Here is a 72,089-nt window from a genome sequence, read left to right on the forward strand (position 1 = left end):
TTAGTGCAATACTTGATGTCAATGATTTGAATTATTTGAATGCATTGCAATGCTTGATGTGAATGACTTGAATGCATTGTAATACTTGATGTGAATTATTTGAATGTATTGTATGACATATGTTATTTGTTAGAATATGGTTCATGGAGGTTATAGTGGTCGCTCATCCAGTAGTAGCCAGGCTCAACCTTCATCTTCACGGGCTCCTGTGATAGGTATATCATATAACTAATTAGATGCTTGATTAGTTCAAATGCACATTATGAGAATTTCTAATATATTTTTTTACAGATGATGTTGTGCCTGTACACGACCCACCTACACCAGTTGATCACACAAGTCAACAGCCAACACAGGAAACAGGGTCTTCTCAGGCTGGCACAAGAAGACTCATTCGAATAGTGTATATCGATAATCGACCGTAAGTATTTTGTTTTCAATTATTGCATATCTTTTAAATATTTTATATTGATATTTACTGTGTAACAATTCATGTGCAGCACGAGGTTTGAGCCACAAGAAGTAGTACGGAAGATTAGGAATTCACTTCTTCAACATCTACCAGGACCAGTTGCTCAATGGAAAAAGTACCCAAAGGAGGTGTTAGACAGATTGTGGTCTTCATTCATGGTATACAGTTGTTCCTCATAGTTAATGTGTTTCATATTTAATTTATTTAAGCAATGTCTACTAACTTTCTGAAAATATTTGTAGGCTTTGAATCGCTTCGCAACTACGGTGGAAGAAAATGATGCAAGGAAGGTGTGGCAGAAGGTGGCTGCCAATCGATTTGCAGACATGCTGCACACTATGAAGACTGCAGCAAAAAAAGCATCTGGCGTAGTAGATGATCCATTACTGTGAAAGGGCCATGGTCCTATTACTATCAGGAGAGATTACTAGGATGAAATGTGCGATAAGTGGGCGGGAGATGCATTTAAAAATCGCTCTGCGAAGGCTTCACAAAATCGATCGAAGATGCCTAAAGCCCATCTACACACAGGTGGATCTAAGACATTTGGGAGCCACCTAAAGAAAATGGTAACTCAACAATATATAATATTAATTTTATAAGTATTGTTGCAAACTTGTGTACTAAATCTTTTGTCATTTAACTTCGCAGGAAGCAGAAAAAGGAGGCAGTGTACCATATAAGGATGTGTTTGTAGAAACACATAAACAGAAGACCACGGGAGTCTTCGTATCAGAGAAGGCGAGAACGACAACGGTATGTATTAATTCTATTAATAATCATTGCAATATATATGCAAGTTATCATAATGTTATCATTAATTATTAATGAATACTTTAAACATTATTTTGTAGGAGGCATATGAGCAACAGATGGTAGAGCGATATGGCAAAGACGCTACTCAACATCCATCATTTGATCCCACAGCATGGGTGACTGCAGCAGGTGAACCCAAAAAAGGACGCGTGTTCGGGTTTGGGAGTAATATGAACACTTCACCAGTTATTGGTTCTTCCAGTTACGGCTCACCGACTTCTTGCGCCGACATAAGCTTCAAGCAGCCGACTATTCTTTCCAGTGATGATGTACGCGAGATCATTAATGAATCACTAAATAACTACTTCCAATACACCGTCGCCCCCTTTCTCCGAAATGAGATCAAGGCCGCAGTTCAGGATAGGGGATCTTCGATTCCAGGTCCCTCTCAGGTATAATCACATATTTAGTTTTTTTTACTGTCTTAAAGCACAGCTGAGCATGGTAGAATCACATATAGAGTTTTTCTAGATGCCTTAAAACACATATGAAAATGCTATAATCACATATTCAATTTTTTTACTGCCTTAGCACACATATGAGCATGATAGAATCACATATAAAGTTGCTTTGCCTGCCTTAGAGCACGTATGAGCATGCTATATTCACATATTCAATTTTTTGATTGTCTTAGCACACATACGAGCATGATCGAATCACATATATAGTTTTTTGCCTGCCTTAAAGCACATCTGAGCATGGTAGAATCACATATAGAGTTTTTTTAGATGCCTTAGAATACATATGAACATGCTATAATCACATATTCAATTTTTTGACTGCCTTAGCACACATATGAGCATGATAGAATCACATATATATATATATATATATATATATATATATATATATATATATATATATATATATATATATATATATATATATATATATATATATATATATATAACTTTTTGTCTGCCTTAGAGCACATATGAGCATGATAGAATCACATATAAAGTTTTTTTGACTGCATTAGAACACATATTCAGTTTTTTGACTGCCTAAGAACACATATGAGCATATTATAATCACATATTCAGTTTTTTGACTGTCTTAGCACACATATGAGCATGCTATAATAACATATAGAGTTTTTTTACTGCCTTAGAACACATATGAACATGTTATATATCATTTATGATAGAATCACATATAAAATTTTTGGCTTTGCCTGCCTTAGAGCACATATGAGCATGCTATATTCACATATTTAATTTTTTGACTGCCTTAGCACACATACGAGCATGATCGAATCACATATATAGTTTTTTGTCTGCCTTAAAGCACATCTGAGCATGGTAGAATCACATATAGAGTTTTTTTAGATGCCTTAGAACACATATGAACATGCTATAATCACATATTCAATTTTTTGACTGCCTTAGCACACATATGAGCATGATAGAATCACATATAGAGTATTTTTATTGCCTTAGATCACACATGAGCACATGATAGAATCACATATAGTGTGTAATTTATTTCATTATATTTTGTTTATCAATACTGACTGTTCTTTTCTTGTGTAGGCTGCTAGCGATAATCAGGGTAGTGGAGCTGAAGGGACAGATAAAGACAATGAACAAGAAGATGCACAAAATCTTGGCGATGATTAGAGGACTGTGTTGAAGAAGTTCTATTTTTTTTATTTTTCCTAATTGTAATTGTTGAATTGTAAATAATTAAACTTCTTAATTTTAAGGTGGAACGATTAATTGTTGTAGATACTTGTTATATGAATTTTTTTGTGTGGTTTGTTTTTTATTTACAGGAAATATAAATTGTACAGAAAATAAAAATTGTACAGTTCTCGGTAATTAATTTTAAAATAAATTTTTTTAAATTTTTTTTCGTGTTTGCGACGGATTAGCGACGGAACCATCCGTCGCTATTCATATTAATCTAGCGACGGCGTAGCGACGGAATTAAATCCGTCGCCAAGCCGCGGTCGCCGTTTAGTACCGGCGGATTGGCGACGGAATATAGCGCTCGTTATTCCGTCGCAATTAGCGACGGACCTGGCGACGGAATAATTCTGTCGCCAGTTAGCGTCGAAATATTCGCGACGTAAGCATATTGTCGCCTCGTTGTCGCTAATCCGTCACTAACCATGTTAGCGACGGAATGTGGTCGTCGCTAATCTACTACTTTGTTGTAGTGATATATTGCTTACCCTCTCTTAAGCCAATGTTTTAGTGTTATGGTTTTATTTATTTGCATTAGTATTTTTCATGCAATACCATAACCAAATTTATGAAAGCTAATTCGACCACTTTAGGACCCCAATTTGTAAGTTTGAATATTCATTAAATCATTCGTTCATACATCTTGCTCAGTAAGCATGTGCACATATCAATAACTATCATGATAAGCTTTCATATTTTTGCATGCATAGCAACAATTTCAATACATATCAAAATTTGCACTTTCAGGATTCTCTCAGCCCAATTTTAAAAAATTCACCAAAATTTATAGATTATGAATCACATTTTCTTAGTTTTTTTGCAAATACACGTGTTTTAGAAAAACAACTCAAGAAACAAAACTAAAAAAATCGTCAAAAATAAATCAAGAAAATTCTGGGACTAAACCATGTTCTGGACAAATATAGGACAGTCCATGTTTTTGCAGAAATAATTTTCTGGTTTGGAAAATTTCTTCAGGCTTTCCGATAAATCTTTTTATAAAACCCTTTCTACAGGATCATCTTATAAATGTTAGGATTCACCTAGATTTTTCTTGATTTATTTTGATTAGCCTTTAGTATGTCTTTAAGGTCCTGAAAATCGTGGGTCAAAATAGTCCTGCAGACAGAGCAGAACAATTATACTCTATTGCAAGGAGTGTTTTGACCTCATTACAGACCCAAATGAAACAAATTAAAATTTCAAGTTTAAGCCCTAGATGTGTAGAACACTTCAGTTTTTTTATTTGAATTTATTGGATTGTTATTGAAGAGATAATGATTTATTTCTAAAACAAATCAAGATTAAAAATGAGGACAGGAATAACAATATTCAAGTTCATGCAAGATTCATCAAGAAAGGACAAACTCAAGCTAAAGGTCTATCTAAATCATAATTTTTTTTAGTCTAAACATATTTTTGTCCTCATCAAATAAAGATTTGCTCATGTACATGCTTAGCTTGATAAAACATTAACAGACATCGTCCAAGAATCGTAAAACTACCAAGAAATAACTCGAATAAGATTTTTGTTAAGCAAGAATCATAACAAACCATAAGCATTCATAAAGCATGAATTATTTATACAACAATGTAATGTTTAATCATACTCAATATAAAATACTCTACCCTAGATGTTCAGATTATCCTTCTTTATCAAGAACAAGCATAAACCTGATATCAAGAGTCGTTCTTGAACAAACTCTTAAATTTTGAGAAAATCCTAACTTTATCTGACTGTTACAGAGGCTGTAAAAAAAAATAGATAATGGACAGACCTAAATTTTTTCTAAAACGTAGAAAACTTCATCATCTTTCTGATGTCTCAAAATGTTCATTAAAACTCCTCCAAATGAGGGAGATACAAATATTTTGGTACAGACCTATACTATTTTGTTTCGATGGCCACTGATTCGTGCTCAGTCTGTGAATAGAGCACAAAACTTCATAATAGATGCAAAAATTTGTTAGCTTTCTAATGCAACAAACCATTCATTAAAACTCTTCTAGATGAGAGAGATACGAATGATTTATCGGTAGGGTGTCAAGCCAAAAAATAAAATATAAAATATTTTCTGAAGAACTCGAATTGATAAACTCATATTTTCTCAGAAAAATGACCATAGAGATTCAGAAATTTTTTACAGAATATTAATATTATTATAATCTACCCACCCAAAATAAAATATTTAAGAAAACAATCACCTACCATGGATCTTTTACTATTTTTACAATTTTAGTTTCTGAAGATATCAGTTTGATTGAAAATGATTTTTCTTTTTGTTTTTCTTTCGAAAACCCCTTCCAAATACATGATCTGACAGTCCTATATCAAACTCACATGTGGGAGGCATAATCTAGGGTTCGTACTCATGAAAAATCAAAGGTATTCATACCCACGAATCATTGTTTACGTATAAAGTATAAAACTCTCTACCTTAATGACAAAAATCGATTATGAGAGAATATATGACTATCCTCGCGTAAACCCATCATTTTACATCAACGAAGGTCTCACTTAAGACCTTTACAAGTTTCTTCAATGTGTGTAAAACCTTCTGATGCTGGACTACATTGAGACGACCCAACGTTGAAGTGTAGGAAAAAAGAATAAGGGAGATAAGTTTTGGGGAGAAAAGAAAGAGAGCTAACATTGTTAATATTTCTCATGAGATCCACTTTTTGTAGATAAGCTTATATAAGAGTCTCATCTCTAATATAAGAAGTTAAAATTTATTAATTTCTTTTATTAATAAAATAAAAATAAATAAATTATGAAACATAATTAATTAAAATTTGAAATTACTTAAGCTATAAAAGAAAAGTAGAGACTTTTTACCTTGTCTTGGGCCCTAGTAACATGATAACATTAAAGATTAATTAAGAATTGAACGTTTAAATAGTTAATTTGATAGCTTTCGAAATGTAGATCATCGTGGTGGTCTTAGATTTAATCATACGCATACAAATTGGCAAAAAAATTTAGTCAATATAGAAAAATGTTAATTTTTGACTTATAATTAGGCATAAACTTCAATCAATAATAAAATGTTCAAATCAATATCAATCTGGTCATGTAGATAGTCGATTTTGATGCCCTCAAAATGAGAAACGTCAAGGTCAACTTTGATTTAATAGATAAGCCACAGATTGGTTAAAATTTCTGTCAAAACAATAATGACATGTAATACTATTGGTCCAATCCAATGAGATTAGATCCAAATCTAAAATTCATGGTCTAAAATCATTTACTTTCTTATTTAGTCCACATATTTTAGTTTTTTTCAATTATTCTTGAAATAATGTTCATAACTTAAGACAAAGGTTCATAATTAATCGAAATAAAAAAAATAAAAATATCAAGAATATAAAAAAAATAAAAATATCAAGAATTTTAAGAAAATCAAGAATTCACGTTATAGTCATGAATATACTAATAATTCATCATTTATTCATTTTAATTATCAGGAAAAAATTTCAAGTTTTATATTTAACATGCTCAGCTCGCTGACTAAAGGCTTGAATTGCTCATTTATAATGACTTTTGTTAAAATTCCAGTTCTTTGATGCTTGCTTGGAACAAACTTAGTATAAAGAGGGACATTTTGGATTTTTTCTCAAATAAAATAGCAATCAAGCTCGATATATTTAGTTTGATCATAAAAATTTGGATTGGTGGCTATGTGTAAGGAAGATTGGTTATTACAATATAAGTGGGCTAACTATGGATAAGGAAAACCAAGATCTCTTGCCAAATATTTTAACCATATGATCTCACTTGTTAGCGGCCATTGATCGATATTATAATGTTCTTAAAAAATTTAATCTTTTTAAATTTTTTTCAAAACTCAAAATTTAAAAAAAAATAAAAAAATTTATTTGAATAAAGTTTCACGACTTCTAAAAATAATATATCAACTAGTTCATCTAGAGTTATATTTCAACTATTCCAATTACTGAACGGCATGCCTGAATATAAGCACGATCATATATCAACCTTCTAATATCGGATACAGTATGAAACCATCTGTAAACACAACCTGATTAAAGTTATTACTTTATAGAAATGATATATATTAAGTGTAAAAGAAAAAAATTATTTTAAGTGTTAAAACATTTAAAGAGTTACGTAAAAGTTAAAATTTGAAATACAATTCGAATTTTTGCGTATAAGAAAAAAACAACATCCACCACAAGTTTAGCTCATTCTAAAATATTTACAAGTATTTGGAATAATAATCACCCAAAACAGTAAAGTTTAATGTTTACAAGACTATAATATCAAAAGTTTAGATCTCTCAGATATCGTGATAGGTAAGAGTGTCTCTTTGAGTGCGTAGCAACCCGTCATTCGCTTTATTCTTTTTGGATGGTATTTAGTTGTAAATGTGTTTTTGATAAAAAAAATGACATTTAGTTGTAAATCAAACCTCATAGATGTGTTTTAGCATGTTTTATTTGCTAAGAATTAATTGTTGAATTGTGTGTTTTGAATAAAAACATGATTTTATGAGCTTTAAAATTTATAAAAAAAATGAATAATTGATGCAAACTTGCTCATGTCATATTCAGATTGTCCAAAATCTGTTTCTTGCTATGCAGATCATTTCTGCATGGTCAGATTAAAAATAAAAAAAAATGAAAAATTAATACTGTCCATTAAAAGGAACCAATATATATATATATATATATATAGAGAGAGAGAGAGAGTAATGGGTTAGGCCTTTTTTTTAGTTAGGTCTCATTAGGCTCATTCAAAAATCGTAATTTTAAGTATTTTTTTCTCACGTCTAATACCATAGATGTGATATATAGGTTTTGTTTAGTTGGAAATCTCTAGAATCTGACCTGTATACAGGTTTTTAGGTAATCCAAAATCAATGGCTTTGAAAGTACCAGCTTTTCTTGGCTGACAAAAATATATCTTTTCATCGAAAAATATCCAAGAGTTGATCCCCACTAAATATCATAAAATACTTAAAAATCCATGGAGCATAACCGAGCAGAACGAACGAGAAATGAGGCCTAATATGTTCGGATATATAAACTTTTTGTGTGAATTGAAGGGTTTTCGGCAAAGTTAGTCACTGCCTTTTTGTACTATTTTCAAATTAATCCTTACGATTATTTCGATTTTGCAAATCCATTGCCACCTTTTGGTTAACTCTTTGCAAATTAGTCTCTGAGGTTTAACACCTGTCCAAAACCGTTAAGGGAAGGTAAATTGACGTCACTGCCCTCACCATGGACCATTTAGCAAAATACGAATAAGACTAATTTGCAAAAAATTGAATAAAATGACCTCTTATACCGCAATCAAGGCCCATTTTGCAAAAAAAAAAAATGAGGGACTGATTTGCAAAAAGTGACTGAAAATACCACTTAAACCTAATTCAAGCTAAAATGTTTTCAGTAGGTAAAACTTCCAAAATTTTCAAGTTTTAAACCTTATTTTAAAAGGAAGACCATCATTTATATAGCAACCAAACTCCGGTTTGGTGTGGCTGACCTTGGCGAGCAAACCACCATTATTGCCTCTCATGAAGCGATTCAATGATGCTGATTATTTTGAAAAATCGATGGATCGCGAGGTAAAGAAAAGAGGAATTGTGGGTTCATCGGTTTATTTAGCTCAATACATTATTAGGAATTTGTACACACCGGTGGGCTCGTAGGTGCTCTCAGGAATTTGAAGCTGAGCCACTGTGCATCTATCTCTCTGTCTCCGGATGTTCCTAACACAGCAATGTTTATCATTGAATTTGGAACGGGCTGCATGTGCTTTGGCCAGCATGAGATCTTGGCTCTTAATTAGAGAGAGTCAATTCAAGAAGCCACAACACGTTTCATTAGATTGAAAGAACTGAGCTTCTTTCACCAATGGGGATCCGCTTGTCTGGTAGGAGCCAGTGTGACAAATATCGTGAGATTTATGATAGTAACCGTGATCGGCATTTCATCGGATTCGGAAGAGCTCGGTACTTAGGATAGTAATTTTACCTAATATTTAACTGTGATCAGCATTTCACCATGGGTAGTTTGACAGCATAACGGGAGGACCATTTTGCACTAACGGTAAAAAAGAGGAGACGATTTGCAAAACCACACAAGGCAGGGACCGAACCCACCAAAAACCAGAAAATCAAACGCCTAGAAGCACATACGAATCCATATCTTTTCACAAAGAGACGTCGATTACAGGAACGGAGAAGGAATATGTTGAGTCACACCACGAACACAAGAAGAAAACAGGAAGCAGAGAAAAGACCACAACGACGCTACACCAAAAGCGAACCAACGATCATAGAAACAGAGGCGCGAGACCCTCAGGCGATCTTGACCTCGATGGTCTTGGGCTTCTTGGGCTCAGGCGGAGGCACCTTCGGCACCGTGACGGTGAGCACTCCGTCCTGGTAGGCGGCCGAGATGGCGTCGGTGTTGGCGTTCTCGGGGAGGGTGAATTTCCTCAGTAACTTTCCAACCCTGCGCTCCATCCTCAGGTACTTGGCCTCCGGCTCCTCCTTCTCCTCCTTCCTCTTCCTCTCCGCGCTTATGCTGAGGACGTTGCCATTCTCGACCTGGACGTTAATGTCGCCGGACTTGAGGCCCGGCATGTCGAGAACGAAGACGTAGGAGTCAGGGTACTCCTTGACGTCGGCGGGGGTGGAGGCCATGGCCTTGGTGTCGCGGACGTAGGTGCGGGTGGGCGCGTTCAGCAGCTTCTCCATCTCGTCCGGAACGCTCAGCAGCTGGTGCAGTGTCGACAGCAGCGGCTGGTCGATGCCCAACTCCATTTTCTCTACTTTGTGCTGTGATGAGCCCGAAAAGGAAGATGGGGGATTTCTGTGTCTGAGAGGGTTTGGGGGTTGATGGGTGATTGGATTTTGCAGAGAAAGCTTCAATTTTTTTCCTTGGTGGAGAGGGCAAGGGGTGTTGAGGGTGCATTATAAAGGGGGGCAAAGTGGGGGAAGCCGAAGGTGTAGAAGTTTCTAAAGGGTGCGAGAGAGGGAGAGGTTTCACTCTCGACCGTGGTGGTTGTTTCCAGGCGGTTCTAGAAACTGACCCCTGACAGACAGATGGAGTGATGGACTACTACGGGTCTACGATTCAGCCGTATCGGCCGATATCGATACTCAAGTAAATAGTTCTGTATCGGCCAAAAAATAATAATATGCAATACGTATCAATTCGAATGTGACATGTGTTAAAACAATTAAAATATTAACAAATTAATTTTTAGTATTTTTTATATTTATTAAAAATAGCCGGGGTATCGATTTCTGACGATACGATATGTATCGGCCGATACAGGCCAGTACACACCGATACTGACAACATTGGGCAAACCGTTCTTTTCTTTTTCATTTGCACAGAGGCATAGTGAACATCGGTTCGGGAACTAAACCTGAAATGGATTGTGCCGGTAAAGATCAAACTTAACCCAGCTCGAGTAGTGAATGCAGCGGGTTTGGTCGGCCTGAAACAATATGTCAATAAAGCCCGACCCACCTGACCCAAATAATAGAACAAGACTCCACCCTAACCCTATAAGACACGGGCCGAACCCAAATCCAACAAGTGTTGGGCCTGGTGTTCGGTGGATCATGGACGTTGGCGCTAAAGGGCATTAAGTCGGGTCGAGTCAGGCTGGCCTGATGTCCAATCTTACTAATAATGGTCGACGAGCAGGTTTGAACAGATATCTGAAAAACAGAACATGCTTATCTGGGCTGGGTTTTCCTAGTCATATCTTATTAGAATCAAAATCAAGGATGAGTTCGATTTACATGAAAAATCAGGTAATTTAAAAAGGAAAACGAATGAGATCCTGATCTAAGAATCCAGAACCAACTAACTTAAGTGGTCATTGCATATGTCCAGAAATGCCCATACGATCGGGATTGAAGACACCCTTTTACATGTATGGATTTCAAGATATCTGAAAAATGCGGGACCCGCCTAGTCCCAGTCGTTGGACAAAGTCCGAAGACCAAACAGTGCCGAAGGCTCCAGAAGGTTCGAAAATCGTGGGAAGCAAGAAAGAAGCTCCTGGAAGAAACCATCTCCTTCTAGCACCCTCTAGCTTCTCTCTCCAACCTTCCATCCTCTTCTCCTTCTCTACTATAAATCACCACCCATCTCTCTCTCTCTCTTTATCGTCCAACAAAATCTCCAAGCACCCGAGCAAACTCAAAGAGAAAGGAACTCCATCGCGCTCTCTACCTCTCTCTGTTTTCATTCATCACACACAGAGAAACCCGATCTTCACCGCCAACAGAAGGAAAGGAAAGGAATCAAGAATTAATGGACGTCTTGATGGTGGATCAGCCACTACTGTCGACGCTGAACCAGTTGCTGAGCGTCCCCGACGAGATGGAGAAGCTGCTGAACGCGCCCACCTGCAGCTACGTCCGCGACACCAAGGCCATGGCCTTCACCCCCGCAGACGTCAAGGAGTACCCAAACTCCTACGCCTTCGTCCTCGACATGCCGGGCCTCAAGTCCGGCAACATCAACGTCCAGGTTGAGAACGGAAACGTGCTCAGTATAAGCGGGGATAGGAAGAGGAAGGAAGAGCCGGAGGCCAAGTACCTGAGGATGGAGCGCAGGGTGGACAAGCTCATGAGGAAGTTCACCCTCCCTGAGAACGCCAACGTCGACGCCATATCGGCCACCTACCAGGACGGAGTGCTCACCGTCACGGTGCCGAAGGTGCCTCCGCCTGAACCCAAGAAGCCGAAGACCATCGAGGTCAAGATCGCCTGAGGGTCTCGCGCCTCTGTTTCTATGATCGGTCGCTTCTGCTGTTTGTTTGTTGTGGTCTTTATGACCGTTTGTCCTTTTTTATTCCCTATTTTCTTTTTCGTTTTGTGTTGACGACGTAAATTGATAATCAGGCTTTAAAGAATATAAATATAATAAAATATTCTATCCTTTCTTACGTGTGATTTTGGTTCTGGAAATGTTAATTTTTTTTATTTCCTGATTTGATTCGAGGGCGAAAGAATGTTGGTGGGCTTGGGTTTACTTTGTTTTAGAACTTCACAAATACCAAGGTTGGAAACACGGAGCGGAGGGTTCCAAACAGAGTTGTTGGAAGTAGCGGAAGAGAAGTAACTGTGACCTGTTTGCTGCGCAGCGTGTGGGAATGCTCCTTTGTTGTGCGAAGTGTGGACGTCGGAGCATCAATGGTTAATTCTTCTTGGAGATGTCGAGATTCTATGGTTCTCTAAATATCACTACGAGTTTATGTTAATTCTTTCATACATAACCCAAATTGCAGCAAATGGTTGCATGGATCGCCTACCATCTTCCATATTTTTTTGTTTTTTTGCTTTCTTCTTCGACACTTGGGAGCATATATATATATATATATATATATATATATATATATATATATATATATATATATCCGATGAAAAACCCTTTTCAATGTTGGTTTTATTGAATTTTTGTTGTTTTTTTCAAAATTTTGATCGTACAGGTGTGATCTATATTCTTGTTTTTATAGGAATCAGTTCTTAAAGCATTTTTTTAAGTTTTAAAATCAATGGTGTATCATTTTCATAGACTTTTAAGACTCCAAATGCCATTCTTTCTATCTAAAACTCATGATTCTCTATTTATAGTAAATCAATTATACTGAACACGTATGTAGTCAAAATTTTGAAAAAATACATAAAAAAATTTATTTAAAAGGTTTGAGAGAGTTTTTTTTGGAGAGGTTTTTAGTTTTTTATATAAATAAATAAATCTATATATATACTAAGGTAATGGAAAGCTAACCGACTGCATGCCTACCAAATGGTACCTGATTGCATTGGACCATCGATTTTCCGTGTTTTTTCACTAAAAATCCACACTTGGATCATTTAATTTCGATGCATGGATAATTTTTTATAAAGTTAAAAAATCAACGAACTACAATTTTCATACATTTTTTAGGCTTAAAATACTCTTTTTTTTTCATCCAAAATGTGTGACCCAAGCATCAATTAATTTATAGTAAATCAATCTTGGTGAACACATCTGTATGGTCAGAGTTTCAATAAAATACAAAAAAAAAAAATCTGTGTGCTCTGAAGCCCAAAACAAAGAAAAAACCAGTGGATCCCTACGACCACCATGCCTTGCGTGGCCCACCTTTATCTCATGTCTGTTAAACATGAATAAACATGAACCTATATATAAAGGAGAAAGAAATGAACCTCTAGTGTTTAGTCGAACTATATATTGTGTAATGTCCATTGGAAACCTCACCTTCACACTTAAAATGTCCAACTCTTATCCACCCAATGTAGTGTTGTACCTTGAAAGAATAGAGTGCAGTCCCTCGAAAGGAATAAGACTCTTGCATGAGAAGGACGCTACAGAAGATAAGGAATTGGCTTAGATGTCTCGCAGTGCGAATATAACCCTCTTACTGAAGTTTCCTTGAAATTTGCAGAGAAGCCCATGTTCCAAAACAGAACAGTTGATTGAATGAAGTGGCTGGTGTGTCGAGAAAAAGAAGTGTGAGGTGTTCATGTCAAAGATAGATTACTCATTTTAATTGATCAATTGTTTGTTTGACAATCAGCTCAAATCATAGTTATTTATTAGATTGATGCACAACAACAATTCAATGAAAAAGAAAAGCCACGATTTCCCATTCTCAAAGCTGCATTACACAAATAGGGAGGGAAACATCACATCACCTCTACAACTCAACAAACCAAACTTGAAGAATCGAGAAGCAAACCAACCAATACAAACAGGCAACAAAATTACACAAGAAAAACGTTAATTAGCAACGAAGATTTGTGACGATTTTTTTTGTCGCAAATTTACGCCGGATTAGCTAGAGAAAACTAGTCGCCGCCAAAAATTAGAATTCACGATGGAATTTTTCTGTCGCAAAATTCATCGCGAATTAGCGACGGATTCATAATAGAATTTTTCCGTCGTAAAATTCATCGCGAATTAGTGACGGATTCGCGACAAAAAAAATTTGTCTCAAACTCTGTCGCAACTTAGCGATGGATTTTGCGATGAAAAAAGTCTGTCACTAATTTTGTCGCTACTTTTCAATTTAAACCGCAAAATTCTTCCTCGCTCCTCTCTCTCTCTCTCCCCATTTCCCTCGTAAAAGCCCTAATCTCCGTTGTGACGCCTCCTCCCCTTTCCCTTATCCGCAGTGGGACCGAGCCAGGTGCTATCGTCGTAACCACCACCGCCTCTTTCCCTTCCCCATTTGCAGTATCGCGAGGTTCATTCTCTCTCTTCACTCTAGTTCAAAAAGCTTCACGCTTCTAGGGTTTTAGGAGAAGAAGAAGAAGAAGAAGAAGAAGAAGAAGAAGAAAGAAGCGATGTTGTGGGAAGACGAGAGGATCGCCTTGGATGCTACTCAGAGGGTGTTAAGGTGGGGAAATGTGGTCAGTTAATGAGTTTAGACTTGTTTCGACCCATCCAAATTGTTTTTCCCAAATGGTGAGCCCATATTTCGCGTTGATGAAGAATTTTTTAGTGATATAGGGCTGGTGGCCGACCTGTGTGAGGTTTAGCTCGTGAGTAGAGGTTTGTGTTGCTGGTTTTTATTTGGGCTAATTCCAGGTTATATTAAAGGCAGGCCTAGGAAATTCTCAGAAACTTTATATTCAAATCCTCTCATCACTTGGTAAGGGTGAAAGCCATGTGCTATGCATTTTATGACCAATTTTACTACCTAATGTTGCCTGTATTGGTCCTGAATTGTGGATTATGTCTCCCTATGCATTAGTTTCTAACATTCATGTCATTATATGTGGTCCAAAAAAAATCTACAAGTGACCGAACCTGAAAACTCATCTATGAGGTCATCTTCTACATTGAGGGTCCTTACCGAGCTTGGCCTCTTGCCATGGGAGACAATGGAATTGACACACTTTTTTTTTTAGAAAAATCTTTCAACTAATCTTGGAAGATGGTAGTTCATATAATAGGTGTCAATACACTTGTTCATCGGGAAACTTCTATTTCAAAATGTTACTCTATTTGGTTTGAGTGAGAATGCTAATCATATTATCATTTTCTTTTCTATCAGCAAAGAAAACGATCAAATCGAAAGGGGTTAACCCGTACTGTCTCCCCCGAAAGAGGTACGCAGTGTTATTGTTATTGTCAAATTTTTCATCAATTTGCCAATTTTGTAAACACAAGGAGGTCTGCCTTCACAAGGACAACCCACTGGGAGAAACCATCCTTGAATACTATAACTGTGGTTGTAGAAATGTATTCCTTCTAGGGTTTATTTCTGCCAAGACAGACAGTGTTGTGGTTCTCTTATGTAGGGAGCCTTGCCTGAATGTCAATGCACTGAAAGATAAGAATTGGGACCTGAGTCAGTGGTGCCCGCTTATTGATGACAAATGCTTCCTTCCATGGCTTGTCAAGGTATGCTTTTCCTTCTTTCTGGGCTATTTGGGTGTCAAACATTTCATTGGGGTTTTGTTTACTTTCTTTTATGTATTTGATGCACATGATATGGTTGTTAACGTTTAGTGTTATTCCCAGGTTCCATCTGAGCAGGAGCAGTTGAGAGCACGCCAAATCAGTGCTCAACAAATAAACAAGGTTGAAGAGCTTTGGAAGACAAATCCTGATGCTTCTCTTGAAGATCTAGGGAAACCTGGTGTGGATGATGAACCTCAGCCTGTGGCCCTCAAGTACAAAGATGCTTACCAGGTATCTGGGTGACCATGATACACCTTGATAATCGCTGTATTTTTTTGATATATTTGGTTTGAATGCAATTTGAAGCTTAAAAATGTAGGTCTCCTTCTCCTCTTCTTATAATGATTTGAAGCGTTAATACCAATGCCATTTATGGACATTGCATCTTTGTAACTTAGATGCCAATTTTTTCAGTTGCATCTTTGTAACTTAGATGCTAATTTTATGGACATTGGTTGTGAAAAAGTAATTCACTATAATTGCTAAAAGATGACAAGTTGGTGACTTCTTGCTTATGCAGAGCACCTTGGACAATATGTCAATCGTCCTCACAAACATCTAATTTAAACTCACCTATAACTGCAACTCAAACTCCAGCAGATAATGTGATTCAAATACCAGAAGTGTGAAACTTTCACATGAGGGACTGACATGGCTAGGTGCACCCTTAGGTTGGCCCTGGTAAAGAACTAACTGCCTTCTTTTCCAGATTCAGAAATCATGGTTTCATGGTCACTAGCAGCTGAAATGACATTATTTTTTTTGTTAATTCTGCAATGTGCTTATTTTGGTGTGTTTTCTACATTAGGCCTTGAATTTCATTTTAGAAGAGCCAGGATACACTATAAGAAAATCGTGGATTAGCGACGGACTATATCCATTGCTAAACTGTTTAACGACGGATTAGCGATGGATAGAGGCCATCACAAATTTTTGCTTGCTAATTAGCGAAAAAACTTATCTGTCGTTAATTCTGTCGCTAATTTGCGACAGATTAGCGACGAACATTATCCGTCGCTAATCTGTTGCTAAATTTAAAAAAAAAAAAAAATTGATCCCTGTCGGGCGGTATTCCGGCAGCAATAAGCCGGACTTATACCGCACCCGACAGGCATTGCACAGAACGATCACTCTGCCTCATCGCCGGACTTGTATCGTCCTTCGTAAATCGGGGCTCTCTGGCGTTGCCGTCCTCCGTGAACCGGCGTCGGCGTCCTCCGCGAACCATAATCCATGAACCGATGCTCTCCGGCGTCGTCTTCCTCCGTGAACTGGTGTCACCCTCCTTCGTGAACTGGCGTCGTCGTCCTCCGTGAACAGCGTCGCCGCCCTCCAGCGATCGCTCTGCCTTGTCGCAGTCCTCCGTGAACCGGCATGCTCTCCAGCGTCGCCGTCCTCCGTGAACCGGCTGCTCTCCGGCGTCGCCATCCTCCGTGAACCGGCGTGCCCTCCGGCGTCGCCGTCCTCCAGCGATCACTCTGCATCATCGTCGTCCACCATGAACTGACATGCTCTCCAACGCGCTCTTCGATGTCGTCGTCCTTTGAAGAAGTCGGTTTAAATCGAGCGCGGTCGATTTAAATTTCGAACGTAGAGATAGAGAAAATTTCGCGCTCGGTTTAAATCAAAAATTAGCGAGGGAATCTTTCTGTCGCTAATCCGTCGCTAAGTAGCGACGGAAAAATTCTCTCTCTAAATCCCTCGCTAAAATGTTTTTCTTGTATTGAGAATTAGCGACGAAAAAATTATTGTCGTTAATCCGTCGCTAATTAGCGACAGATTAGTGATGAAAGAACTTTCATCGCTAATCTGTCGCTACTTAGCGACGGATTCATGAAGAAAGTTTTCTCTAGCTAATCTGTCACAAATTTGCGAAGGAAAAAATCCGTCGCAAATTTTCGTCGCTAATTAACATTTTTCTTGTAGTGATATTTCTTGTTGTAATTGAAGATTTAGTGGCCAAGGGAATGAGTAAAGCAGAAAACGTATGCTTCAAATGCACTTATTTATTTTTATAATTATTGCTACTGCTACTGCTACTGCTACTGCTTCCCATAATGTTTCAGGATTTTGTGTGTGTTGTAAAAGAAAAAGCTTTAACCAGTAGAGGAAGCGGACCAGTGAGTTTTACATAGCTCATGCCAAACTCTTTGTTTTTCATTCATATTTGATATCTCATTTTCTAATGTCAACTTGCTTTAGTCATCATCATTTTGGATGTGTCTCATTTGAGTCTTTCTGGCATCATAAACTACAACCTAGTGGACTTCTGAACCAAAATGATTGATAGAACCTGAATTGTCTACATGGCATCCCGGCATACATGATCGCCATTGAATGAATATTTTATGATGGGTAGTGGCACTCAATACCATTTACCCGGAAAATGAAAACACATATAGTTGCAAATGCATATATCTGTGCACTATTGATGTTTTAACTATCAAAAGGTTTATTTTGTTTTAGAATGATTCATGGGTTTACCATGTTTAGTGACAGCGTTTGGCACTCGTTAAACACCATAATTTTTTCAACTGTATCCTTTCTAGGGGTGGCAATCGGGTCGGGTTGGCTGGTTGGCGTGTCAGCATACCTCAACCCGAACCCGACCCGTTTATTAAACGGGTCGGCTGTGGCAAACACGAACCCGACCCGTTTAATAAACGGGTAACCCGACACGACCCGCCAACCCATTTAATAAATGGGTTGGGTCGGGTAAACGAGTTTTCAGGTTGGCGGGTCGGGTTGGCGGGTTGACGGATCGGGTTGGCAGGTTAGCGGGTTGGGTTGACGGATCGGGTTGGCATACCCCCAACCCGAACCCGACCTGTTTAATAAATGGGTTACGCGGGTCGACCTGTTTATTAAACGGGTTGGCTTAAGCCCAACCCGAACCCGCCTAAGAGGCGGGTTGGCGGGTCGTGTCAGAAATTGCCACCCCTAATCCTTTCTATATGATGTTATGCTTATGGCTTTGTGCATTAATGCCCTTTTACATTGATCAAAGAGAGAGAGCATGGGGGAGAAAACAGGCCCGAGCTGGGTCAAGGCCAATTTGCAGTGCCTAAGCTCGCTCTGTGGTTGTCTTGAAACAGGCTGGATTTTGTTGCATCTGGTTGGACCTATGTAGCAATTGATTGGGCCCATGATCATGTTTTATCTCATCAAGGCACACATGTGTACTTTGTCTTTTATACAATAGCGAATTTTTTTTTCTCGATATTTATATTTCAAATAAAATTTTTTTATCTCCGTTATGAAAATTACTAATATATTTTTAATATTTTTATAAAATAATATTTAAATTTCTTATATATATATTAAATTTTTTGTTTCTTAATATTAAGTTCTTAACCAAGTCAGTGTTAGTGTCTCCCTCTTTGATAAACCTTTTTTTGTTACATTCTCCTTTTTCTAACGAGTCTAACCCAATGACTACAGCTGCGGAAGGCAGGCGGTGAAAGACAGAAAATCAGGCTTTAAAGAAAATATTCTATCCTTTCTTATGTGTGCTGGAAATATTTTTTTTTTTATATTTCCTGTTTCGGTTCGAGGGCGCAAGAATGTTGGTGGTAAACACGGAGGGGATGGTTCCAAACGGAAGCAGATCAGGTCATGTTGAACATGAGCGTTTTTTCTCATGCCGACATCGTGGCCGTCTGTTTACATTTTGGATGAAAGCCACGTGGTTTTGTTGACTTTTGAGTTTTGTAAAATGCAAATCGGATGGCCACGATGTCAGCATGAGCAAAAACGCTCATATTCAGTCCGTTCCAAACAGAGATGTTGGAAGTAGCGGAAGAGAAGTAATTGTGACCTGTTTGCTGCTCCGCGTGTGAGAATGCTCCTTCGTTGTGCGAAGTGTGGACGTCGGAGCATCAATGGTTAATTCTTCTTGGAGATGTCGAGATTTTATGGTTCTCTAAATATCACTACGAGTTTATGTTATTTTTTTCGTACATAACCTAAATTGCAGCAAATGGTTGCATGGATCGCCTACCATCTTCCAGACTTTTCTTTTTTGCTTTCTTCGACAATTGGGAGCATATATACACATATACCTCTTCAATGGAAAACCCTCCCAAACCTCTTCAATGTAAGTTTTATTGATTTTTTGTTGTTTTTTTTAAATTCTGATCGCATAAATATGATCTATATGTTTGTTTTTATAGGAATTAGTTCTTGAAGCATTTGATTCCCATGCATGAACAAATGTTTATAAGTTTCAAAATCACAGCATACAATTTTCATAAAATTTTGAAAATTTAAATATTATTTTTTTCTATCTAAAATTCATAATTCACGTATCCATTTATAATAAATTAATTATGCAGAACATATCTGTACAGTCAGAATTAAAAAAAAAAATCCATTGAAAAGGTTTGGAAGGGTTTTTCAATTGGAGAGGTTTATATATATATATATATATAGGTTCGTGCTAAACCACATGTTAAATAGGTTTTTTGGCCTTTTTTATTTTAATTTTAAATTTTCACCGTGTAATCTATGTATTTGATTTTATAGGGAACAACTCTTCAAAGGTTTGATTTCATGAGTGGGTTTTTATAAAGTTCCAAAACACAACCGTCCAAAATCTTTCTAATTTTTGAAGCTCCAAACATTATTTTTTTCGTCAAAAATACACTAATAAATGGACCATGCCCAACACATTTATAGGGCCGTAACCGTATAAAAAGCACCGAAAAAGGCTAAAAACTCATTTAGCACCAAATGGGTTTAGCACGAACTCATTATATATATATATATATATATATATATATATATATATATATATATATATATATATATATATATATATATATATATATATATATATATATATATATAAAGGTAGTGAGAAGCACTGGCGGAGCCAAGGGTGGGCATGGGTGGGTGGTCGCCCACCCCAGAATTAGAAACCAGAATTTTTTTTTTTCTTCTGATGATGTTAAAGAAAAAATATGCGTCCATGTGTGTTTTCTTCAGACGATGGTAGTGCTAATCTTTTCCCTTAATTTTTTTCACCTTATTGAATTATGTAAAAACCGCAGAAGAGACAAGTTATTAGTTCGTGGGAGTTGGAGTTCTCTCTTGTGAATATTCAACGAAGATCTCTGTTTTTTTTTTCAGCTTCTTTTATCATTTGTTCTTTGTGAAACTGTGTAACCTACGTTTATGGGGAACCCGACTCCACTCATCCCCATATCATCCTCTGTGGTCATAACTCCCTCTGAGATCTCATTGGTACCAAGTTGTTTTGATCAATCTGGCCCTATCGATGGGTTCAACACGGTTGATTTAATAGAAATCAATCTTTTGATAGTGTTCTTTAACCCCAAAAAACATGATTTTCAATTTATTTTGACAGTGTTCTTTAACAAAAAAAACATGTTTTTATTAATGGTTATTGATTTTTGAATCAGCAAAAAGTCCACATATAAGTCGGATTCTGTCTATTCAACTATCGATCTTCACTAAATGGATGATGTAGATCACATACACAAGGTCCAATTTGATGAAAACAATTTGCATCGGTGAGGTCCTAATGACAGGAATGGCAATATGGATGACTGAAACCTAAATGTGGTTATGGGTGCCATGCAAAACACTATGCTTGCTTCACTAAATGGAGGAAAAGAGGGATTGAAAGTGTGTTGTTATAGCCTAGCCACGGGCAGGTCGTTGTCATGAAGGCCTTTAGAATGATGAAACCAGATGGTACCATCAACTTGATGGCCATCACCTTCTCCGGCCAGAGAGGCCGCTTCTAGAAGAGCATGTCAGATCTACCACGCACAACCAAATTTTCTTTTGACGATGGGTGGGCAAAAAAAATTTGGCTCCGCCACTGGTCCGAATAAATGGATCGTCCTTCAAGACCATAGCATTGTCCTCGAGACCCGAAGTCTGCCCACCAAACGAAAAACTTCTGGCTCCGCCGCTGGTGGGAAGCTACCTGAATGCATGCCTACCAAATGTTATGGACCATCAATTTTTGATTTTTTTTTATACAGATGTGTTCAACATGATAGATTTTCTAGAAAGTGGCACTTGGATCATTTGATTCCAATGCATAGATAGGTTTTTATAAGGTTTAAAAATCAAAGATCTATAATTTTTATAAATTTTTGAGACTTAAAATATTGGTTTTTCATCCAACTCAATAGGTAAGGTCAGAATTTCAAGACATCGAAAAAATTCTTAGCGAGTATACACGTTTTCTATCTGGTAAGTTTATATATATATATACACACACCAAAACGAAGAAAAATTCCTAGTGAAATCCTACGACCATCCTGCCTTACGTGGCTCACCTTTATCTCATATTTGTTAAACATGAACCTATATATAAAGGGGAAAGAAATGAACCTCATACAGTTTAGTCGAACTATATATTTTGTAATGTCCATTGGAAACCTCACCTCAACACTTAAAAAGTCCAACTCTTATGCACCCAATGTAGTGATGTCCCTTGAAAGGATGCAGTGTTGTCCCTCTAAAGGAATGAGACTCTTGCATGATAATTAAGGAAGCTACAGAGGATAAGGAATTGGCTTAGATGTCTTACAGTGCCAATCATCTTACTGAAGTTTCCCTGAAATTTGCAGAGAAGCGAATGTCTCAAAACAGAATAGTTGATTGAATGAAGTGGCTGAGAAAAATAAGTGTTAGGTGCTCACGTCAAGGATTGATTACTCATTTTAATTGATCAATTGTTGGTTTGGCAATCCGCTCAAATCATAGTTGTTCGACCTTCAGCTTAGGCCCAATTCGATTCTTCCACCGGCTTAGTGCCAAAAGAAGAGAAGAGAACCAAAAACTGAATTGGTTATCCTAGTCTCACCAATTCAACAACAAGTATCACCACAAGAACACGAGTTCTTATGTTGAACCTTAAGGTGTGTTTGATCGCACGTCCCGCGAGGATTCCTCGTTATAAAAGAAAAAACGTTCGAAGATCTAAACCAACTTTGATATTTTTTTACTCCTCTTTCTTTCCCCAAGCGATCACTCAGATACCCACTTATTTCTCGAAAATATAAATCAAAACAATGAGCAAACCAACTTTAGCAAGAAGCTGGAGGATGCCAGAGAGTGATGAACAATCCTCTATCACTGAATCAAAGGCCTCTGTTCCCGGATAAATCAGAGCTTAGAGGGAAATTATTGATTAGATTGATGCACAACCAGAATTCATCGAAAAAGAAAAGCCACGATTACCATTTCACAAAGCTGCATTACACAAATAGGGAGGGAAACAACATCAAATCACCTCTACAACTCAACAAACCAAACCTGAAGAATGGAGAAGCAAACCAACCAATACAAACAGGCAACAGAATTAGCCACGCCAACGAAACAGAACCAACAGCAACAGGAGATCACACTTTCAGGCAACCTTGACCTCGATGGTCTTGGGCTTCTTGGGCTCAGGCGGAGGCACCTTCTGCACCGTGACAGTGAGCACGCCGTCTTGGTAGGCGGCTGAGATGGTGTCGACGTTGGCGTTCATAGGGAGGGTGAACTTCCTCATGAGCTTGCCCACCCTGCGCTCCATCCTCAGGTACTTAACCTCCGGCTCCTCCAACTTCTCCTCCTTCCTCTTCTTCTCCCCGCTTATGCTGAGCCCGTTGCCGTTCTCAACCTGCACGTTTATGTCACCAGACTTGAGGCCCGGCATGTCGAGAACGAAGACGTAGGAATTTGGGTATTCCTTGACATCTGCAGGTGTGGAGGCCATGGCCTTGGTGTCGCGCACGTAGCTGCGGATGGGCGCGCTCATCAGCTTCTCATTCTCGTCGGGGATGCTCATCAGGTCAATCATCAAGACATCCATTGTTGATTCCTTTCCTCCTTCTATTGGTGTTGTAGATTGGCTTATGTTTCTGTGATGGAGACAAAGAGCGTAGTTGGGGATTTGGGATCTTCCTTCAATTGTGTTTGCTCCAGTAGCAGGAGATTGTTCGACGATGGGGAAGGAGAAAGAAGGGTGGTGATTTATATAGGGAGAGAAGGAGAAGATGATGGAAGGTTGTAGAGAGAGAGAGAAGCCGGAGGATGCCAGAGAGTGGTGGTTTGTTCCAGGAGCTTCTTCTTTGCTGCCCGTGCACGATTTTCGTGTCTTCTAGAACTTGGGGCACGGTTGGGTCTTTGGACCAAGGACCGGGTCTTCGCAGGCCACTGGTTGGACCTTTTTTACTGGATTCAGGTAAATTCGGATTCAAATTAAAGATGGCAATGAATCTAGGGGAAACGGGGCCTCACCCAATTTGAACCAGGGATGAAAGCGAGGACGGAGGTTAAAGTCAAAACCCATGCAAGAATGAAGGTGGGGATGGGCTTAAGCTTTCTCCGGCATCAGCATGTTACCAATTTTTTTTTAGGGATGGCAATGGACTGAAGGAAAATGGGGTCCTGTCCCACCTTGTTCCGTTCAGACTGAAGATGGAGGACATGAAACAGGGATGGAGGTGAGGATAAAGGTTAAAATCAAAACCCGTGTGGGGATAAAAGTGAGGATGAAGGGCAGGATTTTGAGATAGGGTAGGGGTGGAGACCTTATCTCCCCCCCAGTCCACTGCCATCCCTAATTCAGATCTGACTTTAGGGTGCTGTTGCCAGGTCTCACTGGACGATTATCCTTATAAGGTTTATATAACCAGACCTGGCCCATACCCGGTAAAAATAATTCTGTATGAAAACTTTTAGATTCATGATCCGAACTCTGGACAAACGTTTGGCATGAAATTTCACTAATCCATACCTGGCCAGTATTACGAATTCGCCAATAGCCAGAAATTGATATGAAACCAAGCAGATTCTGTTTTTTTTTTTAAAAAAATAGTTTAAAATACTTTTTATAATTTTAACTATTATTTAATGTTATCTTATATTTTGTAACACACGTCATCTGCGGGTTAAAAATTAGCATAAAAAACGACCGTATTCGCCTGAATCATTTTTTAAAGATTCAGTCAAAATTGTCACTAAGAGAATCGGTTTTATTAAAAAAAACCTAAGAATCTAATCGAATCATTTATGAATCGAACAACTTTTTACCATAAGATGACGTGTTATTAAACTAGTTTTTAACCTCTTAATAAATATTTATTGAAATGACATGAATGTGAATCGATACTTTTTGCCATCATATGACACGTGTCATTAAATAATATTAAACATTTTTTTAAACCTCTTAACAAATATTTATTTCAATAACACGTGAATCGCCCCTTTTTTTTAAATTGGCTAAGGGAAGATTGGATCTGAATTGGACAATTCAGACCGATTTTAACAACATTGGGTTGAAGGATATTATTCTAACAACATTGTCCTATACTAATTAGACGCTATGGGTCTGAGAGAGGATCATGTCAAAAGCACCTCTGATGGTAACACCGTCAGAGGCGCCTTGGATGTCGTTCATCTTAAAAATCAACGACACCCATCAAAACAATGAATACACTCATCATGAGCCGTTCATTTTAAACATTTCCAATGCCGTTCATCCGAAATATGAATGACGTCGGGAAAAAGAGGGGCCCATCCAAGTTATCGTCTTCACATTCGTACAGGTTTTGCGTTCACCATGAGATCAACGGCATCTAGAGGTGCTCTGCACTCGGACCTTATCCCATCTCTTTCTTTAGAAAAAATTTCAAATACCTCTCAAACATTTGGGTCTGATTCACGGAGAGTTTGCAAATTCACATCAAAGTTTTTACTTGAGTTAATTAAATTGTGATACTAATTGGTTCTGGGTTAACTCTAACTCATGTTATCAAGTTACCATTTTGCCCTCATAAAATAAATTATTAATTTACCCCTATTCTAACATAATGCAATGATACTTGAAATCTTGACCTTTCCAATATAAAAACAAAACACTAACCACTTTAACAATTTAAAAAAATTAATTATATAACCAAGTTTAAATTCCAGCAAACTAGGGTGGTCAACAGGTCGGGTTTGTATCAAGTACCTAGGGATGGCAGTGGACCGGGGCGGGGGACAAGGTCTCCACCCCCGCCCCGTCTCTAAAATGTAACCTTCATCCGCGGTCCACCCCCGTGACGGGGGAGACTTTGGAGCTCCACCCCCGCCCCGTCTCAACATTCTAATCCCCGTCCCTGTCCCATCCCCATCCCGTCCCGTCCTCGTTTGTCAAACGGATGAAATTACACACAAAAAAAGTACTATTGCAAAATTCTCTGTCTGCAAGGGTAATAAATCTCCTGCTCAAAGCAACCCATTCAAATCGCTTTGAGTCACACCATCATGACATATGCCATAAATATTATGCACGAAGACAACCAAATACACAATGACAATTATAAACAACGCCATTCTTATCTTTCAAAAGATCACCAACAATCATAAAACAATGGAAATCAACCGAATTTTCGATCTTAACATAGAATTCCAAGATTGATTCATCCATCCATCAGACAAAAAATGATAAAATTGACGTGATATTAATCTTTTTCGTGTATCCTTAGTTTCCTTCCCTTGAAATTAACATCAACCAAATACTAACACCCTACAAATGAGCGTAGCAATCAGATCTACGCATGAACCTGAAATTCTGGATCCAGCGACCATAATATCGTAACATCAACAAGAATCACATCGATACCAGCAGAAAATCCACATCAAACGACTCTTCAGAAAACAAAAAAATGCATGGAGAATCGAGTTGCAACCGAATTACGTAGTCAACACAAATCTACTGTACACACCAGATACAAAACTCAACCACAGACCCGTAACAAGACGATACAAATCCGATAAACGATATTTCAAAAACTCTAATTCTGCTATAAGAGTTTCGGCACAGATCGGTTTAGAAAGAACGAAACGATATCACAAGCCTAAGAGAAGCGAAGCAAAGAAACAGGAAGACGGTGAGGAGAGGGGTCGGCGACGCCGCTGCTCCGACGATGCAAGGCCACAGACGGGGAAAGGAAAAAGAAAAGAGGGAGGAGATGGCACCACAGAGGAGGCTCACGGCAGTGGCACAAGGCAGCGGCAGAGATGGAAGGAGGGAGAGATCGTGTCGGCCAACGGTGGTCGATGTCGGCAAACGGTGGTCGGTATCGTCCAACGGTGGTCAGCGACGGCCCGACTCCAACGATAATGCGTATGGGGAAGGGGAAGAGGCGACGGCTCAGCGGCTCCAGGGTTAGGAACTTAGGGAGTTAGGGTTAGTAAACAGTAAGAAAAATATAAAGGGTTGGGGGGGGGATGGGGCGGGGCCGGGACGGGGATGGGGCAGGGCGGGGCCGGGACGGGGATGGGTCAGGGGCGGGGCCGGGATGGGGCGGGGTGGGGCGGGGGAACATGCCAGTCCATCCCCGCCTCCATCCCCGCACGGGGATGAATTTTAACCTTCATCCCCGTTTCATGCCCTCCATCCCCAGTCCAAACGGGGCGAGGCGGGCCCCCGCTTTCCCCCGGTCCACTGCCATCCCTACAAGTACCCCACTCAACAAGAATTCATATTCTTGGGTATGGGCATGAAAATCTCCAACCCAAAAAAATATTTGAGCAAACCTAAACCCGATCTTAGCAGCAATATGTGAGGTTTGAGACGTGATTTTTTTCGGGTACCCAACCTAACTCGAGTATTTTATATGTATTTTTAATACAAATAAATTTATGAAATTATGTGGGTTTGAGCTTGAGATTTTATTTTCGTGACCCAGCAAACCCGAACCCAAAAATTTATTTATTTGGTCTGATTCAAGTATACCGTTATAAGTCTATTACCCAACCTGTTAACAACCCTAAAGGCAATAAACATAACAATGACCCATCCCATAGCACAACCATGTATGCGTATGAAAACTTGAAACTTCATGGGTATCAAACACTGACCCCGTTATGATATCAGTGGGTCTGGTCATTATTAGATTCATTGGCTTGTTGCAATTTAATGATGGTTATATAATTTTTTTTAAGTGTTATTGGTATAGTGGTTAGTATTTTGTTTTATTTTGGGGAGGTCAAAATTTTTAAGATCATTGCAATCAATAGACTTTCATGCATTAAATACATTTTGTTGACAACCCTACGGTCAAACTTTGTTTTGGGCTTCTAGAATATGGGTAAGTTAGTAATTCATTTCATAAGTTATAAGGGTAAAATAATTATAAAACATTAGTTAGTCAAGAACAACTCAGTGTTAATTTATGATTATAATTTGATTAACCCAAGTACAAATTTTGGTGTGAATTTGCAAACTCTCTTAACTTTTTTGGTGTTTGCTTGAATTAGACCCAAAAGTTTGAGAGGGTATTTGGACATTTTCCCTTTCTTTATTACCAAACTCAGATGTTATCATATCTAGTCCAGGTTGGAATCCAGACATACGTGACCCATTGACGACCCGGTGTGACCAATGCATCTATCATCCCATATAATGGGATCCATCTTACAACAGCTATGATTGGTCCATATTCTCACCCGGATGTGGACTCGTCCCAGCGGTCCAGCTGCATCAGTTGGACGGTTAGGATCGACATAGTCCCATTTGTAGTTATCATATGTCAGAGGAAGTCCCTTTCTATTAAAATCATGTCTGTAAATAGCAATAATGCTGAAGTTACCCGAGAGAGAGAGAGAGAGAGAGAGAGAGAGAGAGAGATGTGAATACAAGGCTACCTTCACCATAAACATGAAAAAGAGAGGATATCATCCTTGATTATTATAAGAAGCATCACATGAAAAGCAAAGCAACCCAAATCCAGGCAAACATCATACACCGACTCCTACACACATGCCATCATCATCCACTTCAGATCAGGTATGATGCATCATGCATCAACAGCCTGTCATCATCCATACTAGCAACTATACCTACATCCATACCATCATCATATACATCAGATACCATACTAGCAACTATGCATATATCATCACTCACCAACCACACTAACCACAAAAGAAGAAACAGAAGGCATCCTCATCTTCTTTTGCTTTTTCCCATTTATCTTTTAGAAATTCCTAATTATGATGCCTGTTGGCCACATTGCACTGCTTTCTGATCTCTCCTTTAGTGCCAGTTAGAGGATTGTTCTCAGAAAGGATTGTGATGGCCCTTGCGAATTCCTTGAAGAAGTAATCCTGGTTCTTGGCCATCTTCTTCACGTAGGGTCTCGTCCTCTTGTCTTGGGTAAGTTGGTGATCAACAACCAGCAGGCCCTTGTTATCCAAAATGTTCCTGTAATAGTTGTTGTCCAGCTTCATGGGTGTCCCCCTATCATTCCTCACATACTGTACAGCCTTGGGGTTGGGGATTGGGTCAGGGCACTTCTTGAGCATGTGCTCAACATGGTCTGAGTTCAGCTCTGGGTCAACCTCAGGGTAGAGCCTGTGAACCAGTTTTACGCAGTGGGTCCTTCCTACACTGTGAGCACCTGCACAAAAAAGGGGAAGAAAATATCAACAGATTTGGAAAATGACTTTTTTTCTCACTCGTCTAATGTGGGTTTCCAGGTAATGTATGTAGGGATACCAAGCAGGGCAACAACCCCTGGAGTATCAATGCCTAGAGCTTGAAACTTCTCAAGCACAGTTGAGATGCTCTCATTGTGGTCAGGCAGGTATTCTTCCAACACATCTACTCTGCTCTTTCTGCCATCTCTCCTTCCTGTTTTGAGAGGGATGTAGGGGCCACCCAACTACGGGAATTAGAAAAAAAAACCATCAAGAAGTGTCAGATTCAAAATTATCTGATTAGTAATTTAGATTCTTATACAATTCTTAATATGAGTAACTTAAGTAACAAAAAAACTAGATCTTATAGTGAAATCATGCAAGAAAAGGAAGGGACCTGAACAATTTACAGTATAAACATATGCTGGAGTTCTGAAACAGAAAACCTTATAATACTTTACAAGAAAATTATCAGAACAAACAGAAATGCAGGAGATCAGAAATGAAATCCCATCTGGCTTCAGAAAAGCAGAGAAATCAACATGCAAGTAAAAAACAGAGAATAGATGGTATCCCAATTTAGGAAATAGCAATATTGATGCAAATGAAACAAAAAAAAATCAAAGAAGAGAAATCAGAGCAAGACTTCAACTGAGAAAATGGAAGAATTAATCATTACCGCTACAATTCCATCTCTTGCAGACAAGACCAGGATGTCAGCACAAGACACCACCCCAGGGCACTCCCTCTCTACTGCCTCCTTGATGGTGTCAATGTACCTGAAGTTTCTCATCCCAAAACTTCTATCTGCCTCCTTCTCAGACAGAGTCCTCCTTGTTGAGTCCAACAGCAATGAAGCATCACATGACTACCAAACAGAAAACCAAGAAACCCATCAAGCATAACTCACATAACTGAACAAGAACACACCCATAAAGTAGATTGGAAAATAAACCCGAGTACCTGAACAGCACAGTCATGGAAAATGTTCCTCATCCATGAGAATGCAGTGTTCTTGTGGCGCTTGTACAGGAGCTTGACTTGCTCTGTGATGACTTCCTCTGCCTGAGGGCATGAATCCTTGTAGAAATTCATCACAACACCTGGGTCTTCATCCTCTGCCACTGCAAATAGTGAAAGGGAGGAAAGGATGAAGAAGAAGAAGCAGAGAGAGAAGAGAATCCTAGAACCCATCCTGGCTTTCCTACTCAAAGTGCCTTCCTGCTAGTCTTATATAAAGAGAAATGGATGGAGAATGGGGGGGGGGGGTCACTTTTAACTTCGTTGATGACAGTGAATTCACCGTATTATTATTATTATTATTATTATTATTATTATTATTATTTAACTTAAAAAAAATAGTCAGAAGGAGCTGCAGCCAGCCATCAAAGGGAGAGGTATGGCTGAGCTCTTGGAAAAGATTTGGCTCAGTAAAGGGCAAATAGTTTGTACTAACTAAAGTACGGCACTGTTCAGTAGGAATCACTTTCTTTTTACTTTTTTTTAGATCGGACTCTATGAATGTGATCTACAAGGTTGAGCAATAAATGGTTTTTGAATCAATGTGATTGTGATACGTAAGTAGATTTTTTAATAGCTTTAAAAATAAACGTCCCAAAATGTATCAAAATTTCACTCCTCAAAACTGCCTTTCAGCTAGTCTTAAATAAAGAGGAATGAAATGGAGAATGGGAGGCGTCACTTTTTAAGTATGTTGATAGTATTGAATTCACCAAATTTTATTATATTACTTTTTAAATTAAAAAATAGTCATAAGTAACTGAAGCCGGCCACAAAGGCTTAGCTGAGCTGATGAAAAAGGTTTGGCTTGGTAAAGGGCAAATATTTTGTACCAACGAAGGTATGAAACTATTCAGTAGGAATCGCCTTCTTTTCAATTATTTTTATAGGTTTTTCCTTTTTTGTAAATTGAACTCTATGAATGTGATCTACAAGTTTGAGCAAAATTTGGTTTTTGAATCATGTGTTTGTGATATGTAAGTAGATTTTTTCAATTGCTTCAAAAAAATCAACTGCCCAAAATGTATCAAAATTTTATAACTCAAAAAACTCGTGTTTATATCTGGAAAACATGATCCATCCTCTTCTCCTAGAGAACAAACCATGCTAAACTCATGTATATGGCATATTGAGTTGATACATTTCACCTATTTTCAGCTCGGTAGTTATCTACCTTCATTAGTACCAAATGTAAGCCTCTTGGTAGAGCCTTAGGAGCCCGACTCAAGAGAGTTCAAATGAACTGGCCCCACCATCCTATATGGCTCCAATATCTAGTGTCTACTTCTTCCTTGGAAATCAATACAGGCTTATACTTTGTGAAGAAAAGGTTGAAAAGAGCCCAACAAAAGGATAATATATATTCTAACCACTATTGATTTTTATTGTGCTCTATTATTGAACTCATTTGTTCTATTATTTGACATCATTTGGTTCATTTCTATTCTACTCCCATAATAGAGTGAAACTGATAACTTATCACAAGCATATATCGTCCTCATTTGAAAATATCATGATTTTCAAGGGCTGATATATTCCCAAAAAATATGATATTTTAAAACAAGGAATATATATACTACAATCATTTGAATGTGTATTCTAGTTGTGCCATGATTCAAGTCATTTTTTACTCAATCCGATAGAATTTGCTCAGCATGGCCTATTCATTAGAAATTAACCCTCGGATCATGTTTTCTCGGTAAAAGATTTTTTTTTTCTAAATCAACAAAATTTAAAGTGTTTATGGCCGTCGATTTTTTAATCTCCAAAAAAAAAAAACTGCCCACATGATGGAATCTGGCAATCCAAATGCCAATTTGGATTGTAGCAAATTCCCTTTAAAATATGACTTAATTATTTTGAAAGCATCATATTTTAAGGTTGGCAAGAGGCTCAAGGTTGCAGTTGGGGGGGTGTTTGGAAGCAACTCTATTTTCCATTGAAAAAATTAGATATCAGGCTTGGATAGAACTCGCCTGTACACAAAAAGTGGGATAATCTGGGAAATTGCATCCTGATGTGGAATGCAATAACAATTCAACGCCGATCTATTCTGTTGATAAGCTAATGCATCCAATGTTGACATGGTTTGGTTGGACTCAGTTTGAGTCTACAGTAGATTCAGTTGGTTAGACCAAGCCAAAGTTTGAGACATTGGGTTGATTACAAAAGAAAGAACACAGATTGATAGTTTCTAATCTATGTGAATTATTGCCCAATACAAGGATTGAGTCAATAGGAGCACGCCACATCCCAAGTAGGCCCCATGATGGGCATGTATTTGTCATGGTTACTAACTGCCCCCTTGGATTTTCCTGGATCAGATGACTCGGACCCGATCCGGTCCCATATAAGAGATCTTTAGGCAATTTATTTTTTTCTCAATTTAGTGATTTATTGCATCGTGGGACCCTTTTTTTCTTTTTTTTATAGGCAAGCTGGGAGACATTAATTTGCCCCTTGGTGTGACCAAAGCAGCACAACACAACTTTGATAAAGGATCTCTTCCTTGGTAGTGAAATCCAGATTTTAGCTTCTTTTTGTTCATTGAAGCTGGTTAGTGTTGTCCCCGGTACCGCAAGATAGGGGTGTCAATGGTTTGGTTTCACCCAGAACCCACACATACCAAACCCTATAAGGTTAGGGTTTAATGATAATGGAGGTCCAATTAGAAATTGAGTCGGATTCAAAAGGATCTGATTAGTATATGGAGGTAGGTATGTTTGTGAAATTTCATACCAGAGCCAGGTCTGACCTGAGTGATTTTTCAATATATAGAATACAAAAAATATTATTTTACCGGGTATGGACCAGGTCTGGTTCATGTAATCCTTATAGAACTTGGGTATGGTTTTTCTTATGACAGACTCTATTGGATCTGGTATCCACACCTCAAAGTCAGATTCAGGTTCAGGCTCACCTGAGTCCGATCTAGATCCGACCAGTTGACACCCTTACCATAAGACCTCAAATCCATGATTGAGGATGGTGAACGATTGGGGGGACACTGCTTATTAACCTGTTAATGTGGGACCATCATGGTCCCCTCATGCAATAAGTAACTCATTATGGTAATTACGTGTAGTAACATTTTGAATTGAACCATGCAGCTGCATTTTCAACCCCACCAAAGCATAATTGTACTGTAAACTGTAAAGGATCATCGTCTGATATCTTTTTTGAAATTTTGTATCAGATCCACGTGCATGACATAGTTCAGACTCTGTGTGCCCTAAGCTTTGGATCCCACTCTGAAAGGCCCACGTCCTTCCACTTTTTTTGAAAGGCAAGCTGGGGTTAGTCTGACCCTTACCAGTTATACAACTATACCATTGGGTTTTGAACCTGCAAAGTCTCAACACAAGGTGACGTGCACTATTTGCTCCTACCAGACAAGCAGAACCAACGTCTCCTTGTAGTGACGTTGCAGGTTCAATCCCCAGTGGTGCGTTGAATGATAACGGGTGGGGGTTCTGTCAAAGGGTCGCAAACTGACCCACTTGAGTGCAATTTCAGGTTGCGCCAAGTTGCAAAATTAAGAGTGCAAACATGTTTCATATAAATATATAAATTTAAAGAGTATTTAAAGTATGCATTTGTATTTAGAAGTATCCATAAAAACACTCAATCAGGTAGGTTGTAGTAACGTAGGGCTGTCAACACCAACTGGGTTCCGTTTGTCTGGTAGGAGCAGCTAGTGTACGTCACCTTGTGTTGGGACGTTGCAAGTTCAAATCCCAATGGTAAGGGCCTGCTTAACCCCAGCCTGCTTTTTAAAAAAAATGTAGGGCTGTCCATAGGTGGGGATTGTCTTGGGTAACTGACTTAATCCAAACATGAATATCCAGCTATGGGCAAAAAAAATACCCCACGAAGTGTTATTCAGGTCAACCCAAACAAGACCCAAGTATGCCTCATGTTTGGGCAATGATTTTCACCAATTATTCGACCCGACCCAGCTGACCTGAGTGTTTTTCTTATATATTTTTCATGTTAAAGATATGTTCTAAAATTATGAATCTGGTCTGGACCCGAACCTAAGTGCTTGTGATTTGGGTGGACCTAATGGCTCGAATACCTGACTCGACAGCCCTAGGGGTATATAACAAAACTTGGAGCCCAAATGCCACCTGAATATTACTGGATCCGGTTCAGGCTAACCACAACGATATTCAGGTTGGCATTTTTATCCCCATATCCGAAAATTCAGATTCTTGTCTAGTCGGATACTAGACATATATCTGGCCCACAATGCTGGGCTCCTACGCACGCATCCCCAGAATGGCTGAGCATACTGGTCGGGTTTACCTAGACTCGACCTGTACCAAACCCTATAGGGTCCGCCTATGGTGATAAATAAGAAGACTTAATTAAGACCCGGGTCTGGACCTGAAGATCCTATTAATACATGGATCCGGGTATAGTTTGTGAATTTTTATACCAATCCCAGTACCAGCCCGAGTTTTGATTAAGACCTGTAATTTTTCAATGTAAAAATAATAATAAAATATTATTTTGCCGAGTTTTTATCAGGTTCGGGTATAGTTTCTCTTATGGTGGGTCCGATTAGACCTGAGTCTGGGTATCGATACCATACCCGAAATTTGGGGCCGGGTCTGGTTTCACCTGAGTCCAAACCAAACCCGACCTGTTGACACCCCTAGTACGATACCAAACGGCTCGAACTTCAATTTCGAGCCGATCCGTTTAGTCGGCTTTCAATATTGGCGTAACCACCGACACTTCTGCATGACTCACCGCTGACGTAACCATGGTTAACCCACCAGCCAGTAGATAACTCAACAACGGTTAACGAGCGGACTAGAAGACAAGGAAGCTCGATGAATTAAAATTCATTAGACGTCAACATCAGCCACGTTGCAACAATCCGTGACCGTCCGATCTCCAGTTTTGTGGATAAGATCCAAGAAAGATGTACAATTTTTATTCTTTTACCAAAAGGAGAAAATCTTTTTCACAAAGTACGAAATTGAGTCTTCAGTCTGAATGCAGGTTGTGAAAAAGAGAAAGGCTAGAATCGTCAAACGCATCTCTGATGACAGCGTAGGATGACGAAGCTTTGGTCACAGATTCGTGATAGAGACATTCCACTGTACCTCTTGAGCATGGTCTAGTAGCCATGTGCTCTGATCCAAATAGTATACAAGCAGGTCGGGACAAACATGGTCGTGTAGGGTTGGGTTCCAGATAGAACAAAATAAACCAATATAGTCGGATCTAGTTCAGAGTTGGGTCTAACCATTCCCACTTAACCTTAGGAAGTGTTTGGGTGCACCCACTTATCAAAAAAAATTAGAGAAGTCAGGTATTGCATCACTCCCAATAATGCCATGTCTTATCCGAACATTTGGAAGCAAAAAAAAATCTCACAAGGAATTTTTTTTTGCTTATGTGAAGTTTTTATGTAATAACTTTTTTAAATGATTTTTTTTTAACTTATTTGTATAGCATAAAAAATAGAATGAAAAATATGAGAAAATAATATATATATATATATATAGGAAAATGAAAACCTTTCCAATAGACATTTTATTGGATTTTTAATATTTTTTTTTCAAAATTCTTACCGTACATATGTGATTTATATGCTTTTTTTATAGGAATCAATTCTTGGAGCATTTGATTTCGATATATGGATAGGTTTTTATAGTTTCAAAATCAATGGGGGTACAATTTTCATAAAATTTTGAAGCTCTAACACTACAAGAAAACTATTAATCAGCGACGGAAATTTGCGATGGATTTTTTTCGTCGCAAATTTGCGACAGATTAGCTAGAGAAAACTTTCTTCATGAATTCGTCGCTAATTAGCGACGGATTAACAACAACAATTTTTTCATCGCTAATTCTCAATTCAAGAAAACATTTTAGCGAGGGAATTTTTTCGTCGCTAATTAGCGACGGATTAGCGACAAAAAAATTCTCTCGCTAAATCCCTCGCTAATTTTTTATTTAAACCGAGCGTGAATTTTTCCCTCTCTTCCCGTTCAAAATTTAAATCGACTGCGCTCGATTTAAACCGACTTCGATGATGCAGATCGCTGTGCAAGTCAGTTCATGGTGGACGGCGACGCCATAGAGCACGCCGGTTCACAAAGGAAAGTGCCGGAGAGCATGCCAGTTCACGGAGGACGGCGACACCGGAGAGCATGCCGGTTCACGGAGGACGGCGACGCTGGTTCACGGAGGATGACGACGCCGGTTCATGGAGGACGGTGACGCCGGAGACCACCGGTTCACGGAGGACAACGACGTCGGTTCACGGAGGACGACGACGCCAGAGAGCACCAGTTCACGGAGGACGATACAAGTCCGGCGACGAGGCAGAGCGATCGTTCTGTGTAATGCTTTTCGGATGCGGTATAAGTCTGGCTTAATGCTGCCGGAATACCGCCCGACAGGGATCAAATATTTTTTTTTAAATTTAGCGACAGATTAGCGACGGATAATGTCCGCCGCTAAGCTGTCGCAAATTAGCGACGGAATTAACGACAGATAAGTTTTTTCGCTAATTAGCGAGCAAAAATTCGCGATGGCCTCTATCCGTCGCTAAACAGTTTAGCGACGGATATAGTCTGTCACTAATCCACAATTTTCTTGTAGTGTAAATATCATCTTTTCTATCCTAAATTCATGATCAAAGTGTTTATTTATAGTATGATCAGATCTCGGGTTATTCTTCTCTATCATCACTCTATTGCGAAGTTCAAGGAAAGATTCTGTTAGGAAAAATGGATGGTTCTCGTTGATTTGTTCAATTTGACTATTGAAGAGAACAATATCAACATATTCAAGCTGATGGAAGGAACTATGAAAGAATTTGAAGCATACTTAGCTAACCAACGAAAAATAGATGAAAGTGATCGATGGAGCAAAGATGTGTGTGTGAGATTAAAAAGATATTTCATTGCATGGAAGATCTCTTTAATTAGAAGCAAAAATCAAGTTCATATGACGAAAGCATGATGGGTTCGACAAGCAGGCACATAATCTCCAAAATTGAGTGTCGCTGTCAAAGGGTCTCAAACTAACCCACTTGGGTGCACTGAAAGTCTTGATCAGTAGAGCACAAATGTGTGTGAGATTAAAAACATCCTTCATTGCATGGAAGATCTCTTAAAACAAAAGCAAAAATCAAGTTCATATGACGAAAGCATGATGGATTAGACATGCAATCACGTGATCTCTGAAATCGAGTGTCGTCGTCTAACCCTAAAGGCCAGTCAAGCGACCCCATGAAATCTTCAGAAAACCCAACATTTGGGCATGTTTCTAGCCAAGAGAGACATGATATAATCGTTGTTTAACTACAGGGTTGCCGGTCTGAAACCCGAGTAGGGACGCAGCGCCAATGAAAGTCTAACGCCAAGCACCAAGTACCAACGTGATCAACCATGTGAACTTACTGCTCCTGCAAAACCTGGCATAATCGTGTCATCTGCCCGCCATCTTGGACCGGCTGTTTATCAATATGGTGGTCAATCATGTTCCTCAATCCCTTATGAAGTAGAAGAAGAAGAAAAAAAAGAAAAAGAAGAAGAAGGCCTAAGATTCGAAGTTGCAAACATGGCTGAGAGTGAGCAAAATGTGAGACCAGGAGGAACTGACGTTCGACAGGTCGTTGGAGCAGACACGTCGGTCAGCGGGGCTGTGCGAACCCCCATCATCCCTTTAGTGAATGAAAAGGCCAACCCAACCAATGAAGGGGCGGGCACCGATTAGGAACTGACTGGATGGAAAGCAGATCAGGTCATGCTGAACATGAGCCTTCTGCTCATGCAAAAATCATGATCGACCGTTAAATATTTTGGATGAGCGTCGCGTGGCACTTAACATCCTCGTTAACTGTTGTTTTTCTATCAATGGTTGAATGAAAAAAAAATAATAAAAAATAAGCATACGGACCCCGAAAGACGGAGTCCCTCTCTCAACTCTTTTCCTGGTTCTCTTCTCTCCCTTTCCTTTCTAGTCTTTCAAAGTCTTTACTCACACTCAGACCACCATGAATGACAACGACAACAACAAATTGCCAACCACCACCATCAGTGATCCCTATTGCTAGCCCTCCTCTGTGTCTCTCTCTCTCTCTATCAACCCCTGCTATTGTCTGCCACCAGGGTTGAAGGTCAATGATCCACCCTACTCAATCACCTGTTATCACCGCCCTCTCCCTTTTAGCGTGACCTACTCTAAAACCAGCACAACCTGCTTGAAGCTAAGGCTTGAGTTTTCCTATCTTATCTGACCCAACACATAGAAAGTCTTAGGGGTAAGAATCTTAGGGTCATGACTTATCTTTTCAGGAAGGTTCTAAAAAGAGAAAAAAAGCAACAATCTTTGAACTTATATGATCAATCATTCATACCTGCCATAAGCTACCCACTTTGCTATATGGGCATGAGTCTCATTGCATATCATAAAAGTTTATTGTATTCATTATAATGCACCAAAGAGTCTAGTCATAGAGATCTTGAGTCTGAAGAGTACACAGAAAATTTTGTCCTTTTCTCCACTGCCACCTGGCCAAAGTATGCCGGATTCTTCTCATTGGGGCAGAAAGTATAATGTCTAAAGTGATCATCATAAGGACACCTCTGCCCTAAGGCCTTATTGGGGCAACTCTATCATATTCATGAACCCACAAGAGGTGTAAGACTCTTGGTATTTGTCCTCACTTGGTCTCTGCAAAAGTTTTGAAAGAAAAACATTACAAAGGCATAAAAAATCAAAATGGACCTAAAAGACATGAAATGAAGATATATTCTTCTTGTGTTATTCATGCCTGAAGCCCAAGATTTTCTCTCTCTATTATAAATAAAGTGGTTCCTGAACTGGTCGGACCTCGTTCGGCAAGACCAATAACAGTCTTCATATCCCAGTTCTTTCCCTTTTTGACACTGACATTGACCTCCTTTGGTGGGACCACCAAACGGTCTCGACAATCCAGTTGTCCGTGTACTAGGACTGACCTCTCTCAGTAAGACCACCAAATGGTCTTAGCAATCCAGTTTTCTTCGGACTGATTCAACCTCGCTCGATGAGACCCATAACAATCTTTACAGATCAACTCTTCTCTTCGGATGTTGACACAGACCTCGCTCGATAGGACCACAAAAAATGGTCGCAACAATTCAATTCTCCATAAATCAGTCTGACCTTGTTTGATGAGACTACAAATGGTCTTGACAACCCAGTTATCCCAACATTGGTCCAACCTTGTTCGGTGAGGCCCAAAAAGATTTTGACAACTCAGTGATGCAAAAAATTAGTCAGTCCCTACAGGTGTCTACTTTTGTGTCATAAATTGAATTGCATTCGATTAATGCCAAAGCGAGCCATTTGTAGATACCAGAATCTTGATAAAGTCATTTCAAAGTTCTGCTACCTTAAACTTTTGGACTCCAAAAAGGAAGCTTTCAAACTTTTGTCTAAAACATCAATTAAGCTAGAAGATCTTAGCCTTCCAAGAACCTAAAAATTAGGTCAATACAATATCGAAGTAGAAAGTTATGACGAAAAAAAGGTAACTTATTTAGTAAAAATCTTATTTTTAGGCAAGGCCTATTTTAAGTATATTTATGACCATCACAATTATTGAATTTTGTTTTATACTTAAAACATGAATTAAGGTTGGGAGTGTTAGCTTTCCAACACATCAAACAGTGCCTTAATATGATATTTACATAGAAAGTTATAGCCAAAACAAGTTACCATGTCATAATGTATCTGAAGTACGACCCGATTTAGGAACGAAGATCTGAAATTCTATTATTCGATCCATAGGAAACCTCTAGAAACCTCATTTACATGTGTCATTTGGAGAAAAACTACTCAAAAGCATATCCTTGTCTCTCTAGAACCCCAAAAAATAAAATATTCTTAAATTTTATCCTATCCAAAGTCATATCTAAAGCAAAACTTTTCTTGGACGAGTCTTGTCCTCCGTAAGGATAAGAACAAATCCATTTGGGTTGGATTCAAACTCAGTAATTTCTATTCCCATATCTTATGAAGAATTTCTATAAATAAGGGTAGCCTCTAGAGTTTGCGAGGATCAAAAAATATGGAAATCCCCCATCTGAGTGTTGGCCATAGGGAAAGAGCCTACCTAAGCCCTGCTACACTCTGACCACCCCCCCCCCCCGACCTAACCCCTACAATGCCATACATATGTGGAGGTGTTGCCAAAGCCATTGCAAGAACCATTGAATCTATGCAAAGGTGTTATTGAATCAAGGAGGAAGAGCTTAGAAGAACTAAATGAACCCTCAAGTTTGAAAAAGGTATTTTTTGATCCTTGTGTTTATCTTCTTTTATTTTATTAGGTTCATTTATTAGACTTATATATATTTTATATATTTTCACATCCAAATCTGCGTTGGTGCAATTCGAACTATGAATATCGAGAACCTGCTTTGACTTTACCTTTTTCTTGGGCAAAGAACGACCAAGAGTTGCAAATGGCATCTTCATATCTTTCAAAAGGATTTTACTTAATTCAAGTAAGTATTTCTTTCCCTCACAAATTTTTATCAACACGAAAAATAGTTTCATTCGCCACAAACTCATGTCACAACCAAGCCATCCGAAGCCTGTTGTCTGAAGGTGACATCTGACCAAAAATTTGTTGAAAGATCTTAATAGAATCTTCACCCGTAGTCACCATCATATTAGGACTCATCAACAGGCCCAACAAATGATGAACCTCCGTTGAAGTGATGGTTATCTCTACCAAAGAAAAATGAAAGGTGTTGGTCTCTCGCCTTTACCTCTCAACTAAGGCCATGACCAACTTCTTGTTGGCCTTTCATGATGATGCACCGAGATAAGTAAAGCACCCAAAGCCAATCTCATTAAGGGATACTCTAAGCTCCTCAACCCCATGGTTCCACCTGCAACAACTCCAAGTGTGCTCATATCCTCTTCTCTGGGATCTCCTGAAATCCAAAACAAACAACTAAGTCAGTGAGAGGTTAGGAAAGAATGGAGCAAGCAAAGATAAAAATTGCACCACTCTCACAAGTGCCAAGCTAGAGATATGACAATTCTGGCTAGGAAGAAATGCTTACACTGCTAGCAGAAGGAAGGAAATGTCTAAAATGAATTAGTGCTGCCTCTGTCGCCCTTCGAGTACATAAATGCGGATCTCCACTAATGGAAAAGCGCCTACTCCTAGAGATGTTGCTAGGGCCTCCCGCATGAATCTTTCTCTACTTACTTTAAGTATTGTCTGATGAGGAAGGACCTCTGGCTCCCCTGGTTCTCTGCTCTCCTTGAGCGTGCCTCTAGATGAAAAAGAAAACTCTTTATTTGATATGCCAGCCAAAATATCCTCATGTAGATCGACTGGATCCTCTCTTCAAAGTAAAAGAACCCCCAAGTAAGTATTTCTCACCAAGTTTATGGGTTCCATTTAATGACACAAAGGAGTGTTATCAATGTCCCATTAACGACAATTCATTTTGTCGTTAATAGATATTGATAAATGATTTTGTTGTCAACGCCCTAGCAGAAAACGATAACGATAATTCTTTTTTGTTAGAATTATCGTTAGCATAGCCTCTCGATTGTCATCAACACCTCGACGTCGATGACGAATTGTCGTCAGTGGTTGAGGGTTTTCAACAACCATCTGGCCATTTTTTATAGATTTTTTTCCATTCAATCTTAGTTTTTCAAGTTTTTAAAAGCATCTAGAATTATCCTAAACTAGTTTTGAATGATGTGAACCTAAAAAACTTAGTTTTCATATGGATTTAACACAAAAACTGATTTGGGTTTTTTTTTAGGAAACTGAAGGGTCACCCTTTGATTCCTGCTGATTTTTGGTGTTTAAAACTGGGAAAAGGGTCCCCTTGTTTATGTCCTACGAGCCATTTGCACCGATCTAATCAAGCATCTTTGAACAAAAATGTAAGATTTCAAAAATTGGAAAAGATGCGATCGACATTGTTGAATCGGACGTTCTTTTGCTTGATGATGCCATGTAGTTTTAAAATCTCTTAAAACTTTCCAGAAAAACTCCCAAAATCTTGGAAAAATGATGGAAAATGGGCACCGAATGGATTTTTACCCGTCTCAAGGCTGACGACAATTCATCTAGGCCCCAAGTGTCATCAGCAGGATTCTAGTTTGCCATCAATGGAGCAGTTCGCTTGACTTAGTTCATTAACAACACTTCATTTGTCGTTAGTATTTTTAGATCAATTTATGCATTTTTGGGTCAAAAGACCCAGATCCACTAGCGACATCTTTTTCCAAGAATTGCCTTTAGCAATTGAAGAATTGTCGTTAATTGTTCTTAATTTGTCTTTATCGTTTGTCCATTTTTTAGGCCTCTAGACCACTTCCATGACCACCGATAATGTGTATTTTCATACATTCTATGTTTATTTTCTTGATTTTTGCATGCTTTCATTCACAAAATCACAAAAAAAAATGCATTTATTCATAAAAAAATATCATCTTTATTCATTCTTATTCAGAAAAATTGAAAACAATTTGCATTATTCATGCATCATTTCATAAGATCACTAAGTGCTCCTCTTGAGAACATATGAAAAGTCAAAATCAGGATAAACTTCTTCCTACCAACTCTCAAAACCAAAAGTAGTGCTCGAACCTACAGAAACTCGCAAAGCTACCATAGCACGCCAAAAAGAAGAGAGAGTTCACAGCGAAGCACTCCACTCGGTCGAGCCATTGTCCATATCCTCTAGTTTGTCTTCAAAGACCCTATTGTTCATAATTCCCTGAATATGTGAGAATTGACATAGAGATCAGTCTGGACGATACAAAACTTTATAGAAAGGTCTTGTTAGCTAGAGGACATTTCGAGGAAGAGCCTCAGACACAAAAAGTTCATTAAAAACTTGTTAACGACAAATAAATTTATCATCAGCAGACATAAAGTGTCTTTAAGGGAAATAACAAGTTCATGAAGTGTGATTAGCTCAAAAGGCAACTTTTCAAAAAGATGATCAACAGTTGAGATGGGTCATCAGTAGAAAAGAAATTATGTTAATGACATATTCATTTGTCATCAACAAAATGAAAACAGATTTAACTACACATGCTCCAAAAGGCCAACCAACATTTGTTGTTATTAGATCTCTTAATGGCACATTCATGTGTCGTCAGCAATTTCTCCCTCAAGTTGGGTATTTTCTTCCCTAGAAGTTCCCCATGTGATCATTTCCCATGTTTTGAGAATTTTTTTTCATGCATTTTATTATCGTTTTCATGCATTTCAGGTCATTTTCCCATGATTTTCATGCATTACCTATGTTTTCTTGTGCATTTGAGCATGCATTTGCTCAACTTTTTTCACGCATTTAGACCTTAATTAATACATTTCCTCATGCATCTCATGTATTTTATGCATTTCATACATATTGCATTATTCTAACTTATTTTCTTACAGAAAATCTCAGAACCCCTAAAAAAAGCCTACTATGTCCCAATTTTAAGAAAAAATTGTAGATAGATGGATATTAAGTCTTTATAAAGTCCCACAGATTGATGGAGCAATATGAAGCCCATTTGATAAGCACACAAACCTTTCTAAACCCAAGCCTTGACCTAAGAATCACATTTATGAAATGGAATCATTTTATATCTTTCAAAAAAGTTCAAAATATCTCAGGTCTTTTTTAATGTTTTTGCCCTCAAAAGATTCTTTGTCTTTTCAAAAAGTAGACTTCAACTTTGCCAAAATCATCAGTCATCTTTTCATGCAATTTTCAATGAAAAGGTACTTGTTTCATCTTTGTCTGACCTCGTTCAACCAGACTTCTCGCTCACAGTCACTAATTTCAAGAGAAAGCCCTTGTGTGGAATAAGGTATTTGTTTAGTCTGTAGTTCAACACATATGACTAGACCTTTGTGTTCATATAGAAAGGTATCACATAGAGTCCCTTGTGTTAAGCTACATACACGGCTCTAGTCATTATCTTCCATCAACAAACCGTCTATGTCTATGTCTTTGTAAAAAATCTCTCTTTTCGAAAATACCTTGTCATGGCTAATTTTTTGTTCTTTTCAAAGTTGATGCTTATTTTTTTGTCATCGATCGAGCTTCTTACACTTGACAATAAAGGACATTTTGTAAACACCCAATTTTGGACCAAGATATTTTTTAATGCAAAATTCTCAAATTTTATCACCAAAGTTGACTTCAATCTGACTTTTGACCTTTAAAAAGACCTCTTTAAGGTTTTTGACTAAAAGAAAGATTAAAGAAGAGGTTTTCAAATAAAAAATTTGGTAAAACCGATATTGAAATCAAAAGTTATGACCAAAACTTGTTCCTAGGTGTTAACAACACATTAAATTATCGTTATCACATTATGAATTGTCGTCAAATCTCTTTTAAGTTGTCATGAGCCTCTCTCATTTTCAAACAGTAAAATAGAGATTGAGAATTCTCTTTCATGACCTCTTTGGAATGAGAGTTCATTTTTTCATGAGAATTCTCTCTCAAAATGCTAACCACCCCCGACGGAATAAGGGGGGGGGGGGGGGGGGGGGGGGAGTGCAGTAATTTAAAAAAACAAAAAAGGGATAAGGAAGACGGTTTCCCATTTGAGGGGGATGAGGATAAACCTCACCCCCCATCATCCGTGGGAGGGGGTGAGATTTATCCTCATCCCCCTCACCCTTTGTGAGGGTTATAAAAGTCCTCATGTGGTTCCCTCCATCATCGACCAAGCAAGCGGTAGAGGGAGAGGGAAGTGAGAAAAAAAAGAAGAAAAATGTGAAAGTGCAGAGTGAGGAGGAGCTTACCGAGAATTCGGCTGGCACAGCAAGGTAAGGTTATTCCCTTCTTCTTTCTTTTTCTGATCAAACAGAGGGCCGGCAACCATGGCTGCCGATGAATTGCAGTGAAGAAGAAAAGAAAAAACTATGAGAGAGAGAGGGGGGTCGGTCTGTCGGCCGACCCCTCTGCCGCAAAGTGAAGGAGAGAGAGGGATCAGTTCTGGATCCAAATCAGAAATGATTATGGATCCAGTGAGACAGTTCTAGATCTAGATAAAAAAATAGATTTGTATCAAGGGTATGATTTATTTTTGAATTTTGAGAATAATTATCGAAATGATCAAAGTACCATTGTGTGTACCCAAGATCTATTTTGGTAAAATGGTCATGACTTTGCACTTCAAAATCAGAATTGAGTGAGGTTTGGTGAGTTGGATTCGTATCATAGAGGAGAATCTAATTGTCTTTTGGTTTTAGTCAAATTAGGGGCACAAAAATTAAGGGTTTACGCTTTAATTTAAAAGGGGTATTTAGGTAATTTTTTTAAAATATAAGAGGTTATGTGTATTAATACGAATATACTTCTGTAATGACCTGATCTTATTGTTAGAGCATCTTGAGATTTGATTTTGATTTTAACTAGAACACAATATTCGTATTCGAGATAAGGGATATTATAAGTAATTTTAGTTGTGAATAAACATTTTTGTGTTGAATGTTATTGTTGTTATTGTAAATGAGCATAATTAGGAAGAGAGATCTTGAATATAAATATGATATGCATAAAATGATCATGCATAAAATTTTGAGATAATTACATATATATGTTAGTCGTGATATGTCATGTATATTAGAAAGAAATTATTTTGTGATAGTATATCTGTGTGATAAAGTGCAAATAGTATATTTCATGATGAGATTGTGATTAGACTTGAGTCTCTTTATTCTATTCATGTCATGTAAATTGATATATTGAGATTAGCATGCATAACCCCTTAAATCACTACGGTGACAACTTATGAAAAGGGCTATCTGGTTTGCAGTCACCATGAAGAGTGGACTGCCAGTGATTTAACGATGTTGAGACTCTACATCATTGCGTGCTTAGTATAAGATAAGTGTGAGCACTAATGTCATTCTGAGATTGAGAGTGAGATCCATAGTGATCATTTCATGATATCACTCGTGAGAGAACGAGTGAATTATGATCTTGAGAATGTGGTTCAATATGATAAACTTAATTTATTACTTGAGATTATACTCACAGTGTTTGAGACTTTGGACGACCATAGATGGTTGAAAACTATCATGGTTAGGATATAGCATGAACCATACTGAGATTGAGATTGAGCCTGACATCTCGGCTGGCTACCGGTGTGGTCCCTTTTTTGTTTCATTGCAGTGTCTGGTGGTACAGGGATCACTCAGAGTGCATGGTTCATTGTCTGTTCAACATGTACAATTTGAGTGTTCTACGCGGGTTGCTAAGCCCATAGATGACTATGACCTGTATAGCCGACCTAATATTAGTTTGGTGTAACAGAGTGTTGGAGAGAGTTAATGAAGGATAATTAAAACATACAAACTTGTGTGGTGTGTCGAAAACTAAACTCAGACTAGGGGCTTAAAGCTCACTACAATTATAAGTTAAAGTGTTTATTTGTATTATTCTTTACTGGGTTGTAGACTCACCCCCTGTATAATTATAATTGTAGGTTTCAGGCACACTAGCAAAGACAAGACATGATCGTCAACTTCTTCTTCAGCAGAGCACTAGGTAGTTTTTAATTTTCTTGTCATTGAACATTTATGTATTTTATTATTTCTTATATTATGAATGATGAACTTTGTTAAAGAAAGTGAGTTATTGAAAAAAGAATAAAAAAATTTAGCCATGTTTTCTCTATGTAAACTCTGTATGATTTTTCTGTAAGAAGTAATACCAACTGGACTCGGACTCTACAGGTCTCAGATCAAGGTATTACACAAAATGTTGAAAACCTGCCTTAAAAGTGTCCAATCACATTGCACCTCTCCTACACACACACACACACCATGACTATGTTACATTGGCCTCAACCTATCTAAAAATGTTTCATGCAATGGGACCCCATGGAACCAAGTATGAAGTACAATATTGGATCTTCTGCGCTTTCACACAAAAGGACCAAATCTGTTCCACTCATCCCCTATGTCAACAGTATCTTCGTACTCTTTGGGATTTCATTGATGCAAGTTCTAATCAAATCAGACTCCATGAATGTGAATATAGACATTTAAATCGCCCAAATCTGACTTGTTTGCAAGATTTTTTTTGTGATTCAAAAATCAATGGGTTCAAAAACACGAAATTTTATAATTTAAAAAGTTATATTTTTTCGTCCAAAAAATATGATCCAAGGGTCTTTTCTTATTATTTCAAATGCCATTGTCTCCTTCCAGGAGCTTCTCCCAGAACCAGTGCTGGTACACGAGCCGCACAAAATGGGATCGAGGTATTCAATATCGGCTTGTTTTTTGTGGCAAGTTGAGATGAGTTTGAGCTCATGACTAGTCAAGACTGAGTTGGCTCCTTTACAAAAAAAGGAAAAAAATGCATTGTTTCAAAGCTAAAAGCAATAAGATTTTATTTTTCAAAGGATGTTCAAAGGATGAAAGTAATTAAATTTGAAGTCTAGATCATTGGACTCTTGATATCCAGTTAGCCTCTGTTTCAGAATCAGATCACATTCTAATAGCTTGTGCTTGTAGGTTGCAGTCAGGTTGTTTTCCAAGAGCGGGAGTGTAATAGTATGATATTCTTCTCTAGGAAACTTGATGCTATTATTGAGCCAGAGGACTTGAAATTTTAGAATTGGATGCACATGCTAATAATGTTTGCTGGGTGAGAGGTATCAGGGGAGAAGGGAGACTTTTGAGGCCACCTTAATCTACAGTGAAGCTTTTTTCTGTCTAGTTCTTTCAACGAACGGGATCTTTGTATTTGTGAGTTTTTTTTAGTAATTGTATTCCTCCTGATATGGAGCATGTACAGTGGAAAGATCAATCTGAATGGGATGTGTATAAGGGTAATAAATTAGGGGTCCCTTTGATGCTGTTCATGTGATGACCAGCATCCCAAACACCATAGATGGAGTTGCTCGACTCCTAGATGGGTTCCACAATTTTTTCAGAGCTTTGATGCTTTAGATGGTTGGCATCTATAGCATGCAGAATGGACAGTTGGATATAAAGCTAAATGGTGGTGTTTGGGATGCCATTCATCACAAAGGAGGAGGTCCTATTAGAATCCGGGTCTTACACAAAGGATCCGATTAATATATAGAGCCGAGTATGGTTTGTGAAATTGCATATTAGACCCAGACCCGACCCAAGTTTTGATTAAGATTTGTAATTTTTCAATGTCAAAAAGATAAAAAGTATTATTTTACCGAGTATGATTTGGATCCGGTTCATGTAATCCTTGGATGACTCGAGTATGGTTTCTCTTATGATGAGTACTCTGTTGCACTCAAAATCAGACCTAGTAACAGAACCGTAAATCAGAATGGGAAGTAATAGGCGCAAAAAAAAAAAACAGAAAACCGTAGATTTACAGAAAGTCTTGAACTGCTGCTGTAAATAAAGCGTGGGCACCACCTGAGTCTGAACTAGATCCGACCCGTGGACATCCCTAGTGTGTGCATGAGTGAATGTGTGCTCCACTTGGATGAATAATGTTTGGAAATAAATAATGATGACCAAACAAAAAATTTAAGAGCATGCAAATAAAGTTGTAAACTAGTTGATGCACTTTCCAGCTTCAAAGTTTTGAAGTTCTCATTTAACTATTTTGGCAGGTACCACATCAAAGGCAGGACTAAAGTTGGGAATATTTACATGTGTAAACGCTCAAATCTTGGAAGACCCACGAAATCCCAAGACCACCTCCTCACACGCAGCAGGAATAACAAAAAGTCACACTACACCCTCCCCACCAACACAAAAGCAAAAGAAACGAATAAAACAAGTAGGACCACACTTCATGCACAAAACCAGGCGCCCCTTTTACTGATCACTTAATCGTTGTATACCTCCAAGTCCAGTACTTTTCAATCTCCTCTGCAGTCCTACCAGGGATTCTTCCAGCAATGAGGGACCACCTGCATTAATTAATTAATGGCATTCAGAAGATTAATGATCTGAACCATTTAAGGACAAGATGCATGCCTGCACTTAGAATAGCTTAGCTTTGGTTGGTGAGAAAAAATTAACTTGAGAGGAAAGTAACAAGTTCACCTTTGTCCAACTAGACTAAACATCCTTGCAATAAGTGTTTCCTCGTCTTCGGAGAACTCCAGCATGTAATCTTGACTGCTTTCCTCTGGGATAAATTCAATTGCCCATATGAAAAATGTATTCTCTCTCTCTCTCTCTCTCTCTCTCTCTCTCTCTCTTCTGGGCCCTATTGAAATTAGACGATGCAAGCGGTGGACTGATCTGGAAGACATGGTTGCTTACTACTTGGTGGTTTGTTTGGATGGCACGCAATGATGCTACTTTTCGTCAAATTTCGGTCATCTTTAATCATCTTGTCCATAAAATCCTGGTTGACATATATGCGATTTTACGTATGCATCTTAGAGACCTCACATCTTAGAGACCTCACCTTTCATCTGAACAACGTTCACTCAACGGTGGTTTCTTCTAATCCAGCGGATCCTGGTTGAGCTGGCTTTGTTGTTTGTTGCTAGCTGTCTGTAGTTTCTTTTTTGATCTTCTTTGGGCTCTCTCTCTCTCTCTCAGTGAGAATTTTAAAATCCCAAGATTTTTCTCATTGGTGTTTTCCATCAAAAGGGCGAAACTGTGTAAACTGTAAAAATGGTGATTGAAATACGGTGGCAATCCAATCCAAGGATTAGGTGCAATGCAATACTGCACACTTTTACTGTGCTGCTGCACCTAGCCATCCTCCGTCATTGTTTGGGCCCCAGCTGACAGACTGTATCCTAAAGATGGAGGGTGATCAGGTAAAACTGTGCAATCCTTGCACCTGACCCTGGTACCCAAAAGACACAAGGATATTGTCACCCATGTGAGGTGTCTAAGTTTTAAAATATAAGTTTGCTTGCCCTATTCTCTAAGGATTTAACAACTTAATCTGTCAGAACTATCTAATTGTATACAGCTCTAGGACCATATACGTTGTTCAAACTTAAAAGCGTAGCAAAAAACAACTAAAATGAACAATTATGTCCACTGGATAGATGTACCAAATATGGTCCATGTGAACAAGGCTGAAAATCGCAAACATTTATCGAAGTATGAAACGGGTGTGGGGTTTAAAGCACTCAAAAACCAATGAAAGGTGCGAAACCCATTTTAACTCTTATTCAGCCTTGTAAGTTTTTGCATATGAATACCATGGACATGGCTTTATTCTCAGTTGTGTGCGTGAGAGAGAGAGAGAGAGAGGTACCTTGGGAAAACACTGAAGAATCTTGAGAAGAATTGTCCGTATCAGCCATGGCCTCAATGGTAACCCTAATGCTTTAATTACCAATCACAGATTATGCCTCCCACTTTGCACTACGAGAGGAAGTGTGGCAGGCCAAAGGAACATCAACCTTAAATAGTCCTTGGAATTGAAGGCATTCTTTGCAATGGAAGAGAATGGATGGTAGGAGGTGGATGACCGGTAGCTGAGGAGGGCGTTCAACTTTTGAAAAGTAGGTACAAGTCGGTGAGGGGGAACGTGGCAAATCTCCCCCTCCTATCATCACAAAAAACAAGTATACGCGTCAAAGTGCATGGCACTTGATTATCTCAGAAAACCTTGCTATTATTAGTTTTGGCCTTTTGTGCTTCATTGCTTGAACCTAAAGTACCCTGATTCCAAAGATGATGCTGTTGGATAGGGCTGGACAATGGGAGGGTCGAGCCAGTACAGCCCGTTTAGTGGATGGGTTTGACCGAGTCATTGACCAATCGGGTCTGGTTTAGACCCGGTTCGGGTCGGGCTTGAGTCTAATACAAAACCTGTCACCTGCTCGTTAGGCTTTATGGGCTTATTTGGACTGGGTCAGGCCAGGTTGGCAAGCCCTCGATCGCATATTCACAACATTTCTCATTTGTTTTCTTGAATTTATAGGCTCTTTTAGCAAAAAAAATTAAAAATACAAAAGAATAGATGGGATCCAGAATAAATCCATATTTTGAATCACATACTTGACTCGATTTGAATATATATATATATATATATATATATATATATATATATATATAGATATATATATATATATATATATATATATATATATATAGAGAGAGAGAGAGAGAGAGTGGTAGCTGCGCAACTCTTAAGTGTGCAGCTACCTGCGCAATTGCGTTGGCTGTCCATTGCAGGACTTGATGGACGGTCAGCACAAAAAAATGCAATAAAAAATGTAAAAAGCATGTTTAGCGGTGTTTTTTGACCACTGCTAAAGGCTCTTTTTCTGTTGGGACCTTTCTGCAGTCAAAAACTGTCGCTAAAGGTCCTAGCGAAAAAACGAACCTTTACAGTTTTTTTACTGCCACTAAAGGTCCCTTTTCCACTTTTTACATTTTTTATGCTATTTTCAGCATTTTTTTTAGGACAAATGCTGAGCGTCCATGGTTCCACTCGGAGTTGTGCTCCTATGGATTGCGCAGTTATACCCCACTCTATACACACACACACACACACACACACACATATATATATATATATATATAGGGCTAGCCTGACCCAACCTGTGATTTTGTCAGGTTGAGTTTAAGCCAAGTTCGGGTAGAACTTTTTTCAAAAACTAGACCCAAGCCCAACTTGTTCAGGCCTGGCCGCCGGGCCGTTGTCCAGCCCTACTGTTGGATATTCGGTTTATTTGATAGCAAAATCTCGTTTTCTGATTTCTTCATTAATCAAGGTCTCAAGCAATATAAACATGGTTCTTAAACTAAGTTAGTCTGAGTAAGTTTCAGATTCGACTAACTTGATGGACTTAGGATCAAAGTTTCAGCGTTACACAGACTTGTTTAGACGGGTCAAGTTAAAGCATTTAAATCGAAGGATATCAAGAATTCAATTCTCGAAATTAGTGTTGTCTATGTATCGGATTTTATCCGATACCCGATATCCAATTAGTTGTATTTGATTCGGATTAGTTGCATTAATTTAGTAAGTTGGATGTGGATATGGTTTTGATTTTTGCCATCAAATTCATAAGGATCAATATGGAGGAGGGGCCAAAATCTCTGAGAATCAAATGACAAAAGGCAAACTGAACCATATCCTTAAATTGAGGAAAAGATGAATAGGAAATTTAATGACAGAAAGGAATGTGACTCTTGTCATGCTATAATGTAGAAAAATCATCTTGCTGTACCAAGATATCCTCTCCTAATTTTCAGCAACTGCCCGTTAGTCTTTTGAGGAAACTTTCATATAAGTCATCTAATGGAAAAAGGAGACAGAGAGAATGTGAGGTCAGATCTCATTCACTGTGGACATAGATTCCTTGTGGAATAGAACTACGTTAAAATCTTGAGCTTTTGTGATTTTTTTTTTCTGTATCAGAGCTGTAGTCCGTCATGCTTGCCACCCCAAACAATCTTCAGCATTTTTTTAATGTGAAGCTATCATATGACATTTTTTTGTTATGGGAATCGCAATTCATTCAGTTATTGAAGAGCTTCGACCTCGTAGGATTTGTAGATGGTTCAATGTTGTGCCTAGATAAGTTCATCTCTCAATCTGATAGTTCTCAATTCTTAAATCCTGCCTTTGTCTAATGGCCAAATCAAGATCAACTGCTATTAAGTTGGTTGTTGTCATCGGATACAATCCATAGCCAGGTGGTTGGACTGTCATCCTCTTTGAAGTTTTGACAGCTCTTAAGGAGACATATAATGTGAGATCTAGGGCTTATATTCAACAGCTCAAATGATCATATTCCATCTCTACTTACTTTTACAAGGCTAGACTTTTGGCCCATCAATTGGCACAGAATCCAAGTCCGTTTCTGAGGAAGATTTGATGTTGAAGATTTTATGGCCTCCCAAGCACCGAGTATGGATTTATTCGGACATCACTTTATAGTTTATACTCAAAAAGAGCTGGTCACTCTTCGCGAGCTCTATGGGTTGCTACTCACTTATGAGGCCGAGATTAATGCTGCTAAACCAAATAAAAATATATCATCTGCAAATTATTCGATCATGCAATCAAACAGAGGAAGGGGCCATTATAATCAAAATTGTGCTAGGCAACAGAAATCAAGATTATTTTAAAAATAAAGGTAGGAATGGATTGGGGATGCTCTAACAGCTATGGTCGACAGCCATCTAACTCGGATCCTCAAGCCACCTTTGATAAGGATAATGTTGAGCGTGACTCCCTCAAGAAACCGAAAATGATAATCTGAAAGAATCTAGATACAAAGAGTTCAGCTCAAACAGGAGACACATGAGCAAACCGATCGGATAATTTGATAAAGATTGTAGTGAACAATAATCTGAAAATATTTTAGAAAGTGTAAACCAATGTAATTGTTTCTAATAAAGATTAACATGAACAATAATCTGAAAATAGACTAGAAAGTGTAAACCGATGGAAGTATTCTAGAAAGTGTAAATTGATGTAATCAGTTTTTTGTGATAAGGATTATCGTAAACAATAATCCACAACTGTATTATCGTGATTCTGATAATATAAATAAAGGTGCTCGACCTCTCTGTGTACAAGAGAGCCAAAAACCAAACTTTTCAGTATTATTATAATTCTTACATAGTATCAGAGCTAGCAACCTCTAACGAGTTGTTAATGGCTTCTTCATCATCCTTTTCGTCTTCCATGACCCAGTGGAATGCCATTGTCAGTCTAGTCTTAATAAAACTAAATCGAGACAACTACCTGATGTGGAGATCCAAACTTGAATCAGTTATGATCAGCCAGGACCTCCTCAAGTTTGTCGATGACTCTTGTCCTCAACCAGATCCCTTCATTGTCGCGACAGATGAAGGTAAGACAGAAAGTCTAAATTATCCTATTTAGATTCGTTCTGATCAGCTGGCTCTTAGCTGGATCAAAGCCATTATTTCTAAAGTTGTTATCGATTAAATTATGATAACAAAAATAGTTGGTAAAGCCTGTCTTATCCTGAAAAAAAATATATGAATCTCAATATCCTTTGAGACTCATGTTTTTAAAATCTGACTTTTATCAAAAAAAGAGAGTATAAATATGTTATCTTATCTAGATCGTATAAAGTTTCTAGCTAACTCTCTTGCCGCTACCAATCATCTTATAGAAGATGAAAAATTAGTTTAAATAACTTCGAATGGTCTTTCCCTCGAATATAAAAGTTTTATGACTTTCATCACTACTAATTTGGCCATGTATACCTTTACAGAGCTATATGATCTACTTCTTAACCAAGAAAAGCATGTGCTTTTAACTCATGCCAAGCCTCCTGAAATGCCAGAACCTCAGCAAATTGTTTTCACTTCCTTCAGAGGCAGAGGACGTGGCCACAGTTTCTATTAGTGCCATGAGAGAGGACAAAAAAATTTCTTTTCAAACATATCTAATAGAAACTTTGTATTTCAAACCAAAAGTGGTCATGGGCCTATCATCTGTCAATATTATAGAAAATGAGGATATACTGTCAAAACGTGTTGGGATATCCCTAAAGCATTCTCGGTCATGTCTCTTCAACAATCCACTGATGACTATTGGTATTCTGACATTGGTGCTACGAACCATCTAATTATAGATGATAAACAACTCTCTCGTAAATCACAATATCGTGGGAGTGAAAAAATCATGGTTGACAATGGTAAGATGCTTTCTATCTCGCACACTGGTAATCTTATTCTAAAAGCTCATGGTCCTTCATTTGATTTAAAAAATGTTCTTTATGTTCCTGCTATTGAGAAGAACCTTTTATCCATGGGCTAGTTTACTGGAGATAATGATTGTATTTTTTAATTTACTCCTTTTGAATTCCTTGTTAAGAGACAATATTCATCTCAAGAGACCGAAATCTAGCATGAGACTCTATCTAATCAAATTTTATGGTCATATGCATGTGGCAACATATGCATGCAGAATGACACCTTTTGATATATGGCACCAATGTCTCGAGCCTACGAACAAGAAGATCATTTCTTATTTAAACTCTCGTCATTCTATTTTTGTTAATAAAAGTAACAAAATAAGTGTGAGAATTGTCTGTTTGGCAAAGCTCACAAACTTCTTTTTTATTAATCTTGCTCTTTTACAACGTCTCCACTTGAACTTTTACATGTCAATGTCTGGGGACTAGCTTTAGTATCTTCACGTGAATTATTTCACTTTTATCTTCTCATAGTGGATGATTTTTGTCGATTTTTATAGTTTTTTTATTACAAACTAAGTCTCAAGTGTTTGAGTGTTTTAAGTCTTTCAAGCATGTTACTAAAAAGCACCTTCAACACTCGATTTGAGCTTTTCAAGCTTACAATGGAGACGAATTCACCAGTTGTGATTTTTGAAAACTTTTTGCGTGATCATGGCATTCTTCATCAATTTTTATGCCTGCATACACTAGAATATAATGGACTTGTTGAGAGCAAACATCGATATGTCATTGAAATTGGGCTTAGTATGTTACATACTTCCTCCCTTTTATACACCTTCTGGGTTAATATTTTTTGCACTATTGTTTATGTCATTAATCATCTTCCAACTCTAGTACTTAATCGTAAGACCCCATATGAACTTCTATTTCATAAATTGCCCGACTATAATCATCTTCGTGTCTTTGGTGCACGCTACTATCCTCTGTTAACTCCCTATAATACTTTGAAATTTAAACCAAAGACTACCCCATGTATTTTCCTTGGCTATGCCTCTCGTCATAAAGGCTACCTTTGACCCCTCTCACCTTTGTACTTATATTTCTTGTCACGTTTACTTTGATGAGTCCATCTTTGGACCCCTCTCTTCATCACCTTGTTCTCCATCACCTAGTTTTTCTGAGTGAGGTCTTTCTCCTCATGTCGTCCTCCCACCTCTTTCTCAACCGATGGTTCCCCCTGATATACCACCTCCCAATCCCCTTTCTCCTACTTCCCTTGCACCTTCTTCCCTTATAAGCCTCATTCCTGATCTGCCTGACTCTTCTTCGACATTATCCTCTACTTTCCATCTTTTTGAAGTTGTTGTGAGTCGCCCGACTGATCACACTCATCCCATGATCACTCGCTCTATGAAAAACTCTCTTAAACCTTGTGTGTTTACCACTACCCGCTATCCCCTATCTTTTACGTTCTTTAGCTTTGTCATACTCATGCCCGAACCTACTTCGTTCAAACAAGCTAACCTCGACCCCAAATGGTGCATAGCTATGGAAGATGAGTTTCATGCACTTAAAATTAATTACAATTGGCACCTTATTCCTCCTCGTCCTTCAAATGGGTTTTTCGTATCAAACGACATGTTAATGGCTCTGTAGCCCATTACAAATCCCCTCTAGTTACTAAGGGCTCCCATCAAGAGGAAGGCATTGACTTTTTTTGAGACTTTTAGTCCAGTTATAAAGTCGACCACCATTTGTGTTGTTCTTGCTCTTGTAGTCTCGTCAGATTGGCCTATACATCAATTGAATTTTAATAATGCCTTTTAAATGGTCTCCTTTCTGAAGATGTTTATATAGCACAGCCCCTAGGATTTGAAGACCCATCTTTTCCTCAACATCTATGCAAGCCGAATTGAGCCTTGTATGGTCTCAAGCAAATTCTACGTGCCTGGTACTAGCGACTCAATTCATATCTTCAGTCTCACGAGTTTCGCATCTCTCTCTCTCTCTCTCTCTCTCTCTCTCTCTCTCTCTCTCTCTCTCTCTCTCTGATGCTTCATTATTTATCTTTCAAGATAGAGGTTTGCTTATTTATTTACTAGTTTATGTGGATGATAACATAATCACTGGCAGTTTTACCATTACCATTAAGCAACTAATTCAACGACTCAATCTTGCCTTTTCCATCAAAGATCTTGGATACCTAAATTATTTTTTAGGAATTGAAGTTCATTATGCTTCGTCAGGGCTTCTTCTCTACCAGTGCACCTATGCACTTAATTTACTTTGTCACACCTCTATGGTTGATGCAAAGCCGATCTCTACTCCTCTAAGTGCCTCCTCTCGACTATCTAAAGATGATACACCTCATTTTCATGACTCCACTTTGTATCAAAGCATTGTGGGTGGTCTTCAATACCTCATCATCACACAACTTGACATTGCCTTTGCGGTCAACAAAGTTTATTGGTTCATGCATCAGCCCACAATTGCCCACTGGTCTATTGTCAAATATATCCTTCGATATATCAAGGATACCATCCATCGTGGTTTGTCCCTCTCATGATCGTCTTCTCTCCAACTCAGTGCCTTCTCTGATGCAAATTGAGTCAATAGCCTTGATGATCGCAAGTCTATAAGTGGTTTTGATATTTTTTTTTAATCTAATTTAGTTACTTGGTCTTCTCGCAAACAGCGGATCATAGCTCGGTCCCGCACTGAAGTTGAGTATAAGTCTCTTGCTTGTTGTGTTCGATCTTCTTTGGCTCAAGTATTTTCTCACTAAACTAGGCTTCGCCCCTACTTCTCTACCCATTCTGTGGTGTGATGATCTTGGAGCCTTATATCTCACAGTGAATCCAATTTTTTATGCTCGTACCAAACATGTTAAAATTGATTTTCATTTTGTTTGGGATCATGTGCAAAAGGGTCATCTTCAAGTTTGCTTTATCTCATCCTCGGATCAGCTAGCTGGCGGTCTTACTAAACCTCTCCCCTTTTCGAGGTTTGCTTTTATTCGTGACAAGCTCAATGTCGTTAACCCCACGTTGAGCTCGTAGGGGCATGATAAGGATAATGCTGAGCATGAGTCCCTCAAGAAATCAAAAACGATAATCTGGAAGAGTCCAGGTAGAAAGAGTCCAGCTCAAATTGGAGACACGAGCCAACTGATCGGATAATTTGATAAAGATTGTCGTGAACGATAATCTGAAAATATTCTAGAAAGTGTAAACCGATATAATTGTTTTTTATAAAGATTATTGTGAACGATAATCTGAAAATAGTCTAGAAAGTGTAAACCGATGGAAGCATTCTAGAAAGTGTAAATCGATGCAATCGGTTTGTTGTGATAAGGATTATCGTAAACAAGACATTGTATTATCATGATTCTGATATTATAAATAAAGGTGCCCGACCTCTCGGTGTACAAGAGAGCCCAAAAAACAGAGCTTTTCAATATCGTTATAATTCTTACAACCTTAACATGCCAAGCTTGTGGAAAGATCGGACATAAAGCCCTACAATACCCATCTTACCGTTTTCAAAAAGAACCGACCCCTGAGGCTTACCATGTAGCTCCAACTTCGATGAAGCATAGTGATGTGTCTTGGTAGCCACACATCAAATAACAGCAGATCTTGACAATCTCTTGCTGCACTTCTATTATCATGGAAATGATAAACTCAAAGTTGGAAATGGAACATGTTTGTGCATACAACACATTGGATCGTCTAAATTTCACACTAAAATCCTCTTTTTTTATGAACAATATCTTGCATGTTTAGAGATAAAACAAAATTTATTATCTGTGAATAAGTTTACCCATGATAACATTCTTTGCGTTTCAAGTTGACAAGTGCTTTGTGAAGGATCACAAGACGGGAGCTCAAATTCTTCGGGGGCAAAGTAAAGGAGGCTTATACCTAATTCAGATTTGGCAGGCGCAGGCAAATATCAGTAAACGGTTGGGGCAGCACTTATATTGTGTGGTGAAAATTGTTGTCATTTTGGACTCTCCATTATTGCAATAAATTAGATTCTATGGTGTGTATGGCATGTTAGAAAAGTAAATGGCACAACTTAACTTTTGATATAACTATATGTTAAGTGTGTAGGGACCATTGGATTTGATCGTGTGAGGGTCAACCCTTATTTTGTCTACATGTGAGCACAAATATTAGGCTCACTTTGTGGATGCCTATTCATGTTTTAACTAGCTTTATGCTATTTCATGCAAATTTGATGTGATGAATGTTTTTCGAAATTTCAAAAAAGTATGTTGAAATTTGTTTTTGGAAGAAAAATTAAAACTCTCCAAAGCGATTGGGCTAAGAGTATAGAAATGTTTCTACTTTTCTTAGGTTTCAAGTTATTGAGCACCACATTTCTTGTCCGCGTATCCAATGAGCAAAATGGCATGTTATGTTAGAATGGAAACACATCGGCATGTAGTAGAAACCGGACTTGCTTTCATGGCTTGCTCGGGTATCCAATAAAAATTTTGAGACTGATTTTTTTACTGCCACTTATTTGATAAATGAGATGACTGGTTTCAAGTTATTCTTTGATAGAACGTTCCTTTTTTTTTCTCCTCCAGGTCGTGCTCCACTAGTTTCATTAGAGAGCTTGTTGATCACTCTGTTAGTTCTACAAGTAATACAACCGAACTTTCCCCTTCATTACCTCAAAGTGAACCTGTTCAGACCATCACATGGTAACCCAATCCCAAACAGGTTCCTTGAAACCAAGAGTGTTTCTTGCTACTCATTATCCTATTCTCATTTTCCTATTAACATCAACCTATCACTTTCCTTCGAGCCAACAAAGATACTCATTGGTAACAAGCCATGGGTAATGAATTTCATGCCCTTCTATGTACCACCTTCTAAACATCACAAGATTGTCGGATGTGAGTGAGTTTTTAAGATCAAGTGAAAAGCAAATGAAAATATTGAGCGGTACAAAGTGAGGCTTGTATCCAAGGGTTTCACTCAGAAAGGTCTCGATTACGTTGAGACATTTAGTCCAATGGTTAAGTCTCTCACCATCAGGACACTTTTTTTTATGCACCAGTTGGAAGTCCAAAATAAATTTTTTACATGAGCACCTCACAAAAAAAGTTGTTTCTGCCTCCATTGGGCCTATTCTCAGTCAAAGTACATTGCAACTGTTAAAAGGATTCTCAAATATCTCAAAGGGACTTTGGATCTAGGTCTTCGTATATTCAAGTCCAGCAATCTCAATATTTTTTGGTTTTTGTAATGCAGACTAAGTTGGGTTTCTCTATGACCGCAAGTCTACTGACGGATACGGATACGCTGTTTTTATTGGATCTAACTTGGCTTCCTACAATGCTCAAAAGCAACAAAACGTTTTGACAGAACTTGGCATTTCTCTCTCATCTCCCCTGCTATGGTGCCCTACGTATATGACGGCAAATCGTATTGTGCCCGATCGTAGCAAACATATTGAAATCAATTTTCATTTTGTTCACGATAGAGTCAACAAGAATTTACTTGAATTTTGTTTTATTAATAACAAAGATCAGGAGGCAGATATCATGACCAAACAGATTGGGACGGCAAGCTCAATGTTCGGAATCTCCCGTTGAGTTTGAGGGGGTGTGATAATGATCAAGATAAAGGAGGCGCCAAAGTCTCTAAGAAAAGAGTATCAAATGACAACAAAAAAATTGAACCATCCCTAAAATTGAGGAAAGGATGAACAGGAAATCTAATGACAGAAAGGAAGGTGACTTACGTTATGCTAATGTATAGAAATCATCTTGTTGTACCAAGATATATTCTCATAATTTACAATGTGTATGTTCATAAGAAAACGGCTAGAGAGACTTAAGCTCCACACTTTTTTTTCAAGGCAAGCAGGGGTTAGGCAGACCCTACCAGTTATCCAACTATACCATTGGGTTTTGATCCTGCAACGTCCCAACACAAGGTGACGAGAACTAGCTTCTCCTACCAGACAAGCGGAGGCCCAGTTGGTCTCAAGCTTCACATTTATGATGAGGCTTTGCTCAAAATTTTAAAAAGGAATTGTTAGCCAATACGTTACCCTTCATGCGTAGCTTAGCGAGTCTTGACAAGGTTATCTTAGGGCACAACAGTCAACAGCAACATCAATCAACCCTAGTAGCGATCAACCTTCCCCTAAACCCTTTAAGCTCACAGGAAAACCAAAAAAAATAAAATCAATGAGCAAGGCAACACCTCCTGCAATACCTAACGAAATAGGACTTAACCGCTTTGCACCCAAAACAACAGAGACAGTCCCTCACCATTTATAAAGGTTAGTCATGGATTTGGCACTATGCAAAAAATGAGAGTTAAAGTGAAGCACGGAGTGCTTAATATAGATAAGAGTTTTTCAGCAAATAACCCATCAAAGAAGTGCCCCCCAAAAAGGCAGGACACTTGCATCAGAATGTAAGGTAGGACACTTAACAAACTTCTTAAGTTCAAGAGAATCTATGTAATACTCCTGTTCAGGCACATAGGAAATAGCAACATCAACAACCTTTCAAAAACCATGAATTTTTATATGCTCCTTCACAATTCCAGCCTGCAAGACGAGACCAATTACATTAATCAACAAGAGAGAGAGAGAGAGAGAGACCTGAACCAGGAAAGTTGAAACATTCTTTCGCTGATCCCCTTGAAGTTGGATAACCTAAAAGCACAACATCGCCATGCACAAAACACATCAGCATACAAAACTCCAGAGTATCACTACCCAGCTACGTGACATGCCAAGTCTGTTTCATACCTGACCCAGTTCCGGGTCCTGTACTACAGTGCCATTGCAGCAAAATTCTTTCTTCAGATCTTTGAGGATCTTGTTGTAGCTGAACTCTTTCTTCAGTCCTTGCACAGTAGTCAGGCTCTTCCTACCATTCCTCTGCTGTATGCGCACATGCACGTACTCTTTTGACCCCGCTCCAGAGTCCACAGCATTTGCCTCTGCGAATGGATCTGCCAATTTGCAAGTCTTACATCATCATCATCGTCATTATCATATGCAAGCACAGGGAGGGAAGCATCATATGCAAAAGCGCAGGGAGGGAAGCAGGAAGAAATCATAGATTGTATACATACCAAAAGCACTAGGAATCTGGACGTCGAGCTCAGACATGAACTTGGCTGATGAGGATCAAAGAGACGAATTGGACTTTTTCTCCACTAACTTACCCACAGAATAAATTCAAAAATGAAGGAAATGGCAGAAAACATTAGCGAGGACATCAAAACAGGCATGCTAAAAGCGCTTAGACAATATTCCTTGCAAGAACTATATGTCAAAGCTACCATGCACAACAACACAAGGAAAAACAGCACTGAAAGAGAAATGATGTGCTCTCAGTAACAATACGACATTCTCAAGCAAACTGCACAATAAGAAACCAGTACCCAACATACATATGATATGAGATATGGCAAACGTTGGAAACTAATATTGCAGGCTAAAAACAAAGTCCACATGCTCCCGTGATAGCAAGTACTACTTTTGGTGCTCCAAAGAATCAATCTCTAGAAGAAGCACAAACCGTTTTAGGAGAAAGCAAGTAGAGGAGTTGAAATTAAAGAACATAAATGTCTAAAGACCTGACCGATTCACAGGAGTATCAATTATTACAGGTCTTGCATGAGCATAAATAGGCCATTGGATGGTCAGTGGTAGATCTGAAGGGGATTGACCATTCCTTTTGCATGCGTAGGATCATTATGGATGAGGGGGCTAAACCCTCAAGAGAGGCGCAAAGAAGGTTAAATCCCCACATGAAGGAAGTGGTGAAGAAGGAAGTAGTCAAATGGTTAGACGCTAGGATCATTTATCCCATCTCTGATAGTCAGTGGGTGAGCCCTACACCAAGGTTGTTCCCAAAAAGTCTGGGCTCACTGTGGAGAAGAATGAGAAAGGAGAGAACGTTTCCATGAGGACTACTACAGGATGACGAGTATGTATCGACTATAGGAAGTTGAACAATGCAACTAGGAAGGATCACTTCTCGTTGTCATTCATGGACCAGATTTTGAAGAGACTCGCATGCCAACAATATTTTTGCTTTTTAGATAGATATTCTGGATATAATCAGGTAGTTGTACATCCCGATGATAAGGAGAAGACAACATTTACCTATCCTTACGGTACATTTGCATATGGGAGAATATTGTTTGGGCTCTGCAATGCCCCGACTACATTTCAAAAATGTATGATGACGATTTTCTCCCACATGATGGATGACGTCTTTGAGATTTTCATGGACGATTTCTCGATTTATGGCTCTTCATTTGAGTGGATTTTAGTTGCGAAAGGATTATAAGAATTTAGAAAAAGAAAAACAACTTGATAATTAATTGATATTAAATCAGATAAGAAAATCCCCTCTCACATATGAAGAATCTAAGATCCTAAACATACCTATGCACCAGAGACACAATAGCACATGATTCTTATGATGATTTCAAATGCAAAAATCATGTTCTAACATATTTCAAAGAGTTTCTAAATTCAAGTTGCTGTTAACAAACCATCTTCGATAAAAAGAATATATATATATAACTTAAAACATATTGTGCTCAATAAGATGGGATGGCACAACTATATTATCCAAGCATTGATAACATCCATGTTCGATTCATATTGATCCAGCCCTAATACAAGACTTCACCCGCTAAAACTATATGAATAACATGTATATATTATGCAAGTATTTATAACATCCATACTTGAATCCTATTGATCAAGCCCTACTCTAAGACTTCACACTATATGAATAACATGTATATATTATCCAAGTATTGATAACACCCATACTTGATTCCTATTACGAGACTCCACCCACTAAAACTATATGAATAACATGCATATATTATCCAAGTTTTGATCGCATCCATACTTGATTCATACTATTCCAAGACTCCACCCACTAAAACTATATGAAATACATGCATATATCATCCAAGTTTTGAATGCATCCATACTTGATTCATATTGATCAAGCCCTATTCCAAGACTCCACCCACTAAAACTATATGAATAACATGTACAATATGACAACTTGACATTCAACATCCCCAAAAATCAAGACCTGACAACTTCACAATCTTTCTAAGACAATCAAATCAACAGAACCAAATTGGTCACTGATTTTCAACAGAAAAACTCAAAAGTGTTCTCTAATCAAATGAAAAATATTATGGATAACTAAGGTAATGCACCAAACACCAGAGGAGACAGCATTTGATATTGACAATTAACTATCAGAAAATATGACCATATCACAAATCACAGCGATACAACCCATCCTACACTCATTATCACATACAGGACCAGAATCTCTAGACGCTGTCTTCAGCAAATCACCTAGAACCCTAGTTCTATTAAAAAGGGAGCCCCACTCGATACCTTCTAGAAAAAATCATCTCATAACAAATTAAATTCACAACCAGAACAAAAACCCAAAATATTAACTAGGTCATCACGGAAACAACAGCATCAAAAAAGTGGATCAAAACACAATGACACTAATATACAGATAGATTCAAAGTCTCGATTCTTAAACCACTAGAACCTCATATAGATCCAACTCAGTACTCACGCAGGCAGGCAGAGGTCAGATGATGAACCTCCACAATTGATGGAACAAAAGGGAATAGATAATCATCTCAGAAAAAATACAGAAATCTAAGATCGAAATGCATCAAATAGGGTCTCACATCTTTCGGGAACCACAAAGAGACCAATTTTGGGTTTCCCAAGTGAATGGTGAAAGGAACACAAGACACGAGAACCAAAAGATATTGTTAAAATAGTAATAACAATAATAACAAGTCTATAAAGAAAAAGGTAGCCAGGACCCAAAAAGAAGAGAAGTAGAGAACACCCTGAATGAGAGAAAGATGGAGGGAACATCAAGAAACCAAATTAAAGGGATTAGTGATCCGTGGAGCACATGTAGGAAAGAGGCATCACATAACCAACCGAAAGTTGCCCAATTGATACGATACGGGTTTCATTCCTTCACATAACCATTAAATCTACGATTCGCCCTTAAACCCAAAAGCCAACCCAAGAAAAGGCCCTAAATTTTACCCACAATTCACGTGAAACAGATACCCATCAACAATCAAAGGATAAAAAAAAAAATCAATCCCCGACTTTCACAATCAAACAAAAGAAAAAAGGTTCCAAGGCTTCACAATCAAAACGATGAAAACGATAGTGTAGACTCCGGTTTCAAGCGATTTAGGGCACTCTTGGAAGCGAAAATTGGTAGGAAAATGCAAGTAAGAAAGAGAAAATGGCAACTTTTCCAACCGTTTCAAAATAGAGAAAACTTTTTAAGGAAAAGTTTTTCTAAAAAGTTTGGATTTTTATAGGAAAATTTTCTCCACCGGGGGAGGTGGAGGAATTTTTCCTATCAAAAATTATTTTTGCATTAGGGCAACCGTTCACCCACAACACACCTCATTCCATGTGGTTGCCACAAGAAGAGTTCATCCATCTTCATCTTCCTCCTGCCCACCACCATTTTCAGGTCTCTCTCTCTCTCTCTCTCTCTCTCTCTCTCTCTCTCTCTCTCTCTCTCTCTCTCTCTCTCTCTTCCATTCTGTTTTTCCCATGGCGAAAACTTTTCATTTAGAAAAGTTATCATATCAAAAATTAAATTTTCTTTTACTACGAGTTTTTCTTGCTTCCAAACGTGTTAAGGAATGAAAAAACGGGGTTTCACAATCACGTGCGAAAAATGGAGGGAACTATCACACAAGAAAGAGATTCAAGAGATAAAAAAAAAATCATATGCCGCAAAACGATGATATTAATCGCAAGAGTTAGGGTCCCAAGATATCACAAGAAAACCACGGTTTCGCAGCAACATGCCCAAAACCAACCAATCGATCAAGCAAACACTAGGATTTCAAGGTACCCAAAAAAATGAGACGAACTTCAGACTTCATCACCAAAATTCAGAAAGAAAAGAGAAGAAATGAGATGATTTCGAGATATTACCTGATTTAGAACGCGAAAGAAATCGAAGAACAAGAAGGCGAGACGCAGAGAGAGAGAGAGAGAGAGAGAGAGAGGATAAGATTTTTTTTGTCAGATCGAGGAGACCGCGATGAATGCCATCAAGCTCTCCCTACCTCCAAATTTATAGGGACGAGAAAAAGGGGCAAAAAGAAAAAAAAAATTGCGTAAAATCCTAACCACGTAAAGTTAACGCGAGTTGGAGTCCATCTGTTCTCTGGCTTTTCCTTATTTCGATTCCCTTCCTGCTCTTCTCCTAAAATTTCTTTTCTGCTCCTCATGATACGGTTTCCGTTTTGGAGAAAAATTTAAGATACAGCCCTAACTTTTACCTGAAATTTCACGTGAGGAATCTCTTTTTGTAAATACTTAGTACAATTTTAGGTTTTGTTGACAACTGTCAAATAAGGACCTACTCTAGCGTCTTCCACCAAGCTAACCTGAGTTAAGTATTTTAAAATATCAAAAATTACCTTGTTACTAGGACTGAAAAATAAGCCAAGCAACCTCAAGCTTGTAAAATAAGCTCGGCAAGCTGAATATGAACAATAGGTACTCGACTTGGTTCAACTCGTATAAGCTTTGTAAGTAATAAGAAGTATATTTTACATGTATTTTTGTGGTAATCTTATCTTTTTAAGGTTTAAAACAATATATTTTTTTGTATAAATAAGTCAGTTCAAACGCGGCTCATTTAATTGAGACTGATTATGAGCTCAAACTTGGATTGACTTTCACAAGAATGAATCAAGCTTAAACACTTCAAACTCATCTCATTTGTCTTTCAAAACGGAAAAGTATGGATTTTGGACTTGGTTCATAACTCTGATCTATACTTTGTTATTCCTCGGTCACATTTAAAGGTGAGAGTGGATGTAAAATAGCAATCTTAGAACACTTTAACACGTTAGTTGCGGTTGTCTGTGAAGAGGCTTACTTAAGGTCCTTATTTGAATATATCAAAAATAAAAATAAAAAACTGTTATGGACTAACATGAAATTTCAAACAAAAAATGGATCGCTATCACGCAATTCCTTAGTAATTACCGGAAAAACCGCCCCCAGTAACATGTCTGTAGTAATTACAGTCGCTGTCCTGATAGCTTAAAACTACGTGAGCATACTCCTTGTCCCAATGGGCTTGCCCAAGTGGTTCAGTAGATACCCAAAAAATCTCCATTCTGATCACCGGATTCATATGGGCAAACCAAAATTCGTATCTTTTTGTGGTTGATGGAGAAATTGACCGGCACTCGTCGATTGATTTAGTATAATGTTTGATAAAACGCAGTGTTTGTGGCCTTGTGCTTAATCTATGATGTAGTCATGCGAATTTCTTGTTGGTCATGAATGAATCTATTCCGTTTCTAACGGAAAAAACGCCCCCAGTAACATGTCTGTAGTATTTACAGTCGCTGTCCTGATAGCTTAAAACTACGTGAGCATACTCCTTGTCCCAATGGGCTTGCTCAAGTGGTTCAGTAGATACCCAAAAAATCTCCATTCTGATCACCGGATTCATAGTATAATGTTTGATAAAAAGCAGTGTTTGTGGCCTTTGTGCTTAATCTATGATGTAGTCATGCGAATTTCTTGTTGGTCATGAATGAATCTATTCCATTTCTTCACTTTTCTCTCTTCCCCACGTTGTATTGATCCCATTTCATCGTCTCCAAGTATTGTTCTCTCTCTCTCTCTCTCTCTCTCTCTCTCTCTCTAGCAGTGGTGGTTAACTGAACAAGAGTTTCATTTAGTGGTTGAGGGCTCGTGGGGTTTGAGGGTTCATGAAGACAAGGCTGCTATCCGATATCAAAAGAAGCTTTCGCGCCTAGCGAAGAATATTAAACTTTGGTTGCAAAGGCGGTCTGTGAGTAAGTTTCACGAGATGGCGGAATGGGAGGCAGAGATCTCATCACTATTCAACCTATTATCTTTCACCGAAGGGATGTCGGACACGCAGCTGCAGGGGTTGCAAAGCAGACTTGCTGAACGGACAATGTTATTGAAACGTTGGAGGCTAAAAGAGGAGTTGAAGTGGAAGCAGCGTGCTCGAGTGAAATGGTTGGCAGCAGGGGATGAAAATACTCATTTTTTTTATTCTTTTGCTTCTGATCGGTTTAGACGAAGTATCCTTCAATCGATCACAATTGACGGGGTGTTGTGGGAAGGCCAGAATCTTGTGCCAGCGGTCTCCGACTATTTCGAGAAGCTTTATTCTATTCCGCCAAATACAGGGGGTAATATTGGGCATGAGTTATTTCTTTCTCTTCAACCGGATCAGGTCTTAACCTTGCAACGTAGGTTTTCAAAAGCAGAAATCATGAACGCAATTAAGGATTTGTCGGGTTGGAAGGCACCGGGAGTAGATGGTTTCCCTGTAGATTTTTTCAAAGTATTTTGGAGAGTAGTGAAGAGCGATTTATGTACAGTGCTTGATGAGTTTCATCGTAACTCTAGACTGCCTAAGCAGTGTCATGTCGGATTAATCTCTCTTATTCTAAAAGAAAGCGCTGCCACAGATATTATGCGCTTTCGTCCCATTTCCATAATGGGAGCCTTGTATCGTATAGTCGCAAAGGTATTAGCCTCAAGACTGAAATTGGTGGCGTCTAATCTTTTTTCTGCTTTTCAGTTTGCTTTTATTCCTAATAGAAGAGTTCAACAAGCATATATTTCGGCTTCAGAGGTCATTCACTCCATGCACGTGAGTCGTACTCCTTACTTCGTGTTGAAGCTTGATTTTAATAAAGCATATGATTCTGTGTACTGGCCTTTTTTGTCGCAAGTGGTGAATCACATGGGATTCGGCAGCCATTTTTTCAGATGGGTGTCAGAGCTTATTACCAATGCACAAGCCATGGTGTCCATTAACGGGGTAAAGGGTGAGCAATTTTCTTTGCGGCGTGGCTTACGGCAGGGATGTCCGCTATCTCTGCTGTTGTTTAATACAGTGGCAGAAGGACTTGCGGTGATTCTTAGACGAGCGCAGACAAGGGGCTTCCTACAGTCATTGGATATCCGAGGCTTTTCTGGTCATATTATACAATATGCAGACGATATGCTAGTTTTTGGAAGGGCTTCAATACAGCAGATGCTTCGCGTTAGGCTTATTCTCATGTTTTTTGCAGCGTTGTTTGGGCTGAAGCTAAATGAAAATAAGTGTTCGATCACGCTTCTGAATGGTGATCCGACCAGTCAAAATGCGGCGGAAAAAATTTTCAACTGCGCTATAGGGCCATGGCCGATCAAGTACTTGGGCCTCCCCCTACAAGTCAAGTCAACCTCTAAAACATCATGGGCACCCGTGGTTGACAAGGTGTGTCTTAAGCTCCAGTCTTGGCGTGCAAGATATTTGTCTCTTGCGGGCAGAATTACTTTAATCAGGCATGTTTTGTCAGCAATTCCGGAATTTTTCATGTCGGTCTGTGTCATGCCTGTCAATGTTGAGCATCAACTTAAGAGCGTCTTGTCAAGGTTTTTGTGGTGTGGTGTAAATGGACCTTATAAGAGGCACTTGGTGGGATGGGACTCCATCGTTATGCCAAGGAATATGGCTGGCTTAGGAATTTTTGCTTTGCGTAAAAAGAGTGTGGCATTGGCTGTGAAGCAGTGCTGGTTGGCTCATACGTCACAGGATGCTTGCGCAAACTTCCTCCAGCTAAAATATGGTCTAATCGATTCACTTGTTGTTCGTCGGGGGGCTCGTGGACCATACACATCGCATTTGAGGAAAATGTGGTTTAGGGCATTGCGTTTGTTTCTTGACAGGGATTTGGACGTGGGGGTAGACGGATCTTGGCTTCAATGGGCAGTCTCGAATGCGGGAGTTTTCCAAGTCCACAAGGTCTACCGTTCTCTTTTGCCTCCAGGTCAGGGCTGGATCTTCAACAATGCTTTATGGGCGAAGGGACCATCTCCGAGGACCAAGGTATTGGCTTGGTTGATTCTTCATGACCGGATACAGACCCATAACAATATCAAGAGGATGGGTTTTCAGTTTCCCAGTTGGTGTGTGCTTTGTCGACAGGCCGAAGAAACTACACAACATCTCTTCTGGTCGTGTGAAGTGTTTCAAGAATTGTTTTCAAAAACTTGGAGGGCTTCATCAGTTGTTGTGCGGGAGGGTTGCTTTGCGTTAGATCTTATCCTCAACCCTGCTATAATTAGACGCGAAATGAAGTGGAGGACTATTTGGAGAGTTTGGTTATTTACAGGGTGGTGGTTCATATGGATGGCCAGAAATGATGCTACTTTTCGGGATGTCCCGTTCAACCTTAACTGGTTGACCCATAGGGTCTTGGCTGATGTGTATGCTATCTTACGCATATATCTCAAAGACCTGCCTCTGCCACAAACCGATCCTCATATAGATGTTTGTGGTCCTTAATGAGTGTTCTGTTTTGTGTTATTGGTGTTCTCATGTTATGCTGTTGTGTTTGTGTTTGTGCTTGTGGGTCTCAACGCTTTGTTGAGTTTCACTTTTAAGTAACGTTGATCGCTTTTCGGCTCTCTCTCTCTCTCTCTCTGATCATGCCTAGATGTGAGTTCTTTTCGTATTTCGGACATTAGGTTTTTCCTGCGTGCTATTAGACGGGAGCCTCTCAAAGCGTGCTTTGTTAAGGCTTTGCTTGTTTCTCATTTCTTCATTCGCGAGCTTCCATAATGGGTTATTGATCGATGATGGCAACAGGTCCCATCTACTTGGCAAAGCTCCTTCCATGTTGTTCGCTATAGATCTCAGTTGAGTCATGTCAGGCTAGAGGATTGGTGGTGTGCTAATTGTTTTTCTCTGAACTTCCACAAACGTTGTGATTGTCATAAGTGTGGCTTATCTTTTCTCTCTCGTCGTCACCCAGTATGAAAGCGAAGGCGATCTAACTCCTCACATTCCCATTCGTTGGGACAGAATCTAATCTCTAAAGATTTGTCTGGGTTGGAGCATCATCCTTCAAGTCGAAATCCTGAACGGCCTCCCCAAAAATTATCCTTCTCGCCATGGGTGCAGATTGACAATCTTCATAACCCCGCGAAATTATTCAATGTTGTCAAGATTGGGTCTATCTAGGTCCCGGTTCGGCTGCAGAACTTTGGGCTTTCTTTTCCGTCTATTGCTCTAGCTATATTAGCCTTTTTGCCAGCATTTAATGGCATCTTCCAACCGTTGCAAGTTTTGCCAGGGGTGGGCCCTAAAAAATTTGGCTCTGCCATTAATGTTTACTCTCCTGAAGATTTGCCACTCACTGTTTATAATGCATGGAGCTCGACGTCTGATTCTTTTTGCGCTAATTCTCGTGGCGGATTGGTGGCACGGTTGGGTAGGCATGCTTGTGGGAAGTAGAGGAAATTTTTGTCATCCTCGCCATCGCAAGTTCTGTCAAGGGTGGGCCCACAAAAATTTGATCATGATAGCAATGCTTTCTCTACTGGAGTTCAGTCGTTAACTATTTCTCAAGCTCGGGGTCTGGTATCTGCTTCTGTTTGTACTACTTCTCATTTCAGCTTGGAGGCGTGGTTGAGCAGGTTTGCGCGTTATGGACAAAGGACGAATATGCAATCGTCACTTATTATTTTTTCCTTGAGACGCTCTGACTATCTGGTTATCAATCTTATTGCATTTAATGCTAGAACCAACCTGGCAATCAGATACATGGTGCTTGGCTCCTCGGTTCCGCGTCCTCTCTTTGTATCGCATTATGTCTCTGAGGTTTTTTCTTCTACCAAATCCTTTGATCTTTCGTCAAACGGGGTCTCATCCAGTAGTCCACCACGGGGTCAGGGTAGCCACCTGTTTATGCCTTTGCTTCAGCAGCATCCTAGTCCACAACCGCTGGGTATCACGGTTGTCGATGCAGCTAAGTTGTTGGATATCTTTCTCTCCTCTTCGCAGCTGCAAGTTATAGGTGTTGATGTGGATTCTACGATTTCAGCTATTTCTGTTATTATCAGGGACTCCCTCTGCCACTGCGGTGGAGTAGACTGCGAGCAGTTGGGTATTTTCGATGGTCACTTGAGGTCGTCTGTCAGTGCTGGTGGTCAGCGAAGAAGGAGGCATTCGTCAATTGTTTCGGCTACCGATGATAGGTCCCCAAGAAGGTCATCTCGATGCCACCAACCCCGAGTTTTTCCAGATTTTGTTTCATGAAGAATGTTTGTTGGAATGTTAGGGGCTTAAATTGTCCCACAAAGCGCCTGTTTCTGGCTAATTAGGTTAGAGAGCAAAAGCCTAACCTTCTTGCTTTATGTGAAACTAAAATGAAGGTCATCCCGCTTGTGGTCATCTCTAGCATCTGGCAGGGAGCTGACTATTTCTTTAAGCCAGCGATAAATCATGCAGGAGGTATCCTTATCTTGGGAAAGCAGTCTTTAAATTTATCTCAGCTGGAAGTGAGTCTTTTTTCTCTGTCTGTTGCTTTTAATTTGCAGGCAGTTGATAGAAGAGTAGCAGTTTCTGTTGTTTATGGCCCTAATCTCGCCGTCATGAGGCCCGCTTTTGGGATGATTTGGATAGGGTTGTCGTTTCC

General features: G+C 38.7%; 5 protein-coding genes and 1 long non-coding RNA gene across 8 annotated transcripts; 1 reads left to right on the forward strand and 5 right to left on the reverse strand.

Annotated features, from left to right (window-relative positions):
* Positions 1 to 9,127: 9,127 nt before the first annotated feature.
* On the reverse strand, positions 9,128 to 9,893 carry LOC149830952 (17.1 kDa class II heat shock protein-like). Its single transcript, XM_090013564.1, has one exon. The coding sequence runs from the start codon at positions 9,768 to 9,770 to the stop codon at positions 9,303 to 9,305; it is 468 nt and encodes a 155-aa protein (XP_089869690.1). The 5' UTR covers positions 9,771 to 9,893; the 3' UTR covers positions 9,128 to 9,302.
* A 1,210-nt stretch (positions 9,894 to 11,103) lies between these two features.
* Positions 11,104 to 11,757, forward strand: LOC149830953 (17.1 kDa class II heat shock protein-like). The gene has a single exon (XM_090011942.1). It carries the CDS (start codon positions 11,281 to 11,283, stop codon positions 11,740 to 11,742), a length of 462 nt encoding a protein of 153 aa, XP_089868068.1. The 5' UTR covers positions 11,104 to 11,280; the 3' UTR covers positions 11,743 to 11,757.
* Positions 11,758 to 22,640: 10,883 nt separating this feature from the next.
* LOC149830954 (17.1 kDa class II heat shock protein-like) lies at positions 22,641 to 23,320 on the reverse strand. The gene has a single exon (XM_090013567.1). It carries the CDS (start codon positions 23,282 to 23,284, stop codon positions 22,838 to 22,840), a length of 447 nt encoding a protein of 148 aa, XP_089869693.1. The 5' UTR covers positions 23,285 to 23,320; the 3' UTR covers positions 22,641 to 22,837.
* A 4,798-nt stretch (positions 23,321 to 28,118) lies between these two features.
* LOC149830955 (peroxidase 42-like) lies at positions 28,119 to 30,105 on the reverse strand. The gene is made up of 4 exons (XM_090013565.1): positions 29,848 to 30,105; positions 29,564 to 29,752; positions 28,964 to 29,129; positions 28,119 to 28,865 (listed from the first exon to the last, which is right to left on the reverse strand). Exons 1-4 carry the CDS (start codon positions 30,076 to 30,078, stop codon positions 28,453 to 28,455), a joined length of 999 nt encoding a protein of 332 aa, XP_089869691.1. The 5' UTR covers positions 30,079 to 30,105; the 3' UTR covers positions 28,119 to 28,452.
* An 18,371-nt stretch (positions 30,106 to 48,476) lies between these two features.
* LOC149830956 (uncharacterized) lies at positions 48,477 to 50,279 on the reverse strand. Its single transcript, XR_016432974.1, has 2 exons — positions 50,142 to 50,279; positions 48,477 to 48,825 (listed from the first exon to the last, which is right to left on the reverse strand). It is a non-coding gene; the product is annotated as an uncharacterized LOC149830956 (long non-coding RNA).
* A 10,582-nt stretch (positions 50,280 to 60,861) lies between these two features.
* Positions 60,862 to 65,659, reverse strand: LOC149830957 (protein translation factor SUI1 homolog). Of its 3 annotated transcripts, XM_090013570.1 has the most exons (5): positions 65,551 to 65,659; positions 61,635 to 61,722; positions 61,306 to 61,511; positions 61,156 to 61,209; positions 60,862 to 61,101 (listed from the first exon to the last, which is right to left on the reverse strand). In XM_090013570.1, the coding sequence occupies exons 2-5, from the start codon at positions 61,669 to 61,671 to the stop codon at positions 61,060 to 61,062; spliced, it is 339 nt and encodes a 112-aa protein (XP_089869696.1). In that variant the 5' UTR covers positions 61,672 to 61,722; positions 65,551 to 65,659; the 3' UTR covers positions 60,862 to 61,059. The 3 variants fall into 3 exon arrangements, with proteins under 3 accessions (XP_089869696.1, XP_089869694.1, XP_089869695.1); XM_090013568.1 differs by having other exon boundaries at positions 60,862 to 61,209; XM_090013569.1 differs by having other exon boundaries at positions 60,862 to 61,209; positions 61,635 to 61,724; positions 65,575 to 65,608.
* Between the last annotated feature and the right edge of the window lie 6,430 nt (positions 65,660 to 72,089).

This window comes from Nuphar pumila, chromosome 7, assembly GCF_984573655.1.
Source record: "Nuphar pumila chromosome 7, dmNupPumi1.hap1.1, whole genome shotgun sequence".
In the NCBI taxonomy this organism is placed as follows: domain Eukaryota; kingdom Viridiplantae; phylum Streptophyta; class Magnoliopsida; order Nymphaeales; family Nymphaeaceae; genus Nuphar; species Nuphar pumila.

Coding starts and splice junctions, on each gene's coding strand:
- LOC149830952 (XM_090013564.1), bottom strand. CDS start 9,770: ATGGAGTTGGGCATCGACCAGCCGCTGCTGTCGACACTGCACCAGCTG.
- LOC149830953 (XM_090011942.1), top strand. CDS start 11,281: ATGGACGTCTTGATGGTGGATCAGCCACTACTGTCGACGCTGAACCAG.
- LOC149830954 (XM_090013567.1), bottom strand. CDS start 23,284: ATGGATGTCTTGATGATTGACCTGATGAGCATCCCCGACGAGAATGAG.
- LOC149830955 (XM_090013565.1), bottom strand. CDS start 30,078: ATGGGTTCTAGGATTCTCTTCTCTCTCTGCTTCTTCTTCTTCATCCTT. Junction 29,753..29,847: donor TCCATGACTGTGCTGTTCAG/GTACTCGGGTTT, acceptor TCTGTTTGGTAG/TCATGTGATGCTTCATTGCT. Junction 29,130..29,563: donor CAAGAGATGGAATTGTAGCG/GTAATGATTAAT, acceptor TAATTCCCGTAG/TTGGGTGGCCCCTACATCCC.
- LOC149830957 (XM_090013568.1), bottom strand. CDS start 61,671: ATGTCTGAGCTCGACGTCCAGATTCCTAGTGCTTTTG. Junction 61,512..61,634: donor CCAGATTCCTAGTGCTTTTG/GTATGTATACAA, acceptor GCAAATTGGCAG/ATCCATTCGCAGAGGCAAAT. Junction 61,210..61,305: donor AGGACCCGGAACTGGGTCAG/GTATGAAACAGA, acceptor TTGTGCTTTTAG/GTTATCCAACTTCAAGGGGA.